Source organism: Impatiens glandulifera, unplaced genomic scaffold (genome assembly GCF_907164915.1).
Source record: "Impatiens glandulifera unplaced genomic scaffold, dImpGla2.1, whole genome shotgun sequence".
NCBI lineage: Eukaryota > Viridiplantae > Streptophyta > Magnoliopsida > Ericales > Balsaminaceae > Impatiens > Impatiens glandulifera.
The window spans coordinates 545-72,633 of NW_025919864.1; the positions used below are offsets into that span (position 1 = coordinate 545).

General features: G+C 30.0%; 1 protein-coding gene across 1 annotated transcript; it reads right to left on the reverse strand.

Annotated features, from left to right (window-relative positions):
• Nucleotides 1–14,714: 14,714 nt before the first annotated feature.
• LOC124918548 (protein farnesyltransferase/geranylgeranyltransferase type-1 subunit alpha-like) lies at nt 14,715–19,091 on the reverse strand. The gene is made up of 4 exons (XM_047458652.1): nt 18,073–19,091; nt 18,018–18,024; nt 16,134–16,652; nt 14,715–15,044 (listed from the first exon to the last, which is right to left on the reverse strand). The coding sequence occupies exons 1-4, from the start codon at nt 19,062–19,064 to the stop codon at nt 14,715–14,717; spliced, it is 1,848 nt and encodes a 615-aa protein (XP_047314608.1). The 5' UTR covers nt 19,065–19,091.
• Between the last annotated feature and the right edge of the window lie 52,998 nt (nt 19,092–72,089).

Sequence of the window (72,089 nt, forward strand, 5' to 3'; positions counted from 1 at the left end):
AGCTCGACGCTTTTAACTGAAGAGGTTTACAAACAAAAGCGTTTTCATAAACACTGTTTGCACATGAACGGGCTCAAATTGCTCAAACGATAATTCGAAGCCGCGTAGTCAAAAGGGTATCTTAAGGATACCAACTACGCCGGTAGACTACTCGCCCCAAAAATGTATCTTGAAACACTGAGATACATTAGTCTCTCTCATCTTAATTCTTCTTAATTATGGCGTTCTCCACGCCGTAAGCCAACCACAATGTTTAAAAGATGAATGTTGAGCATGTTAGTGGAAACGTAGGCACTTATAAGGCTAACCTTAAAACGAAAAGAGAAAAGGGGTGTTAAAACGTGAGAGTCTAATAAACTTGTGTTTCCAAGAGCGTCATGGACAAATCAAAAGAAAGACTGAGGAGTTTTAAAAAGTTGTTCGAAGGCAACACTCTCACATTTGCACCCTTTGGTGTGAATGAGATTCTACATTTGATGAGCACCATGATAGACGAGTGGCTTATGGCGCACATGCAAGGGCGTTGGAGCAAAGCATCCCGGGCATTCATCATTGGTGGGGTGCACATATGCCCTACTATGGAAGACTTCCAAGCCATTCTTCGAACCACATTTAAGGACTCGCTGCTGATCCCCCACTCGACTACGTGACGAGACACCTACTTCTTAACTTCTCCGGGTGAACTCGCGCTTACATTGCATAGTCCATCGTATGTAGGACATGCTTATATTGGTAGCCTATTTCTTACTGCGTCCCTCTAAGGGGACGCTCATGTTACTTCGCCTCGTTGGGGTCGTCCATTTCGTGGAAACCCACACTCAGAGCCTAACCAGTCTCTTCCTGGTCGAGACCCTTCAGGGTCTCCAAGTGTTCTCTTCGGGACCGACTCACTATTCTCAGTGGGGGTCTCCCCTCGTGCTATTGTTTGAGTGATGGATAGGCAATCTTCGCTCAACTCCTCACTCTATCTTTACCCTATATTCGCCCCATGTAGCGGGCAAAACTTTCTAAGACCATGATGGTCACCAGTATCTCAGACGACCATCATATCCTTTTAATCATCTTGTAGTATCACATCGATGTCGTGAGGTTCTAGATGGGTGGTCTCCCGTTTATCATGATTCTAGAGTAGGAAGTGATCAGTATCTACGACATCGCCCGTTTATTTCGCTAATTCAGCATGGTCCACACGCCTTTGTGAAGGTACGTCTATTCCAACAATAAGAGTCCCTCCTCTTTCGAGCTCTACTTCAATTATCAGTACATGTGGGAGACCGCTACATCTGTCTTGATTCCCATAGAGCATGCTAATGCCATTGTCTATGCACTTTAGCTTCATCAACCAATAGTAGAGGGGACCATCGACATCAATTCTGATAGTAAGAAGAATCATATTTCACGGGTGGAGTTAGGGAGCTTTTCCGAGAGCCCCATACATCCCCGCGAAGTTGGAAGCTGTTAAGGAGCGCTCTGAGGCCATGCTCAATGGAAGCCGACCCTGATGTATTGATCAATTCCGACTCAGACGATTCAAATGACAATGAAGAGATGGAACCCACATTTAAACATGTTTCCAGATCCACCATGGCACTTGTCCTCGACATTGGGAAAACCATAGTTGAGGAAGTTATATCTGAAAAGTTCACTAAGCAAGAGTTTTCTTCTACTGCTTCATCTTGTCTTTCTACATCCTTTCCTAATCTTGTTAAAACTCTTGTTGATTTTCCTTCTCCTTTCATTCCTGAGTCGGATGTTGTTGTTGAGGATTCTAGTGTCCATTTTAATGCAATGCATGCTACTACTTTGAATTCAAATGATATGTTTGTTGATAACGATTTTCCGTTTGAAATGAAACGATTTAAAAAAAATGAAAATCAAGTCTCTTCTACAGAAAAAACTGTTGAGATTAATTTGAATTCGGAAGAGGACCCACAAATTGTCTTGAAAGGCCAAAGCCTAGATGAAAACGAACATCATTATCTAGTTGAGCTGTTGAAGCTTAACAAAGATGTCTTTGCATGTTCCTATAAAGCCATGTCGGGCATTTACCTTGAAATTGTCCAACATCGTATTCCGTTGTACCCGGATGCCAAGCCTATCAAGCGATAGCTCCAACGTATGAAACCCGACATGGTCGACAAGATTAAGGAAGAGGTGTAGAAACAATTGGAAGTCGGCTTTCTGGATGTTGTCGAATATCCAGAATGGGTCACCAATTTGGTCCCCGTGGCTAAGAAAGATGGAAAAGTCCGTGTGTGCGTGGACTGCCGTGATCTCAACAAAGCTAGCCCCAAAGATAATTTCCCACTACCCACATATTGACGTGTTGATTGACCACACGGCTGGTCATGAGCTCCTATCATTCATGGATGGTTTCTCAGGCTATAATCAAGTTTTGATGGCGCTTGAGGACAAAGAAAAACTACTTTTATCACTGAAGTTGGCACCTTCTACTACAGTGTGATGCCCTTTCGGGCTAAAGAACGTTGGAGCCACGTATTAGAGGGCGGCCACCACTATTCTCCACGACATGATCCACAAGGAAGTCGAAGTCTACGTCGATGATATGATTGTCAAATCCAGCAATCGAGCGGGACACATTGTAAACCTAGAGAAGTTCCTTAAGAGGATTCGGAAATACCAACTTTGTTTAAATCCAAAGAAATGCACCTTCAGTGTCACTACCGGTAAGATGCTGGGATTTCTAATTACTCAGAGAGGAATTGAAGTCGACCCTAGGAAAATTGCAGCCATCACGACCATGCCAGCACCCAGGAACGAGCGAGAGGTTCGGGGATTTCTCGGAAAAATCCAGTACATTAGTCGTTTCATTAGTAAACTCACTTCCACTTGCGATCCTCTCTTTAAGCTTCTAAAGAAAGATCAAAAGTTTGCCTGGAGTGACGCTTGTCAACATGCCTTTGATAAGGTGAAAGCCTATCTGCAATTCCCTCCTATCCTCATGTCTCCGAGGCCGGGAGTTCCTTTGATTCTTTATCTCACCGTCACCGAGTCATCCATGGGGAGCATGTTGGCCCAAGAGAACGAGAACAAGGAGGAAGTAGCCGTCTACTATCTCAGCAAAAGGATGACCGATTACGAGTTGAACTATTATTCCGTGGAAAAAGTCTATTGGGCACTAGCCTGGGTAACGAAGAGGTTGCGCCACTACATGCAAGCCCACCCAATCAAGCTAGTGTCAAGAATCGATCCCATTCGTTTCTTGTTTCAAAGAACTCTTCTTTCGCCGCGTCTTGCTAAATGGATGATGATGATTTCAGAATATGACATCACATATACCGTGCAAAAGTCGATCAAGGGGAGTATAGTGGCTGATTTCCTAGCTGATCAACCAATCACCATTGAAGACGATGATGAAGAAATGGTCTTCCTAGATGATGAGATTATGAATGTTCAATCTGAAGCGTGGAAGTTGATGTTTGATGGCGCGTCGGGCAAACAAGGTTACAGCATTGGTATCCTTTTGATCGATCCTACTGGCATGTATAATCCTACTTCTGTTAAGTTGAGTTATAGTGTCACCAACAACAAAGCTGAGTACGAAGCATGCATTGCTTGGATCAAGTTAGCCAGCGAGAAGAGGATTAGCAGATTGGAGGTTATCGGAGACTCGAATCTTGTAATCTCACAAGCCAATGGAGATTGGCAGGTCAATGGCGGCAATCTTAAACCTTATCATTCTTTCCTCATGCGTTTAATCGCCAAATTCGAAAGTGTTGTTTTCATCCGCGCTCCAAGGAGTCAGAATCGTTTTGCTGACGCCTTTGCAACCCTCGCGGCAATGACTCAGATTCCCGAAAGAATCAAGATCAAGCCACTCAAAATCCAACAGAGGTGCAATCGCATCTATGAGAAACTATTGGTTGCTAACACTAGTATCTCAAGCAAACCTTGGTTCGAGCCCATCCAATCATATATCGAAAGGGGGAATACCCTGCCCACTTTCAGAAGAAAGAGCGTCGCGCTCTCCGTCAGTTTGCCACTGGCTATGTGGTTGTGGCAGGATGTCTCTATCGACGATCTTTTGATGGACAAAACATGCTTTGTGTAGATCAGGCGGAATCTACCACCATCATGGAAGAAGTGCATGCTGGGAATTGCGGTTCCCACATGAATGGAATGGCTCTTGCTAAAAAAGTTCTTCGGCTAGGCTACTTTTGGCAGAACTTGGAACGGGATTGCATTGCGTTCGTCAAGAAGTGTCACCAGTGTCAGATTTATGCTAATTTAAAGCATACTCCCGCTTCTCTCCTCTATAACATGATTTCTCCATGGCCATTTTCTACATGGGGAATTGATATCATTGGGAAAATCCACCCCCACGCGTCCAATGGCCATGAATTCATATTGGTCGCTATCCACTATTTTACCAAGTGGGTTGAGGCTTCTTCATTCAAAATCCTCAAATCCTCCCACGTGGCAAAGTTCATTCGCAATAATATCATTAGTCGATATGGGGTTCCCCATTCGATGATTTCTGATAATGGACGACACTTTCAAGGTAATGTGCTCGAACTTTTAAGAGAATTCAAAATCGAGCATCATAAGTCTTCACCATATCGACCGCAAACCAACGGGGCAGTCGAGGCTGCTAACAAGAACGTGATCTCAATCTTGAAGAAAACCACACAAACATATAGGGATTGGCATGAGAAGCTTCCCTATGCTCTGTGGGGTTACCGAACCACCACTCGGACTTCTATAGGCGAAACTCCTTATTCGTTGGTATATGGCATGGAGGTAGTTCAACCCATTGAGTTGGAGTTGCCTACTCTCAGGGTTCTTTTGGAGAGCCACGTCATCGAGGAAGATTGGCTGAAGTCCAGATACGATCAACTATCACTCATGGAGGATCGGAGGCTAGATGCCTTATGCAAGACACAAGCTTATCAACAACGCATGGCAAGGGCGTTCAACAAGAAAGTCAAGCCTAGGCATCTTGTTGTAGGAGACCTTGTTCTTAGAAAGACCCGAGAGCTGCAGGACCCTAGAGGAAAATTTCATCCGCCATGGGAGGGACCTTTCATCATCAAGCAGATCTTTTCAGGTGGAGCTGTTTGTCTCGCAACTCTCGATGGCGATGAGTGTTCATCACCCTTTAATCTTGACACGCTCAAGAAATACTATGCTTGAGATAAAGAAATCAACGACATGGGTTTGATTTGTTTCAAAAAAAAATAAAAATAAAAATCAAGGGGGTTTTCTCATTTCACGTGTTCCATGATTGTCAAAGATGTTCCAAATGAGGTGAATACCTAAGCCCATTTTCTTTCTACAAAGGGCATTTTCGGAAAATGCATATCATGAGTTCAACATATTTTTTCTCTGCATTTGAATGCAAGCATGCATTTCATGACATTGTCTTCGAACCCCTAGTTTCTATACTAGGGGCATTTTTGCAAATGCATTTAGAAAAAAAAACGAAAAAAAAACGAAAAAAAACTTTCAACGTGATTGTTAAAGGTCAAGTTTCTAAGAAAAAACATGTTGAGTACCTGTTAGAAAGCACGCTGAGAGAATTTCTTTCATTTTCCTTTCAATCCATTGCACTCAGAATTGAAGGAAGAATCATTGAACTACTTTTGGACCTGATTCCCCATCCTCGGGGGATAGGTAGGCAACCTATCAAATAGGTTCGGTCAAACAATCATTCAAAACATTTTTATCCTTAGTGTGAAGAAGACAACGATCTTTGTTGTCATGAACCAACAAGGACATTATGAAATGAGTAAGCGTTAAGACCAATTCTTAACCGAGGACTGTTTCCAAAAGCGATTTCGAAGTCATTCTAAAAGACTAACGTAGGGAAGTCTTGTCTGTCAACTGCCTTCAAAGATGCCTTGCGATTGTTGAAAAATCTTTGTTTTCAAACCCTTTGAGATATAGCAGAATCCGAACCTAACCTAAAAGCTGAGTGGATTAGGAGAATTGTCTGGCTTCGCGAAAAGAGACATGCTCAAAAGAAAGAAATTAAGGAACAAAGTATTCATCAAAAGGTTGAGACCTTGAAATCAACGTTGAGCGATCTTGCTAGGCGTATCGATTCGGTCAGATATACCGATGATGCTAAAAAAAATCAATGAGCAAAGTATTCATCAGAAGGTTGAGACTTTGAAATCACCGCTGGGCAACCTTGCTAGGCGTATCGATTCGGTCAGATATACCGATGATACTAAAAAAAAGAAATCAATGAGCAAAGTATTCATCAAAAGGTTGACACTTTGAAATCACCGCTGAGCGACCTCGCTAGGCGTATCGATTCGGTCAAATATACCGATGATACTAAAAATAATGTTGTGAGGGAAGCAGATGAAACTCTGAAACACTCGGCTCAAGGTGGTTCTAAAAAAAATGAATACCAAAGCCCTACCCCGAGCCCAAAATTCGGTCATTTGATGACCATTTCACAACAAATCGTTTGTGCAAAATGCGGGGTATTATCAGTCAGATCTTTCTGCATTAGGAGGAAAAGAAGGAAGTCGAATTTCGTCTTGGCTGAGATAGTCCAGAACTTTCTTCAAGTCTTGTTCGCTGAAAATGTTTCGGTCTAGAGCTAACCACGCGACATAGAGATCGAAGTCTTCTTTCACTGCTTGTGCATCATTTTAATAAAAGGCCCTAGTCTTCACTAGGGGCATTTTTTTAAAAAAAAACACAAAAAAAATAACATGCATTAACATTTTCAAAGCCTTATGCAAGCTGCTTCATTATATTTGCATCACAGAGGTAAAATGCCCTAGTCTTCACTAGGGACATTTTTTAAAGAAAAAAAAAACATGCATTCACATTTTCAAAGCCCTGTGCAAGCTGCTTCATTGTATTTGCATCACAGAGGTAAAATGCCCTAGTCTCCACTAGGGGCATTTTTTTTTAAAAAAAAACAACAACATGCATTCATATCTTTAAGCCCCGTGCTGATTGTGTCATTATCTTTCACATCATGTGATCAGAGTACTCTAGTCTTTGTTGGAGCCATTTTCAAAGTTCCATGCTAATACTAGTCTTCCGTTTTATGTGTTTCTTTTGTAATCCTTAGTTTAGAACCTAGTCTCCGCGATTTGGATGTTCTAATTCCTTTACTCGAGAAACTTCCACTTCGATTGTTCTTATGGTCATGAGACGTTGCTCTCTTTACCCTTGTCCGTGAACTCCATCTTTTGGGTGTTTACGCATCGTTGTCCCTGAGACTCTATCAATAATTGAAGAAGACCCAAACTCCGATCTGCTCTTGCAGTCGGAGGGCGATTGACTTCTTCATAGCCATTCATTAGAGAAAACCCCCTGCTCCGATCTACTCTCGCAGTCGGGGAGGCGATTGTTTTCTTCATTGTCGTTCAACGGAGAAAACCCCTGCTCCGATCTGCTCTCACAGTCGGGGAGGAGATTGTTTTCTTCGCTATTTTTAATTGGAGAAGACCTAAACTCCGATCTGCTCTTGCGATCAGAAGGAGATTGACTTCTTCATAGCTATTCATTGGAGAAAACCCTTGCTCCGATCTGCTCTCGCAGTCGGGGAGGCGATTGTTTTCTTCATTGTCGTTCAACGGAGAAAACCCCTACTCCGTTTTGCTTTCGCAGTCGGGGAGGAGATTGTTTTCTTCGCTACCATTAATTGGAGAAGACCCAAACTCCGATCTGCACTTGCAGTCGGAGGGGCGATTGACTTCTTCATAGTCATTCATTGGAGAAAACCCCTACTCCGATCTGCTCTCGCAGTCGGGGAGACGATTAATTTCTTCATTGCCGTTCAATAGAGAAAACCCCTACTCCGATCTGCTCTCGCAGTCGGGGAGGAGATTGTTTTCTTCGCTATTTTTAATTGGAGAAGACCCAAACTCCGATCTGCTCTTGCGGTCAGAGGGGCGATTGACTTCTTCATAGCCATTCATTGGAGAAAACCTCCACTCCGATCTGCTCTCGTAGTCTGGGAGGCGATTGTTTTCTTCATTGTCGTTCAACGGAGAAAAGCCTTGCTCCGATCTGCTTTCGCGGTCAGGGAGGAGATTGTTTTCTTCGCTACCATTAATTAGAGAAGACCCAAACTCTGATCTGCTCTTGTAGTTAGAGGGGCGATTGACTTCTTCATAGCCATTCATTGGAGAAAACCCTTGCTCCGATCTGCTCTTGCAGTCGGGGAGGCGATTGTTTTCTTCATTGTCGTTCAACGGAGAAAACCCCTGCTCTGATCTGCTCTCGCAGTCGGGGAGGAGATTGTTTTCTTCGCTATTTTTAATTGGAGAAGACCCAAACTCCGATCTGCTCTTGCGGTCGGAGGGGCGATTTACTTCTTCATAGTCATTCATTGGAGAAAACCCTGCTCCGATCTGCTCTCGTAGTCGGGGAGGCGATTGTTTTCTTCATTGCCGTTCAACGGAGAAAACCCATGCTCCAATCTGCTTTCGCAATCGGGGAGGAGATTGTTTTGCTTCGCTACCATTAATTGGAGAAAACCCAAACTCCGATCTGCTCTTACAGTCGGAGAGGCGATTGACTTCTTCATAGTCATTCATTGGAGAAAACCCCTGCTCCGATCTGCTCTCGCAGTCGGGGAGGCGATTGTTTTCTTCATTGTCGTTCAACGGAGAAAACTCCTACTCTGATCTGCTCTCGCAGTCGGGGAGGAGATTGTTTTCTTCGTTGCCATTAATTGGAGAAGACCCAAACTCCAATCTTCTCTTGCAGTCGGAGGGGCAATTGACTTCTTCATAGTCATTCATTGGAGAAAACCCTTGCTCCGATCTGCTCTCGTAGTCGGGGAGGCGATTGTTTTCTTCATTGTCGTTCAACGGAGAAAACCCCAACTCTGATCTACTCTCGCAGTCGGGGAGGAGATTGTTTTCTTCGCTACCATTAATTGGAGAAGACCCAAACTCCGATCTGCTCTTGCAGTCGGGGGGGCGATTGACTTTTTCATAGCCATTCATTGGAGAAAACCCCTGCTCCGATCTGCTTTTGCAGTCGAGAAGGCGATTGTTTTCTTCATTGTCGTTCAACAGAGAAAACCAATACTCCGGTCTGTTCTCACAGTCGGGATGACAATTGTTTTCTTCGCTTCTATTCATTGGAGAAAACCCCTACTTCGATCTGCTCTCGTAGTTGGGGAGGCGATTGTTTTCTCCATCCCCAATCGTCGCGAATGTCATCGTTTCGGTGTTCACGCGAGCAAAAACAAAAAAAATAACCAAAAAAATTAAAAAAAAACGAAAAATTTCTTATGGATGTTTGAAGCCACAAGGATCCTCCAAGGATTTTGGCATGTTGTCTTCTTCATCGAGACTATCTAGGACTCAATGATTTCAATCCTTTGAAGACAAAGAGTTGTGTTGCTTTGTTGAAGAGTACCCCCGGAGGGGTATATGGTTCTAGAAGGTCTGAACGAACGACTATTTTGTCGATCGGTGAACCTAGGAGATTACGTTCTAAGTCATAAGGGTTCCTTGATGAGGATATACGACGGAGGCTTGTTAACTGATTCCTAAACTAACAGCCTATGGGCTTTATCATTGTGTTTCCATTGTTTTGCAGGTTTTTACTTGTGAACTTTTACTCAACGAGAATTCACACGAGATCAACTGTGAAAAGATGGCTCGTGACAATCTATTGTTGAATCTGAGCATGACAAGACGCTTTCTTCCCAAAATTCCTATGTAAGCTTTGATACGAAAGTTGTTCTAATGTCTAATTCTCTCTTACAGGTACGCCACGAGGACCGTTGCATGACTCATGCCTCTGGTTTCTTCTCATGTGAATGGGCTAAACGAGAAAAATCAATGAAGAACATTGTCAGGTTGTATCTTTCTTTTCTTTTTCATTCAGTCAGCCCGGGTAAAAAAAATGCGGCGCCTATTTGTTCAGTCTTGGACACACGTTTTATGAAAACAAGAGTTTTTTTTCTCCAAACTCTGTCTAAGAGGGGCATTCTGTAGACACCACATTTTTACACCCTAGACACCTCGAAATAATACTCATGTTTATTGAACCGGGGAAATAAAAATAGAAACACCTCGTGGAAAACCGACTTAGAAAAGCTTACAAGATAACGATCCAAATGTCGAATATCATAATGACTCTGTTTTCCTAACCCGTGACGCGTTCAGGTTGTACGTTTTGAAAAATCTTGAATTTTGAGTGTAATGTTACTATTTGCAAATTTGTGCAGAAGTGCTCGAAAAGTGGGAAAACAAGAGAACGGGTCAACCCGAGTCAACCTGCCAACCGACGAGTCAACCCGGGTCAAAGAGGGATCAAGCACGTGCCAAGAAGAAGTGGAAAAGAGTATACTGGTATTCTAAAGTGGGAAAATCGGATTATTTGAAAAGTGGGTTATTTGAAAAGGGGATTATTGGAAGAAAATCAAGAATCCTTAAGTTTGAAGTCCCCATGGAGCTTCCATTGGAAGTCTAGACTTCATGAATTTATCCCGGCTTCAATACTGGATGAAATTCAATGATCTTGGATGCTTTGAAAATAGAAATTAGTCCTATTTCATATGGTATAGCCCAATCTCTCATTGGTGCCCTATATCTAGACTAAATCTGGTCATGAGTGGAAGGTGTTCCTGAAAGGTTTAAACAGAACGCCCTTTCACTTAAAAATTCGTAACTTGATCTGTGCTTGATGGTTTTGAATAATTCAAGTTGGGTTGGAAAGATAACTCGCATATCTTTCCAGTGGAATTATTCCCAAACCGTGATTCGAAGGTTAAGGCCCTCATTCGATCTGTACAAGGGAAGCAGTACTACCGATTCAAATCCTGGGAGCCAGTTGAAACTATGCTGCACTTCCAAATAACATATCTTTTTAACCAATGATTCATCTTCAGTGTATGAGCTACCTTTGGAAAGACCTTTGATTTATCTTTCCAACGATACCAAATAGTTCTCCCATTTCTCCCTAAAGCTCAGTCCAAGTCGCCTGAAGCGAAGGTGATGAGTGAACTGGCACGTTTCTGTGAGCCTAGTGTCCTAACCAACACGGACCATTTCATGAGAAAAGGAGAACATGGGAATGTAGGAAAGAGTCTTTCTTTTCCAATGGTACCAACCTCATTATGGGGAAAGCTCTGTGCACAAAGTTATGGGCTATTAAAGTTATAAAAGTGAAAACCGCAGGATTGAAAAGATTGAAATGGAGGGGTGACTTTAAAATATCATAACTTTGGATAGGAAGGTCCGTTTGGGTTCATTCAAAAATGATATTCACGTTCGTGATGTTAAAAATTGACCATAAAATTTTCACAATTTTCTGAGCAAAATCGATGCCAGGGAGATTTATTTGGAATGATGGTGCAAATAAAGGAAAAAAAACGGGAATAAAAAAAAAGCTGAAGAAATATATATATATATATATATTTTTTCCAAGCGTGCCCTTGATTTTGTGGTGTATTTCCAATTTAACCCCTGAAGTTAAGAGGACGGTTTTTTTAGCTAAAAAAAAGAGATGGGTTAAAAAGGAGCAGTTTTTCCAGAGATCAGTTTCGGGAGGAAGATCAGGAGAGCGGTTCTAGAGAGAGAAGGAGCAGTTATACAATCCAGTTCTAGTTCGGTTTCATCGAAGAAGAAGAAGAAGAAGGATTCAACTGAGAAGAGACAAAGAAATAAATGCGAAGAACAGCAGAACGTTTACCTGAACTTCCTACGCTATTGGGCGAATTCAGTTCTTCCTTTTCGTCTGCTTTCTTTCTCCATTCAGGTGAGTCACCAATCCAATGTAGCTTGTTACAATCTGTTTGAGGCATCGGTTCTGTACACCGATGCCATTCACGTATTAGAGATTCAACTGCATTTTCTTTCTTTTTCTCTATTGTTGATTCCTGGTTTTGCTTTTCTTGTTCTTATTGTTCTTGCTATTGTGTTTTGTTTTGCTGTTGGCTGGATATTTAAATTGATAGATGTTGGTTTAGATTAGTTTAGGTTTGAATTAGATTAGGATTTCACCCTTGTTCTGGAGACGAAAGAGATTATTCTGTTGAAATCACAAAACCTGCGTTTGCCAAGAAGAAGAAGGTGTTGGTTGTGCAGTTTCTTCTGTTGTAGAAGATTAGGTGTGATTCTAGTGCGTAGACGAGCTCCAGGTGATTCGACGTATCGTCGCGGCGAGTTCTGTTATGATCTGGAAGAAGGATTCAGACGGCGTCGGGTTGATTCTGCAGTTTAGGAGGATAATCGATCTTGGTCTTCTTGAGGCTGAGACTTGATCGAATCCATATGGCAAGTCAAAGTGGAGAGAAATTGAGCGCGGATGAGCTGAACAGACAGACGGGGGATAGCGGCGGACGGATCTGCGATCTTAGGCGCGAGGGGAAGACCAGTGGGTTATTTGTTATATTTCATTTCTTTCAACTTCTGTTGAAGTTTCAAAGAGGCCCCTGGGTCTCTTTTATTTTTAAATAAGCCTGGGAACTTTAATTTCGAATTAATTTATTGATTCATAATTAAAGTAGTCCCTGATCTCTTCCTGATGTTTTAATTGGACCCCTTAACTTTCTTTTCCTTTTATTTTAATTTAAAACTTTCAAAAAAAAATTTAAAATAAACTTAGGTCCTGTTTGTTTCCCGATTTTAACAAACCACCTTAAAATGATGATTCTAACATTCAAACCACTTTCAAACTTTCTTAAATTTTCCCAAAAACTCCAAAATATAATTTTCTTCAAAAATAATTTTTGGGAGTTTTGAGAATTATTTTTGAAAATCACTCGTTTTAACGTGTTGCACTCGGAGTTCTCTTTAACTCTGAAAATTTTAAACTGGGAAACACTCGGGACCTTAAGTTAATCCACTCTCTTCTCTCCTTTGAGAAAAAAGATAAAATTCTAGTCCTCCAATCGAATTGTTATTCTCCTCATCTATCCTCATTTGATCTTTCTCGGGAATTCTGATTCTCGTTTTTCTTTGACAAGGTTGCTCTATGCCTTGCAATGCTCTTTGATGCCTTTCAATGCCTTTTAATACTTTTCAATGCCTTATCCTTGTCAAATACCCCATGAATAGGACTAGCCCCTTGCAAAATGATTAAGATTTTCTCACACAAGCAAAAGAGTTCTAAACTCGGAACGAAAACGTAATAATCCTTCAAACATCATATGTCCAATTACTTAGGAGTAGAGACTGTCTGTAAAGACAGGCGTATAGGACATAGCGTCGTAGGCCCTTTCCTAATACGTAACCAAACACTGGACTCTTAAAATGAATCTCTGATTTTTCTTTTCTTTAGTTTCTTTGGGAAGTAAACTAAAGTGGCGACTCTCAAGTCAATTAGATCGATACATTTGCGAGTGTATCGATTTAAAACCTGTACGGGCCAATTCAATTCGATAAAGGGAGAGAATGTCAATTAATTAAAAAGGGCATACGCGCCATAAAATAGAAGGGAACGAAAAATGAACGCGTACAATCGTCTTCTAAGTTTTCATGAAGAAATGCATTATTTATGTTAATGTGATTCAAGATCCATCTATTTGAGGCTGCTAAGGCAATTAACAATCTTACAGTTACACTATTAGACACTAGTGCAAAACAATGATGGAAATCAATACCATCCTTTTGATTAAAACCTTCTGCAACTAAACGCGCTTTGCATTTGTTTAAAATACCATCAGAATTAAGTTTTCTTTTATAGACCCATTTACAACCAATGGCTTTCATGCCTTTGGGTAATTTAGTTGTTTCCCATGTTTGATTCAATTCAAGCGCATTTAGTTCATCATTCATTGTTTTTATCCATTTGGATCTTGAGATGCATGTTTGAAATCAAGTGGAGTTGTGGTTAGATCAAAGTTAGATAAAGAGTTTATATACTCTTGATCGTTGTACAAAAAATGAAAAGAATAAGTTTGTGGAGTGTAATCTAGATCAAAATTTTCTTTTGATTTAACATGATTTGCAATAAAGTCTTGCATCCAATTTGGAGAATATTTAGTTCTTGTACTTTTCCTTTGAATTGTTTCAGAAAAATCATTATTTTGATCATTTTTGTCAATGTTAATATATGTTCTTGTAATTTCTATAATATTATTGAGTTTTGATTGATCATTGATATCTTTTTTGAAAGGTATAATATTCTCAAAGAAAACAACATGTCTTGAAACTACAATATCACCTGATTCAATCTGATAAAGAGTATACCCTTTCTGATTTGAAGGATATCCAATAAAGACACATTTTATGCCTCTATCTACAAATTTTGATTTTTGTAGAAAAGTATTTGTCATGTAACATAAGCAACCAAAACTTTCAACTCATCATATTTAGCTTCACACTTATTAAGCATGAAGAATGGTGACTTCCAATTCAAAATTTTTGTTGGCATTCTATTTATTAGATAGGTTGTAGTAAGGATAGAAAAAGGCCAAAATTTGATCGGTAGGTTAGAATGTTTTAAAAGTGATCTTGTTACTTAAGTTAGATGTCTGTATTTTCTTTCTACAACTCCATTTTGTTGTGGAGAATATGCAAAGTCTTTTGATGTATTATGCCCATTTCTTCAAAAAAATATATTACATTTTGAATTCACAAATTCAGTTCTATTATCACTTCTAATGATTTTAATGTTCTTTGAATATTGAGTTTGATCATTAAATAAAATTTTTGAATTTTGTCAAAAACAACAGTTTTATCAGAAATTAGAAAAGTTCAAGTGTATCTAAAGTAGTCATCTACAATTGTAAGCATAAACAGTGTTTTAGTGTATGATTATTCTTTACAAGGTCCCCAAATATCAATATGAACAAGATCGAATTTGTCTTTAGAAGATGAAGTGCTATTATGAAAAGGTAAACGATGTGATTTACAAATTTGACAAGTTTCACAATGATCCATATTATTGATAAGAGAATGAAACAGTATTCTAAGAACTTCATTAGAAGGGTGTCCACATCTATAATGCACAGTTTTACAATCTAAGGTAAAAAATAAAGTTTCAGCATCACTATTAGAATCTTTAAGGAAATCAGTAACTATAGAATATAAATACAAGTTTCTTACATGTTTGCCAAGCTCAAGGATATCATCTAATTCAGGGCCCTGCATCAAACATCCATTTTCATAAAATATGCATTTAACTTTTTCATCTGCAATTAATCTTATAACTGACATTAGATTATACTTGAAATCTGGACAAAATAACACATCCTTAAGAATCAATCTATCATTTAATTTGAGATTACTAGTTTCATTTATTGTCTTCTTAGGTCCATCAGCTAAAAATAAATCAATTTCATGTTCTGTTTTCTTAATATCAAAAAGCAATTTTCTATTATTGCAAATATGTGTACTAGCCCCTGAATCTATTAACCATAATTGTTTTGAACTGTTTAAACTTTTCATGCTCATTGTAAATTCTATATCAGTTATAAAATAAAGATTGAGTCTAGAAAACTTATATGCTTCGAAGTTGATTTCTTTATTTTTAGCATACACGTTAGCTTGAGGTCTAGTATTCCCTTCAATTAAGCTTTTCATCATGTCCTAAATCATCTTCATTTGATCTTGTAAAGAGACTGTTTTGTCATTGTTGTCAAATGATACTGAATTCGCAACATTCTTCCTTTTGTTGTTATCCCACCAATCTTGAAAACCAATTAGTCTATAGCATCCTTTTTAGAATGACCCTTCATATTGCAGTGAGTATATGAGAGATTTCTTCTTTTGTCATTGTTGTAGGCTCTGCCATCATTTCCTTTGAATCGTTTTGAACTACCTTATTTTAAATCTCTTACTGTCATGACAGATTGTAAGTTGGATTGTTGATGTTGTCGATTTATCAGATTCTTTGATTCAACATTTAAGAATATCGTCAAAGCCTTGTATACACTCGGTAAATGATCCATAACTAGAATACTATCCTTTAGATTCTCATAAGAATCATCTAGACCCATCAAGAACAACAGCAAATTATGTTTTCATACCTAGTCAAAACTTGTTTTTTCAGCTTGCATCCCACACAATTTTCAATTTGAGATTTATCACAAGAACATACATGATGCGGTTCAAGATGTAACAATTCATCCCAGTTTAGACGTACCTTAGAATAATATTCTTCTAAATCAAGATTGTCCTGCTTTGTTGTACATATATCCTTTTTAACTCGATACAAGGTTGGACCATTGTTACCTTGATATCTTTCACTTCATTCCATAGCTCTAAAGAGGTAGTTGTGCTCTGAAAGTTAATTCTCTTCTTTTTATCGATTGTGCTCATCATCCATGATCGGACCATTGCATCAATCATTTTCCAGCGAATGGCATCTTGAGGTACAATCGGAACTATGAATGATCCATCAATATAACACATCTTCATTTTCATAGTAAGTGCCAATTGCATGCTTGTAGACCATTCAAAGTAGTTCTGGCGGGTCAGAACTGTGTGAGTCAATATTGCTCCTGGAATGTCGCCAGGATGAACATGAAGAGGATCTGTGCAATCTCGCTTTAATGGTGCCATTGGTGGAAAAACTTGAACAGGAACTTGAACCGAATCAATTGTGCGTTCTTGACGAGCTTTGAAATTAGAGTTCAGAGAACGCACTAACTCATCAAGAAGATCGTCGTTGTCAAAATCAAATGGATTATCATTGTCGAAATCAAATGGATTATCACTTCCTGAAGGTTTTTGAGGGTGCGGGATCGCCTCCTACTCGAATGCCATGTTGAACTTTAATCAAGAAACTAAACAAGAATCCAAGAAAGAAAGATGAAGAACAGTTGTGTGTATAAATTAAAGAAACCCAATGTCTTTGTTACATGATCAATTTGAGAATTGGGGATCGAGACATATCCGATCCTTATATGGTAAAAATTATAAATGGGTCCTTGAACTAATATTACAACTTAAAGAAACATAATAAATTTTATAAAGTATATAATATATATATATATTTTTTTAAAATGTTTTTAAATTAATAAACTAGCACGACTTAGGTGAAAAAAGGATTGATATTAAAGTTATATTGAAAATACTGTACCGTAATATATCGATTTTTAAGGTATGTCAAAAAAAGTAAGGTATGGTACCGAAATTATTCGTACTGTAAAGATATGAGATGTTTAAAATTTTGATATATCAAGATAGACCGAAATACCGAAATAGTATTTATAAATTAAAATATATAATATTTATAAAGAAATATATAGATTTGATATTAATTTAATTATAAAATTATAGTTTTTGAAAATCATTCAAAATATAATTATACTGAAATATTATTCAATATATGTCATATCTAGCGATGAGAATGAAAAAGAAATCCAACTAAATTTTCAATTTTTTTGAGTGATGGAAATGAAGTGAAACTTGGTATTCAATCCTTTCAATTATTGTTAAGGATATTTTTGCAATCTAATCCATAACGATGGTTAATGAGTCCGTTTTCACCTTGGTTAAAAGGATAGTGGACCCTTTTAGGAGCAGTTTGATTCCTAAAATGGTAGAAATATTAGTGTGCGCAATTGATTGACTAAAATGAAAAGAATTCAACTTATAAAAATGTCTTACCGAACTTGAATTGTTTAAGAAAATTAAAGGAAAAAAAATGAAGAGTGAATTTTTTTATTAGTTAAGTCTAAATTAACTAATATTTATTATTATTATTATTATTATTATACCTGAATTATTTTATCAATTTATAAAACATATTTGCAGATACAAATACGTTTGAAAATCGTTTTCAATTTCATTCTCTCGCATTCACTTTAGTCTAACTTGAAGACTATATTTATGTTTATTCTTGTTAATTTCAATTTTTTTTAATTAATTTTAATTTTTAATATTTGCTATATAGTTCTTATAAGTATTGGATTTTAAAAAGAATATTTTATTTTATAATAAATATTTTTATTTTAAGTTAGATTTTTTTTAAATTAATATGTTTTTGTAAATATATTACGAACATCAACAAAAATGATTTAAAAGAAAAAAAATATTATTAAAAATATAATGATAATTATTAGAACTCAAAACAAAACTTTGACACGGATTACCATAATAAGAATACAAAACAATCCAACTAAATGCAATTATAAAAAGTCATTTCATTAAGTAGAAGTGCTTTTACAGCAAGTTCTTGCGCCACTGCCAGTAACTGGCTCTCATTTGATCCACACGTTCCAATGTCGAACAAATCATGTTTACCAAATCATAATCCACTTTTGGTGACTCTGAATTCAAAGCAGCAACTGCATCTTTGAATTCCTGGCTCGGTTGGAATCCGTGGCAGAGAAGATCCAGAAGAGTGCTCAATGCAAATATTGGATTTGTATTATTATTACTATTACTATTACTCATATTCAGAATCTTCAGACATACCAAAGACACAGCAGGGTTGTTCGCTAATGATCTTGCATCGTTCTTGTAAAGCCCCGTGAGGTATCTCCATGGACTTTCATTTTCCGGGTTAGATATTATTGCTTTTATAGTATAGTTTACTTCCGATTCCCTCATTGCCTCTAATCCTCCCAAAAGAGGTGATCTTGTGATCACAAAATATCTCTGATTCCAAGCAGAATTATTAAAAATGTCATCTTCAAGAAGCTGCTGGCAATAAGCAAGTTCATCTTCCCACCCACCTAGTGTCTGAAGAACCCACTGCCTATGGGACCATGCATGATAATTCTTAGCATCTGCAGCAAAAATCTTCTTGGTGAAGGCAAGCTCCCTTTTTATGGCATGTTTTCCAAGTTTCTCCGCAAGCCATCGCCTATGATGCCACATCTGATAATTCTTGGAGTTAGAGATGGCAACATGTTCAACAAAATACAATTCACTTGATAAATCTGCATTGAGCTCATCCAGTATTCGGCGCCTAAATTGCCAAACAGTGTAATTTCCAGGATTCATGCAGATGGCTTCGGTAGTGAGATGCAGAGCACGCAGAGAACGCTCGTCAGCAAAGTAAACAGCCCTGAAGTAGTTTATTGTTTCCAAAAAATCTTCTGTATATGCGATCGAACCGACAGGATTCGAGCCTTCGTCTTGCAGTACAGGAATCACATCCGACCATTCCGGCCTCTTACTCAACGGAATCCTCTTGTCCTCGTCGGAGTCCATTCTCCTCAATTAAAACAAATAATAGAGCAGAATCTTATTTTACAATCGAATCGAAACTAAGGGATATAAAGTTCTAAATTGTTTCTGAAACAGTTCAATCTCGTTTCAATCTCGTGATAGTTACCTCCGATTTTGTATAATCGGGACAGGGCAAAAGAGAAAATTTTGTAGCTAAAAACAAAACTCTAAAATAAAGAAAAAAAATTATATTAAATATTATTATTTAGAATTTCATAAGTATATCTAATATATAGACGTTACATCATAAATACTTATAAGAAAACTATATAATAATATAAAATAATATTTATATTATCACAATTTATCATAATATCTTACCGATATATTATCTTTATATTATAACATTCTTAATAAATTTTCAGCATATGGTATAATTATCGAAATTATAAGTATATCGAAAATACTGTACCATAATATATCGAAAATACCGATACTTTTTAGTATACCGAAAAAAATGTAAGGTAAAGGTACGAGATTTTCATAACTTTGGTATATCGAGGTATACCGAAATACCGAAATACCGAAATACCGAAATACCGAAATAATATATATAAATTAAAAAATATATATATTAAATAAGGAAAATAAATAAATTTAATATTAATTATTTAATTACATAAATATTTTGAAAATCAAATTAAAATATAATTATATTGTAATATAATTCAATATATGCAATTACATTTTATTTTATAAGATATAAAACTAATTTTATTTAACTATAAAATATTTGATTTTTTTTCAAAAACAGACCTAATGAATTATAATATTTTATCAAGTTAATCTCAAATACAAAATACGATTCAAAAGAGAGTAAGATTAACTTAAAATCTAAAACTCTTAATAACTCCTAAACAGAGTAAGAGTATATTTAAGGAATAATGTGAAAAGAAGACAAGAAAGTTGGTTGATTGAAGAATACAACCAATCGAGGTATGCAAGTACTGTCAAATTGAGATTCTAGTCGTTTTTAGAAGTACTAGTGGGTTGAAAAAGCAATTATTAAAAATGTGTAAGTTTAGTCCACTCTATGAAACAAGTAGAGCCTGTATAGGTGATAAAAGTTAAACTATATTGACGAACGAGATGATGGGGGCAAGAAAGTGCTTTGATTCCACATACTTTTAACCAAAAAATGTGTGAAATAAAAGTGACCGACTATGTGATCCTCGATGAAGTGATATTTAAAGTTGTCGAAGGAAAAAAGTTTGTTAGCTTATTACATAAAGCACAAATGAGGTTCAAGGTTCCTGATCGAAAGAAAGTTGCAAGTATGATTTTTGATTTATTCTTATTTGAATTGATTTTTTTTGTTTAAGTTAATATATTTTTTAGGTATCAAATGATTTTGTTTAAAATCCAAACTAAACAACCTTTTCAATTTGATTTTCAGCTTTACACTCTTTCTAACATTGTTATGACCTCCTTTTTTTATTTCAACTTTGTCAACAAATGAAGTAATATATAAAACAATCTATATTTATAAATAGGTTTTTTTAAGTTAATAAGTACCGAATCACATTTTTATTAAACTGAAATAATATGTTTTAATTATAATTAATTTTAATAAATATTAATAAATTGTAATTATCATTAATTTCTTGAAAATAAAAAACTAAATTTCCAGTTCCTTTCTTATTCTAATTCAATTATATATATATATATATATAAATAAATGATAAAGACTACTGCCCTTTTAAATATATTCAACAATAACTATTGATTACTCATTTTAAATGATTAAGAATTGGCTTCATTTTTAAGACATCATTCATCGTCTTTTTTATAACATTATTACTAATATTTTTAAAAAATAAAGATAAATATTTTCAATTGCACACGTTACTATATAGTTTAGGATACTGAAGGAAAATTATTTCATTATCAATAACAATTAATTAAATAATTAATTTTATTAAACATGAATTGAAATTGCATATATTAATTTAACTTTAACTCTTAATTAAGTAAATTTAAGATGTTCCATGTCAACCCTTAATTACAAATTAATTAGTAGGCCCAATTAACACTACCGATTAAATTAAATTAAGCTAATTTTGAATAACATTAATTAATTTATATTCCAATATTCTATATACCTCATAATCTTTGTTTATTCTATATTAAAAAAATCAAATATTTATTGTTAATTTTTATCAATATTTTAAACTTATAATAATGATTAAATATATCAATTAATCATATAAATAATCATTTTAGTTAGTTGGGGAGTAAATTAGGTGAGGTTAAATTTCAATAACATTAAATCATTTTACTTTACTATATATCATGAATTGGAGTTCACGACTGCATGAGGTTGATACTTTGGAATGTTTTTGATATAACCAATATCTTTTGTAGTTGAGTTAAAACATACAACCAACCCACAAGAGTTCACTCTTTTTTAACCTGAGAGATGTTTGCAGGGATCATCAATTACTTAATTCTTCCATTAGATATGGTGCGAAGTCAGTGGATTGGAAATGTGACTAAACCCCTACTATTTACATCTCAAAGAATATTATTTCTTTTGATTTGCTAATCCGTGGTATATGATGTATACATAAGAACAAATAACAAGGAATTTCTAAAGAAGGCTCTTCCAGCCTTAATAAAAGAACATCATTTTTGGAATTCAGGTACCAGGAGAAAATATTCTTAGTTTTATATATATTGATTAAATCATTCACGGATTTTTTAGTTTGGAGAACATATATCGCCTAGCTTAAGAGTGTAGAAAATAATCCATGTTTGCTAGTTATAGGAATATTTGGTATGATCATATTTGGAATATTTAATTTATTACTTTTGTTTATGTTTATTTAAGGCATATGTAATTCATTCAAGATTTCCTCAACTTATTTAGGAATATTTCAGGAATCCTCTACAAATCTTCTTCCTCCTCCTTCAGTTTCTCACAAGATTCGAACCAAAATCTTAACCTGTAGTTCTCTACTGTCTTCTTTCTCAGGAATATGGGAGAAACCAAAGAACACGATGCTTACGAAGAAGAACACGATGAGAAAGCTCTCGACCTTGTCACTGGCAAGGTTAACGGTGAATCAACCAAGAAGTAAGTTCCCCTACATGTAGGGCCGTGAGAAGCATGTTGAGAAACGATCTAATCTAAACACACGATAAAAAAAGATATAAAGATAAAGTGGTAAAGAATAATAAAGAACACAAGATATAACGAGGTTCGGCCAACAATGCCTACAACCTCGGGGAGTCGTCCATTCTATTGATATTCCATAGAATAATGGTCCAAGTAACCCTAGGTTACAATGTCTCTATTTATAAGAATACATCAAAAGTCAAAAGACTAAACTACTACTCCTAAACCCAATAAAGACTTAAAGCCCAATTACAATATATAAACTCTAATTAAATATGAGCCCAAAACCCAATAATCTCCACCTTGGGCGAATACCGTGTTTATTGAGATGTGATGAATAAATTACAAATCTCCACCTTGACGAATTTCACTTCCCTTAGGAAATACACGAGCCGTACCCATCAATCTTCACCTCCACTCCACTCAAGATCCCTTAGAAGAATAACCATCTCCACCATTAGGTATATCGCGCTATCAAAAAGTTATGAGCCACACATCAATCTTCACTATTCGAGCCATTCACGAGATAAATCATTATACCTCCACTTCCGTTTAAATGCCCTTAGAAGATAAAATCATAGAGTTTATAACAACAAGTAAATTTGGCAACTACGCTACTTCAGCGACTAGAGACATTCAACAACTCTTCCCAATCTTTGTTCATACCCGTTGACATATGCGGAAACTAGAATTAACAATTCTTTATTATGTCAAAATAATCTTTACCTTTGTTTGCCACAAACTGAGTGTCTTATTTTTCAAGTCCAACAATCGACTGAAACCAAAATACCGAATAGACCCAAGACGAACTTTCATCGTCTATTTTTTCAGAATCGGATATCTATCGAATACTGAAGACACTCAAAACGAACTTTCATCGTCTACTTCCTCAAAATAAGATATTGATCGAAAGCGAGAAGACCCAAGACAAAATTTTATCGTCTACTTCATAACAAATAAATTAGGCTATCACGACATCTCTTTTCTCTAACTCAAGATCTGACAAAGTATTTGTCACCCATCTTGCCTTCAACGTTGCATACTCAATCAACTTGAACCTCATACTTCTCCTTGAACAAATTAGCTTGCAATCTGCTAGTTTCTTGAATCCAAAAACGCCTAGCAATCCAAGAATATTATTTCAATATTCAATATCTCTCTCTTCAATTGTCTTCACCCATGCTTCAAATGATCATCTATAGTTTCTCTGAAAGAAATCGAATATCCTTTCATTTGAATTGATCGAACCTCTCATCTAGCCCCTTTTTCATGACTAGGAATCCCTATTCAAAGTCTCAATCATCCCATTCATCTAATATATGATCCACAATGTATAGACAATTAAGATAAAACAAAAGAAGTAACAAAATCATCACCTTCGAATTAACCGAGTCTCCCATCTAGCCCCTTTTTCATGACTAGGAATCCCACTCAAGGTTTTATTTATCTTCTCACATTAGAAGATAATGCAATGATTTCTTCTCGGTCGTTTGAGAGTTGCTTTCAAGATGTCTCCACCTCAACTTATAAGTGTCTTTTATTAGTCTTCCTGTTCTTGGTCTTTCATTGATAATATGTGTTAACTGGAATTGTTTTAATCCTTAATCACCCGCCAACTCAATGTAATCTTGCAATTTGGCCTAATGGATTTCCCTGTTAACATGTCGACAATGTTATCATCGGTAAACACCATATAAATAACAATTTTCCATACTCGATCATGTTTTTGTCAAGTGTAAAAGCACATAATCTCACCACAGTCTTCATCTTGATAGCTCTTCCAATAAGATAAGGTCATAACCAAAAAGATACAAACTTTTTGGTCCCAAATAAGTCAAATAAAATTAAAATTAGGCAGACATTTTAAGCCCCATAAAAACAAACTTCGAGACGTCCAAACTTTGATCCGACCGTTGAAAATGTAGAGGAATGAGTTACCAACCCTCTCGACAAAATCTCAGCGCAATCGGACTCTGTTTGAATCTATGATCGTCAGTTTGATGAACCCTGCGCGGCTGTAAGCGAAAATCTACTACTAAATTTTTCACTCTACCTCTCTTTTAATTTGACTTCTTCAATAACCGGTTTCCAAAGAAAAATATCTCCAAACTTATTTCAGCCGAGAATTTCTTCAAGTCAAAGCCCTCGCCATAGTGAAATAATGTCACTCATGTATGCCAAGACAACAATCGGTTATAATAAAACCTCCAACTAATTTTCAATAAACATGAAGATGTATCGTTTGTTCTCCACATTCTTCTAGCAAAATCCTGCATAGAAAGAATCTAACAAACCATATATATGATTAGTGCACCCTCAACTCAAACCTTAGAAATTATCATTCTTGGTAGAACCCTTGAGGCATCAACACCCACTTGACAACTTCGCACCAACACTTACCGGGATTGCCAATCAAAACCTACTCATAAGGTTGATGCAAATTCAAATCCGGCCCTTAAACACACATATCAAAAATACACTCTTGCAAACAAACATTAAAGCCACCTGCTTTAATCAGAAAACCCTTTACATGTTGCATCAATTGTCTTCTATAATCTGCAACATCGAATAAGTACTCCACCTTCTTTTTCAACTTCAATTTTCAATCTCCATATTGACGAATATCAAATCTCTTAGCAGATAAATCACATATCTCCATCTTTGAGAAATTCAAGTCAAACAAGCCTTAATACAAATCCAAGATCAAAGCATACAAAGCTTTGAGAGTTTTATTTTTACTTGTGAAAATTGGAATCAAATAGGTCTTAAACCTATTGTGAAATCAAACGAGATTTGAAGAAAAAGTCTATGTTGTTGGCTCCTCTCTATATATTATATTATATTATATCATAATATAATATCTATTTATATGGAATATATATAGAGATATATATGGAGATATATATGGAATATATATTGAGATATATATTTTTTCCTTTTTTATATTTTAATAGACCATATGTCCCACATTAAAATAAGTCAAAAGAATATACCTCATCTTCTTCATTCTGGTGTCGCTGCCTACACGACGACTTTTCATCACCTGCACCCATTGGCGCCTTCGAGAAGAATAAAAGATCATTGTCTTCTTCTCTCTTCTTCTCAAACCTCGTCACCCAGAACTAAGAAATATTTTAACGACCATTGACATCTCCTTAGCAATTGAAGATTTCGACTCAAATCTTCACAGCGGCTAATTCTTCTACAACCAATGTCGTTTCTCCAATAGCCATCTTCAATAAAAGCACAAATATCCAACAACTTCTTCAATGGTATTCACAAATAGATTAGGTTAAACATTCTCAAAACATGCTCTGATACCACTTGTTGAGAAAAAAGATCTAATCTAAACACACGATAAAAGAAAATATAAAGATAAAGTGGTAAAGAATAATAAAGAACACAAGATATAACGAGGTTCGGCCAACAATGCCTACATCCTAAACCCAATAAAGACTTAAAGCCCAATTACAATATATAAACTCTAATTAAATATGAGCCCAAAACCCAACAAAGCATTGTGATTTTGGAGGCCCTATGCAAATTTAAATTTTGGAGCCCTAAAATAATAAAAAAAAATTAATTTTAATTAATAAAATAAAATAAAAATAATTAATATATTATAATACGAGACTAGATAAAAAAAGTTATTTTTATAATATATATTTAATATTAAAGGAGAAAAAAGAGGAAAAAAGAATATTAATAATATAATATTATTAAATATAAAAAATGGGGCCATATGGAAGTGCATTGGTTGCCTTACCCCAGAGCCGGCCCTACCTACATGCTCTGTCGAAATCAAACGATCGAGATATTCCTATTGTTGGATATATTGGAGTTACTAGAAGAGAATTTATTGAAACTTTGGACGAAAAAACTAAACAGTGTGAATTTTCAATTGAATAATATATCGAATGGATTCTCCGGTTTGTTTGCAGTTAAGGACAACATTGAGATTGCCAATGTGAAGAATGATGCTTATTGACATCATTAGTTATGCTATGAAGTGCATCTTCAAAATACATTGCAAAAAAACATAACTCACAAAAAAAATATTTAAAATCATGAAAATCTCATATGAATGGAGACCATTCAGATGTAATACTTGACATCAAAAAAATATAAAAAAAAAATATCTAAAGTTATGCTTACTTGTCATCGTCATGTTATGCTATGTAATACTTTTCAGCATACTAAATACATTTTAACACAATTGAATAGAAGTCATATAATTTTATCATTTAAAAAAAATTAATATTTGTTGCCCGTGAAATCGGTTGTGAGGGTCGTCGACATGTTTAAAAACTTTTGTATGCGTTAATATTTTAATGTCTACTATTTTATTTTCTCCCTTAATTGTCTTTAATGAATTTAATTTTGTTTTATGTAATTGTTGTTTTATTATGTTTAATCAGCTCTTATTAATTAATATTTATGAACCTTTTAAAGAAAAAAATATTCATGACTTTTCAAGCATGTAATAAATGGATGATACTAGAATGGTATCTTGGCATTTGACTCTCTCTTATTCCACATTCAAAGTAGTGTGCAGCAAATATTCATAAATGAGGGTGACATGGAGGGGATGATGTGTTTTCAATATTATTATTAAAAAAATATAAAGGATAAGGAGAGAGAAAAAAAAAAAAAAATTGTTATTTTTTCAGCGAATTAAATTGCGCCACAAAATTATCTCAAATTTCCTCCCCAATCCTTTCATAAATAAATAAACTGAGTCATGAAAATTAGTAATAGTAAAACAACCATTTTCATTTTATTTCTATATCTTCCTTGGGAAATTGCATTAAATAAAAGCAAATTTTATAACTTACAAGAAGAGGTGAATTTCACCTTTAGTGCAATTTCAATCGTTGTAGATCCATTGTCTGATGGCACGCATCCGACGTGCATTGAAGTGAAATGCCTCAGCAAATCTAGCTCTATAAGATTAAATTAAAAAACATGGCCTAAAACAACTTATAAAAGAAAAATATAATTTACTATTGTATAAAAACTCTAATATAAATAATTTTTTTTGTATGATTAAACAACTTATAACAACCGGTTAGAATTCGGTTCGGACGATTTATAATTATTTCGGTTGATTTTTCAACAATTCTGTTCGTTTTTTCAGTTTTGCTTACACCCTAATCCTAACATAATAATAAAATTGGTGTTAATTAACACAAACTTAAATTTTTGTGGGTAGATAGGATCGATAATTAGAAGTCCTATGCAAAAACAAAAATTGTGACCCAGAAAGTATAAAAGTGATACTAAATAATACAACAAAACTTAGTATTTAAAAAATTAAAGTTTTTAGTAATATATTACAAAATATATTTCAACAAGGGTTGGTGTATACATTTTAAAATTGTGTCTAATTAGAAATTAAAACATATAAAATTTAATTTTTTTTATTTTTATTCTTTAATTTTAAAATATAACGTCAACAAATTGTTTAAATTGTTTAAGAGGAGTGATAGAGGGAGGGAATTTGGTGAGGGAATGATGTCTCATCACCTTCGGAAATAGAGAAAAAAGAGAAATTATTTGATTTTTTTAGCGAATAACATTATGCCACGTCATTCCCTCACAAAATTCCCTCACTAAATTCTCTCACCTAATCATTTCTCATTGTTTAAATAATATTTTAGTTAGATTTGTTAATTGTCTTTTTTATTAATCTAAAAAATATAATATATATTTATATATTTTATATTTGATTTATTCTTTCTTTCTATTATAACTCTATAAATAAATAAATAAGTTAATTGGAAATATCTATAAAAATAGAGAGAAAAAAGAAACAGAAATTATTAGTGAACTTTTTTTAATTATTAGCATTAGTAATTATTCTTAATATATATACATAAATTAAATATATAATTCTAATATCATCATATAAGAAAATATTAATATAATTGAGAGAAAAGTATATTAATTAATTTATAATAAATATTTATTAATTAATTAAATAATTAACAATACTATATTTTTGATAAATTTGTGCCCTTATAAAATGGAGGCATATGCAATATGCATATTATTTTTTTTAGTCAGAAATAATATAACCCTTATTCTCAATTTACAAACAATGATTTTATAAATATATATTAGATAGATTTTTAAATTATTATATTTTATATAACTTATTTAAATATTTGAGTATAAAAAATAAAAATCCTTTAATATCCAATAATGCCTAGCGTTAAAATAACGGGACATGTTTATATATAAACAGATCTGGATAAATCAGGTGGGCCTTCAAACTTCTGAATGAGGTGCAGAGAGAGAAGAGGTGGTTCTTGAAGGCGGTTGCCCCTCTTTGATGCCGGAATATTGTCAGCGACGCCGCCGATGATTTCAGTCGTCAAAATATCATCAACTCTCTAGGTGCGTGAGTGTACATATTTGTTGTCCCTCAATACGAATGAGATTTTGAAGTATGATCATCGATTATTACTATTGTTATGTCGATCTTGTTCTTCTGTCGGCGATGACGACGTAATTGTGATTTGACTGAGAATGATTGCCGATCTTGTAGAGGCAAATTAATTTGTTGGAGATCTGAACTGAAAAATCATCGTCTCCTATTCATATCTATGTCATTTAAGTGTGTATGTATATATATATCTTACTAAGTTACTATAAGGCTCTAAATTTGGATTTTGGATCGTGTATTAAAAAACTTTCATGGCTTGTTTTGAGTATTTTTAGAAATAATAACTTTTTTTCAATGACTAGAATTGTGATTTGATGGGGATAGATGGCAACTCAAATTATTGCAGTTATTGATTTTCTCCTATTCAGATATATGTGATTTAACTGTGTATCTATATTAAGATTCTTACAGTTGGATTTGTGTCATTTTTATGGTTGGATTTGTGTGGCCTGGGAAAAGGTTGAGATATATAAACTTACCTAAAACTTTTGATCTTTCCGACGACCATAACTGTAATTGTGATTTGGCGGAGACAATTGACCGATGAGTTGATGCTTGGCTAGGCAACTCAAATTGTTGCAGCCAAGATCGAAAAAATGAATATCTCTTGTTCTGATATTTGAGATTTAAGTGTATATGTTGATATCTATTACTTTAACATTTTTATTGTTGGATTTCTGTGTTGTTAATAGAGTATGAAATATATACATACATACCCAACTTAAATTGTTGCAGCATTATCAAAAAATTCATCTTAACCTGTTTAGATATATGTAATTGAAGTGTTCGTTATATTTATTTCTTTGAGATTCTGACTGTTGGATTAGTGTGTTGTGTGTTGTTGAAAGAGGTTGAGATGTACATACATACACAAGGTTGGATCTAGTGGTGAATTCTTTAATCTTTCGAAGACCATGTCTGCTTTAATTGTGATTTTGTGGAGATTGATGACCGATCATTGGCGGGGTAACTCAAAGTTGCAGCCATTGTCGAAATTTTTTTTTTCTCTTATTCGGATCTGTAGGATATAAGTGTATATATATATCTTCGTCTAAGATTCTTACTGTTGGATATATGTGGTGTATAAAAATGTTGAGATATATAATCTTTGATTTTCCAACGACCCTAACTGTAATTGTGATTTGGCGGAGACTAATGGCCGATCATTGGCTAGACAACTCAAATTGTTGCAGCCAATCTTTCTTGTTCAGATCTATGAGATTTAAGTTTGTGTATGTACATATCTCTTTCTTTTAGATTTTTATTGTTGGATTTTTGTGTTGTTAATAGAGGATGAGATATATATATACATACCCAAAATATTTTATTTTTAGAGACCACTATGTAATTGTGATTTGTTAGAGACGGTTGGCTGATCGTTGTTGTTGATGCAACTTCAATTTTTGCAGACATGATAAAAAAAATCATCTTACCTGTTCAGATCTGTATTCCTCTGAAATAAATTCTGACTGTTGAAAGAGGTTGAGATATACATACATACACAAGGTTGTACATTTTTTATCTTTCAACGAACATGACTGATGTAATTGTGATTTTGTGGAGATTGATGACTGATCAATGGCGAGGCAACTCAAAGTTGCAGTCATTACGGATTTATATTTCTTCCTCTAAGATTCTTAGAGTTGGATTTTGTGTGGTGTGGAAAAAGGTCAAGATATGATCTAACGATCCTGACTGTAATTGTGATTTAGCGGAGACTGTTGGTCGATCCTCAGCTAGGCAATGCAACTCAAATTGTTGATCGCAAAATTTAATTTTTCTTGTCCAAATATGTGGGGGGTTTAAGTATATGTATGTATGTATCTCTTTCTTTTAGACTTTTATTCTTGAATTTTGTTATACTTTGTAGTGAAATTAAGTATAAATTTTAAATATAAAAGATAAAATAATTATATTGAGATAGAGTGAATAATCAAAGTAAGGAGATATAACCCTAACTGCTAGGGTGAGTACAATGGGGATGAGAGAAAGAAACTCTAACAAGAATTTTCAACTAAATTATTTCATATTTCACTTTTTACACTTCACTATTTTATTTATACTATTACATTATAACTGTAATTTTATTCCCGCCATTATATTTAACTTTAATATCGTTTTCTCTTGTATTGGATTTTTGTGTTGTTAATAGAGGATGAAATATATACATACATACCCAAAAAAAATTATCTTCTAAGACCACTACTGTCATTCTCATTTGGCGAAGACTATTGGCTGATCGTTGTCGATGGACTTAAATTGTTGCAGACATGATAAAAAATTCATCTTAACCTGTTTAGATTTGTGGAATTTAAGTGTTTTAATGTATATTTTTCCTCTGAGATTTTAATGGTTGGATTAGTGTTGTTGAAAGAAGTTGAGATATACATACATACAATGATTTTGGACCTAGTCGTCAAATCTTTGATCTTTCAAGGACCATTACTACTGTAATTGTCATTTTGCGGAGATGGTGCAGAAAAATGTTGAGATATAAAACTTACACAAAATCTTTGATCAATGTTGAGATATAAAACTTACACAAAATCTTTGATCATCCAACGATCCAGACTGTAATTGTGATTTGACGGAGATTGTTGGCCGATCTTTGGCTAGGCAACTAAAATTGTTGAAACCAGGATTGAAAAAATTAATTTTCCTTGTTTATATCTGTGAAATTTAAGAGTGTGTATGTATATATCTCTTGTTTAAGATTTTTCTGGTTAAATTTTGTGTTATTAATAGAAGATAAGATATATGTATACATACATACACTCAAAATATTTTAACTTCTGAAACTATTATGGTAAATGTGATTTGGCGGAGACTGTTGGCCGATCGTTGTCGAGGGAACTTAAATTGTTGTAGACATGTTTAAAAAAATTCATCATTCATCTTAATATGTTCAGATTTGTGGAATTTAAGTGTTTTTAATGTATAACTCTTTCAATGAGATTATGACTGTTGGATTAATCTATTGTTGTTGAGATATACATACATACTCAGAGTTGGACCTAGTGTTCAAATCTTTGATCTTTCGAGGACCATGACTATTGTAATTGTGATTTTGTGTAGATTGATAGCCAATCCTTTGCGATGTAGCTCAAAGTTACAGCCATTATCAAAAAAAATTCTCTTATTCGGATATGTGCTATTTAAGTGTGTATCTATATTTCTTCCTCTAAAATTGTTACTATTGAATTTGTGTAGTGTTGGAACTTACACAAGATCTTCCGACGACCCTGACTGTAATTTTATTTGGCAGAGACTGTTGGCCGATCCTTAGTTAGACAACTCAAATTGTTGCCCCATGATCGAAAAAATTAATCTATTTGTTCAGATATGTGGGATTTAAGTGTGTATGTATATCTCTTCTTTTAAGTTTTTTATTGTTGGATATTTATTTTATTATTAAAGGATAAGATATATACATACATACACAAAATATTTGATCTCTCGAGACAATAACTGCAATTGTGATTTGACGGATTGTTTTCGAGGCAACTTAAAGTTGCTAACATAAAAAAAACTCATCTTGACGTGTTCAGATATGTTGAATTTAACTATTTGTAATGTATACATATTCCTCCGAGATTCTGACGATTGGATTAGTGTGTTGTTAAAAGAGGCTGAGATATACATACACAAGGTTGTACCTAGTGGTCAAATTGGAAATAGAGCCACTTTTGAAGGAAGAAGTTGAGAAAATTAAGTTATTTCTAAAAACATGAAAAAGAGTGGTTGAAAATTTATTTATACTTATTAGTGAAAATATTTCAACCGCTTAGACATCTGAGACAGTAGGAAGTCACTTATCGTCTCGCCACCGCCTACCGCCATTTAAAATATTGGTTGAGATATATAGAACTTATACAAAATCTTTGATCATACTATGACCCTGATTGTAATTGTGATTTAACAGAGATTGTTGGTCGATCATTGGCTAGGAAACTAAAATTGTTGCATCCATGATCGAAAAATTTATCTTTCTTGTTTAGATTTGTGAGATTTAAGTGTGTAGGTAAAAAACTATTGAGATTTTTAGCGAGAATTTTCTAACGACGGAATCTTGAATTTCTTTCCCAAATAATTGCACATTCTCATATTCAATCAAAAATCGTATCGGAATCAAGATAGTCAGAACATTCGGAACAATTGGCACAATCGGCACGTTCAGCACGATCGACACGTTCAAAAAAGTTTCTCGGTTATGCAATTCAGTTGATTTGGTAGTCGGTTACGGGAAACGTGGTTGAAGTAAAGATCGTCGGCACGTCTAGAACGATCGGCACGACATGTACGTCTAGCACGTTTGGCACATCGGGAAAAAATCATTTAGGGTTTGAATAAGGTTGTTTCAATATTGTTGTTCTGACTTTAATCCCATATTCTAAAGTTTTTTATTAGAATATGGGTAAAAAGAAAAACAACAAGGCCAAAGAAGTATATGACTTTATTCTTAAATGAGTCAAGATCAAAGAAGTGCATGACTTTGTTCTTAAAGGAGTTAAAGAAACTGCAGAGAAGGAAATGAGCAAAATAGATGAAGAAGTTATAAACGAAAAAATGCATGAAACCAAGAAAGACCCAATTGCTGCCCAATAGCCATTGGAAAATAATGCATGGATCAAGGAGAAGAAATAAGGAGTTTGGATGATATGGTATAATTAAAGGGCCGATTTGTTTGAACTAAAAACCAAATCACAAAACTCCTGATACATGCTAAGAAATGAGAGATTGTACTTAACAAGGAAAGAAAATAAAAATCACAACAGTCCAGCTTAATATGCACTATCTACAAGACTGGAATTTACTCAAGAATGATGAATATAAAGTGATAGTAAAATGGTCTATTACAATAATGAAGAATAAATGCTCATAAATCGAAGACCTATACTATCAGAAGTAATTCTACATTGAAAATAATGAAGTATGAAAAAACAATATTGGGAAAAAGGTTGAAGATCATGCATACAAAAGAAAAATATACTTGGATAATGTACAGACAAAAGTGGAGGTACTTAATTCTCATTTTGAGTTTAAATTGTCTACTGTAGTAGAAGAAAATTGTGTTAGGAAATAAGAAAATATAGTGGTGGGAAACTACATAGGAAAGAATAGAGTTTCATTTATAGTCACCAAAGAGACACTTATGAAGCAATGAGAGGAAAAGAGATTGGATAAAATTTCAGCAAATATACATGATCTCTACCTTCTGAAATTTAAGAATGGATCAAATCTGGATAAAATTCTGAAAAATAGACATACATATATTGGATCCAACTGCATGAAGTTGGAAAGATGGTCTGAAGATTTGAGCCTATTAAGCAAGCCTAAGGAAACAACTCATATATGGTTCAAATTATACATGTACAATGTAGAAGCTCTTAGTGTTTTTGCAAGTTTATTGGGTATATCATTATACATGGACCCAATTACTAAAGGAGGAGAGCACCTATCATTTGCTAGAATTAGCATTGAGGTGCATCCTAGAAGCACACTGCTTAATAGTATGACAATAGTAACAGAAAAGGAAAACCTAATGTCATGGAAATCATTTATAAGTGGAGTCCATAAAGATGTACTTTCTGCAATACCTTCCAACTTTCAAACCCAAATTGTGATTTGGTTAAGGAAAAAGATCAGAAAATTCATAAATGCCAAAAAATAAAGATGCAGGAAAATGAAACAGAGGTGTCTATTATCAAAGAACAATATGTGGTTAAAGATCAGAAACAAAAAATAAAGAAAATTATGTACAAGACAAAAGCAGTACGAAGAAGGAGGTGTAATCTCAACTTAATAATGTTAAAGAGATAGTTGATGATTCTCAATCAAATCAAGTTGAAGTGGTTGTTGATGAAAACAGAGAGGAAGATACTCAGGCTAATCAAGAGGAATAAGAGAGTTCCAAAGTTGATATAGAGGAATCCAAAGTCGTTGAGAATTCTAAAGATAAAGCTGAAGAAAATAAAGACAATAATCTCAAAATTCAAGTTGAGAACAACAAGGTGAAGAGCTCAGAAATCCTCAACAACATCTTCAGTTCACCCCCCTTTCATTACAAGAGGATGGAGAAGGGGAAGAGAAATGACACGGGAAAGAGGAAGACAACCTATTAAAACATCATGTTGGTATGAAAATAAAAATCATGATTGAGATAATTAGGATTTGATACAATTTGTAATCTTTGTTTGCAATCTCTATTTTTCATGTGTTTGATTGCTGTTAATCAGGTTTTTATGGTCGTTTAATTGTCATCTTTTAATCATAACTAGGCTTTGTTTAGTTTTCATTCTTGACCCTCCCACTTTTGTGATTTTAATTAAGTGTTTTAATCGTTTCCCCCCAAAAAAGTGTGTATGTATATATATCTCTTTGTTTAAGATTTTTATTGTTGTTAATAGAGGATGAGATATATGCATACATACCCAAAATATTTTATCTTCTGTAATTATGATTTGGTCGATTGTTGTCGAGTCAACTTAAATTATTGCAAACATGTCCAAAATATTCATCTAAATCTATTCAGATCGGTGGAATTTAAGTATTTGTAATATATATATTTTTCTCTAGTTGAAAAAAGTTAAGATATACATATATATACACAAGGTTGGACATAGAGGTCACATCTTTCGACGACCCTGACTGCTGTTGTAATTGTGATTTTGGGGAGATTGATGACCAATCATTGGTGATGCAATTTAAATTTTCAGTCATTTCCGGAAAAAAAATCATCTTCTCTTCTCTTATTCGGATATGTGGGATTTAAGTGTGTATGTCTATCTCTTCCTTTGATTTGTGTAGTGTTGCGAAAAGGATGAGATATATACAATTTACAACAAATCTTTGATCCTCCGACGATCCTGACTGTAATTGTGATTTGGCGGAGACTGTTAGCCGATCACCGATCCTTGGCTAGGAAACTCAAATTGTTGCAGCCATGATCGAAAAAAATAATCTTTTTGTTCATATATGTGGGATTTAAGTATGTGTGTATATATCTCTTTCTTTATGAAATTTATTGTTCGATTTTTGTGTTGTTAATAGAGGATGATATATATACATGCATACTCAAAATATTTTTACTTCCGAGATCACTACTGTCATTGTGATTTTTCGGAGCCTATTGGTCGATTGTTGTCGAGACAACTTAAATTGTTACAGACATGAATTGTTTTTATCTTAACATATTCAGATCTATGGAATTGAATTTTTTTGTAATGTTTATATTATATTACCTATTTTAAAATTTTGTATATTATATTATATTACATTACATTACATTACATTATATCACTACTTTCTTAAACGAGTTTAAACATTATTCTTATTATCCTCTTTAACAATATACAAATTTTGCGTGGCACCTACGATTATGAAAACTCACGATTAACTAAAATATACATGAGGATTTAATCTCCATTCAAAAAAAAAATATTAATAAATGAAATGTTATTCCTATTAAATTAAGTGTTAATTATAAAACACTTATATTAAACAAAACTAAACTTATAAAAAATTAGTCTAGAAAAATTATAAATATTTCTTAGCTTAGTTGTTGGTTAAGTAATCATACAAAAAAAACTTTATATGTATTCATTCAAGAAATTTGAGTTGAATTCAACAAATAAAATTTATTAGTTCGAGTTGTACGTTGAGAGTATTTTGTTGATAATATTAAGGATTATAAATTACAGGTCAATCCACGAATTAATGAGTCTTTTTAGCTACCGATAATTCCAATGTCACTAGTCCAATCTTGCCTGAGATCTTATGGTTCGAGAGAGGATCAAGACTTAATTATATATATATATATATATATATATATATATATATATATATATATATATATATATATATATATATATATATATATATATATATATATATATATATATATATATATATTGAGATTTTAAAATAAGGACTTATGATTATAAATTTATTTTTTTATTCTCTACAAACAAATTATTCACTCATGCACCCTCTTTTGTTGAAATCATATATGTGCAACGATTATAATATTGAAATAGATGCCCACGATGGTGAACGGCGTCGTGTTGTTGAGAATATAAATAAGATGCGACCGAAGAGGAGAAAGATATGTGTTTCGGTTGAGAACCTAGCTAGAAAAAAAATTTAATATTTAAGTTAGCGATATTAATAAAAACAGGAAATATGAGGAAGATCAAGTAAGTATAATTTAGGATGAAAAAACAGTGTCAAAAAAAGAAAATGTACTTGAAAGGAGAAAATCATAACAACTTTAAAGAGGAAAGCAGATTAAGGAAGAAAATGGGCATGATAAGATTTTTTAGAAAAAGAGTTTAGGTTGTCACTGATTATGGGAAAAACAACGCACAAATGAGTAAGTCAATCCTTGAAAAAGATGTGTATCTTTTAAAGCAATCCTTCAATCCAATGATGGAGCTACGTAGCTGGACAGAATTTTAAAACACTTTATATACATATCATTCATGGTATTATTTAGTATAGTTGGCTTTGGGGTTAAATGGGATTGTAGAAAAAATTAATACAAGTTGATATAATTCATAATTATATTCTTCTAATTTTATTAAAATAATTAGTAATAATATTTTTATTTATATAAGTTAAAGTATAAAAAATTATATATAAAATAATTTAAATTATATATTATTATTAATTCTTTTAAAACTATATTAATATGATAATTATATATTATTATTTTTTATTATATACCTATAATATTATTATATACCTATAATATTTTCAGCCCAATAAAAAAAATATTCCTCGCTCCAATCTTTCGACTTATAAAGTTTATGGCCATCCAATCTTCTCTACTTAAAAGAAGGCATGAATATTAATCACCACCTTCATTTTAAAACATTTTCAAAGAAATAATAAAATGATATTTATTTATTTTTGAATAAATGAGAGCTAGCATGACACCCCACGAGCATGACCCCATTTAAACTCAAAGCGATTTCAGATGGAATCGAATTCGCGACATTTTTGTGGTCTCTTAAACCGACTATTACCACTAGACTACCTTGTTGTGAGAAATTATAAAATGGTATTAAAACAGAGAATAAAATAAATTATGACTTTTACAAATGTAGGATAGGAATGCTAATCTAACCTCACACAAATCCAAACAATTGACAGCAACATTCACCCACATAATTACCAATACTGGTTTCAAGTTTCAACTCAACCTGTTCTATTTCCAAGGACATCAGTGTCACTAGAAATGTAATTGAAACCAGTTTCTACACATACCTTAGTTATTATCAGATTTAACATATGTACACTTGTCTTCGGTCCGCAGTTTTTATCTCAGCAGAGTTTTAATGATTTTCTACTTCCAACCATTTTTTTTTATCCGCCCCTTCGTCCAAACTGTTTCTTTACCGATAACATGCACTAATCTCCTCTCCTACACATATTAAATGAACAAATCTCCTCCAATTAAATAACTTTAACACACTTTATTAATTATATTATATTATAAAATTTGAATAATATTTAAAATCACAAGGAGGTCTATCATTTTGCACAAAATAATTTTGTTTACTTTAAAAAAGGTAATGATAAAAGAAGTTTTTTCGGAAAAATCGGTAAAAATTGTTGTTGAACTCATTGATCTTTTTAAGATTTTTTGCTTTTCTTTTGTTCGTATGCAAATCTCCTTGTGTTTTGAGTTTATTTTACATGTGTATTTGTATTGGTTTTTTTCATATTAAATTTAAACTATTTTTATACAATACTACAAGAATAATATTTAAAACCATCTTCTTCATAGTAGCTGAATCAATTTCGAAAATTAATAGACGTTGATTACCAATTTTGTGTAATAAATAATATATATATATATATATATATATATATATATATATATATATATAATGTATTTAAAATGAATAAAAATAATTATATAAAAAAAGTGTATGAGAAAACGTGTACGAATTTGAGGATGAAATAATTAATGATGATTCGAATGTCGTTAATATTGAAAAATTCTTACAGGATAGATAAGTTACGATAAGATAACTTAATTCAAGTTGAAGAATTGTTGGTTTGAATGCCGTTAATAATGAAAATCCTTCTAAAATTATAAGATATGTAAAGTAATTTTTTTTTTAAATTTGAAGTACATTTTATAATATTTTAATATGTTATTTTATGTATATTTTATTTATTAGTTTGACTAATGTATATAATAATTAGAATGATCAATTAAAAGATTTTTCGAGAAAATGATAAATACATTTAAATAAGGTAAAAGTTTACAAATTTTAAATTTTAACATTAATTTAATTTAAAAAATGTGTAAAATTTGAAAAGATCAATTAAAAAATTTGATGAGAAAATGATAAAACACCTTCAATGAGGTAAAATAAATATTTATCAATTTTAAATTTTAATATTTTAACTTATCTAATAAAACACATATAAATTTGTGTGATTATTTTTTAATTTCCATCTTGTTATTACTTTTTGTTTCTTTTTTTTGTTATTATTTTTATATATTATTTTAAATGATTAATTAGAATATTAGAAATTTAATATTATAATTTCATCCAAAATGAGATAAAATATTTATTTATATACTATAATTATTCAATTATGTGTTAATTTAATTTTATTATTAATTTTAAATTAAAAATATATATTTTTAATTATAATATAACGTTTTAATGTTTAATAATTTATTTGCTTAATTTTGCAATTGCAGTGTGACTATTTTAATTGTAATAAATTAACTTATAATATAAATGTTAATATTAACTCGTTTATCATATTGTATTTATAGTTGTTAACGATTGATTAAGATTGAATTTAGACTAAATTTAGTCTACTCTGTCCTCTACCTCACATGCTAATGTTAATGTTAGGGTGAGACATTTAACTTTATTCAATAAAGTTGTCAAAATCTCGAGTCGACTCTTAAAATCTTACGATTTTACAATTTTACATTAGGTTAACGAGTCTGATTTTAAGTAACTCTTAAATTGGTAAACTCTTACGATTTTAAATTTACGATAATAAGATTTTACGAGTTTACGAGTTTATAAATAATTTCGATTTTACGATTTTATAAGATTTTACGTTTAGAAATTAAAAAATAAAGTTATTATTTTTAAAATAAATTAATTAATATAATTAATTTTGAAAGTATAATTTTTTTATAGTGTTATTTACTTATTATTATTTTTAATTAATTTTATATTTAAATATATAAATTTTAAAATTGGTTAGGTATAAAATACTTAATTATATATAACTATTATTTTTTCAAATTAAATTTTACGATTACAAATAAACTCTAGATTTTACGAGTTTACAACTTACTAACGATTTTACGTAAACTCTCGATTTTGACAGCTTTATCATCCAAAAATATCAATTTCATTTTCAGGACTAATCCAAGAATTTAAGTTGTTGTGGGCATAAAAAAATGCGATGGACTTTAAAAATAACGAAAAAATTATAAATAAAATAAGAGTAAATAAATGTAAGTTTTATCGTTTTTTTAATTAAATAAAAATGATAATTTATTAAATTAAAAAATTAGAAATTTAGTGATAAATGTCACATTTTACCATAAAAAAATGTTTTTTTTAAAGTCCACTCGAACCCTTACATAGAGTCGCTCTGGTAAATAAAAAGTAAAATACAAATAAGAGTTATAGACATTCTTTAATTTAATTATGTATAAGATATTTACCACTAATTTTATTTTTATGTATGCTTGATTGTAAGAAAAAAAATTATAATGTTAACATTTTGTTTTTGTTTTTCATTAGACGTCTACTTCAAAAGTTTGATTTAAGTATCTAAAAATAATAGACCATCAATCTAATTAAAAAAAATAAAAAAATATATTCATTTAAAAATAAAGAAATAGTCAACTAATAAAAGTGTTTCATCTACCGTTTATACAATAAAAAGATTTAGTTAAGACATAAATTATATAATTTGTGAGTTTTAGGTTTTAAAATCTCATCAAACATAAATCGTTTGATATTAACAAATTTGAATATTTATTTAAACATGAATTGCTAGAATATTGGTTTATGTTAAATATGTATGTTCATTTAAAACGACTGACTCGTGTTATATTGGGGATTCAATTATTAGGGCATGCGTTGCCGAAATGGAAGATACTATTTGAAAGAGAGACTTTGAAAGAGTGTTTGAAAGCTTAAATACCGGTAACCTCATTGCAATTCCTGATTTATCATTGTTCATATATTGTCAATTTGAATCCATTCCTTCATATTCCGATTGTTTCTTGCCCTCTTTATATTATTTAAGCAGATTGTATTTGCAATCAATGATTTGATTCATCTATTTAGTCTAAAAACTATTTACTTATAATTTATTTCACTAATGAAACAAATAAATATGATCCATTGGTTAGATTTTTGCTAAGAGAACAAATTATTTGTCTAAGAATGACCTAAGAACAACTCAATATAATATTTAATAATTAATATTCTCTCTATATATTTCAAAATATTGTTCACTGTAATATTTTTTTAATAATTTTTTTTATTAATAACTTAACTTTTAAATATATATTTAACTTTTTTTTTATTAATTTAATTTGAATTTTTAAAATTTAATTTTAAATATATTAATAAATGATTAAATTTTTAAGTAAGAATTATTTCATATAAAATTCGAACTATAGTAATTCTAATAATTTGATTCTTTCTCCTTAACCACTTAACGAAAATCCAACTTTTTACATTATCATTGTATTTCAAATTATTTTCACATCTTCACATTCTTTTATACATTCAAATTGAATCCGATAATTTAAAACTTATATGTATAGAAAAAATACCTAATTTAAAACATAAATATGTTCAAATTGGTAAATCGTATTCAAAATTAAGTCGTTTTGAGGTTTTATAAAAATAAATATCAAATTTATCTCTTTTCGAAATTTTTTATAACACATTTTTTTAGTCATCTAAGTTATATTCGACAAAATAGATCTCGAAAAAAAATACTTAGTTTAAACAATATACTTTTAAAATATTTATAAATATTTTTTTATTTACCAACATGGAAAATTAATTAGAAAAATCGAAAAAATATAATATAATAATAATATAATTTTTTTTAAAATTTAAAAGAAAATTTTAAATAATTAAAATTATAATAATTTGAATTTATATATTAAATAAAATGATCCTATGATCCCGTTTCAAATCTCAAATAATAAATGGGCTTTATAGAAATAATGGATGTATTTATGGGCCACTTTCAATCTATATACTCATGTATTTCCTTTTATTTATTCAACCTCTCATTATGACTAAATTTTCATGATAATTTTATTAAAGTTTGGGTTAGCAAATAGGTATTAATTTAGACTAATTAATATATATATATATATATATATATATATATATATATATATATATATATATATATATATATATATATATATATATATATATATATATATATATATATATTATTGTATTGGTTTATGTTGTTTATAAAAAAAAACATGTGAAGTGAACATTTTAATTAGTACAACAGATATTCACTGTACATACTTTTTTTTATAAATAACATAATTCACTAAAAAATATATTTTAAAAAAATATTTTAATACTATATTTTTTGTTTTTTTTATCTATAATAATTATAAAATTATGCAGTCATTAGTATATAAATTTATTATATTTGTAATTCAAACTATTTAATTAATTAAGGAGACACTTAGTTCAAACAAAGAAATTATTATTATTATTATTTTAAAATGAATTTAATAATTATTTCTCAATTTCATTTTTTACTATATTTTATTTTATTATAAATATAAAATATTATTATTGTTTACCTTATAATTGTTTTATAATATATAAAATAATCTAAGTATGTCATAATTTAATAAAATAATAAAGATATAAAAATCTAATATCAATTGTACTAATTATATATATATTTTTAAAATTAAAACAACAAAAGTTTGGAGGTTCAAACTTTTTAGAATTACGTTACAAAATTTCTCAAAAGATTGACCATATATGTTTTTAATAATAGAATAAAAAGTAAAATATCATCAATCAAACATAATTTTTTAAAAATAATATATATATAAAAAGTGGATTAAACACATTTATATTCAATTAAACAAATTTTATTAAAATATTTCATATTTAACTTTCTAATAATTTTTAAATATTTTTTTTTATAATAAAATATTTTTTTCTTCTTTTATTTTTAAGTTTTATATTTTTCATTTTAATTAATTTATTATAATTTTATTATTAATATATAATATTTAAAATTAAAATGACTATATTATTAATCATTGTAATTATTGTTAAAAAAAATATTTATAAAATTTACTATTAATTATATTTTATTTTAATAAATTATTTGATATTATTTTAAAATTATTATTTTAATTAAAAAATAATGAATAATATAATTATAATTATAAGAAAAAAATAAACATTTATGATTTATGAAAATACCTGAAAAGAAAGTGACAAATACAACAATTTATTATTTTGAATTTAAATAGGAATAGATGATTATTTAGGGTAATCAAATAAATAGTGGAATCACACACACGTATGAATCTAACACTTTAAACCAACCAACCTTCCCTAAGTTTAAAACTGTTTTGAAATTAAAATTTAATAGTTACGAAAAGAAATGCATGGTTGACTTAGTTGATAAAAAAGAAGTATAAAAATTAATTTGGCTGAAATATAATAAATGATTAGAGAATATATTTTGGTTTTAGATAATTTGAATTATTATAATCGAATTCAAATTCAATCCAAACTCTCAGTGGTAATTCAATGCCATCTATCATTTTTGGGTTCAAATTTGTTGAATGGATCCAAGCTTAATATATGTGCAGGTGGGCAAATGTCGACTGTTCTTCCTTCGAACGAAAAACACAAGTGAACGCCCTCGATCGAGCCCCATCCTCAAAACCGCCATTTACGCTAGCTAGCCGAGATTAAGAAATCAATCCCCACACTGCATTCAAAAATCGGTCATCACCTCATTTTTCTACGTTGTATTAGTATACGATCTCCTCATTATCTCCTTCCTCTTCTACGCCGCCACATCCTACATCCATCTCCTCTCGGCCCCCCTGCCCTGTCATGCTTCGTCTGGCTTATTTACGCCTACGTCCAGGGCTGCGTCCTCGGTGGCGCTTGGTTCATCGCTCACGAATGCGGCCATCACGCCTTCAGCGATTACCAACGGCTCGACGATGCAGTCGGCTTCATCCTCCACTCGCCCTCCTCGTCCCGTACTTCTCGTGGAAACAAAGCCACCGCACGCACCATTCAAACACCAACTCGATCGAACGAGACGAGACGTGGTTTTCGTCCCGCAACGTAAGGAAGGCGTGGGATCCCTAGCTAAATAAACCAACAATCCGATTGGTCGTTCCATAACGGTCGCGATCACGCCGACCTTAGGTTGGCCTTTGTTCTTAATGTTCAACAGGCAAGCATTACGAACGTTTCGCTTACCACTTCGATCCCTACAGCCCGATTTACTCTAAACGGGAGCAGTTTCAGATATTTCTATCGGACATGGGCGTTCTTTCAGTCGGATTCGTTCTTTACCGTCTAGCTCTGGCCAAGGGAATAAAAATAATTACCCCGTCATTAAGGGCGGTTTGTGCGATCCGGAAATTATCGACCCTATGTCTTACCTTCCTCACGTGCTTTCGCGGTAGGAGACAAAATATTTTTATGGTAGGTTCAACCCGTGCACTGTTTTTTAAGAGAAAACATTTTTCGTGTGTTAAGGCGAGCTATATGATAAAGATCCCATTGACTTATCTTCTCTACATCCCGTAAAAAGTGTAAAGGGATGAAGAACCGAAAAATAATTTTATTTAGCATAGACCTTTTGAATTGGCTCGTACAGGTTTTAAATCGATTCATTCGCGGTTGTATCGATTTAATTAACTTTAGAGTCGCCACTTTAGCTTTATTCTCAAAGAAACTAAAAAAAATCAGATATAGATATAGCTATAAACATGCAAAAAAAATTTTGTGTGAGCAATGGTATTCACGAAGACCATGAATGAACGCCTCCTGATTACGAGGGCAATCGAAACATGGATTGATAAAACAAAAGGGACCTTCGTACTACAATCCTTGAGGGATTGATCCTCAAAACATTTTTTTTTTATATAAATACATTAGCGATGAAGTACATGATAACAAGAAAAAATAGAGAAAACAAAACGGAAATCATTGCAACGATGGTATCCACAACAAAAATAACCACCTCTTCGACTACAAGAGAAAATCGAAGCAAGCTCCAATTAATGAAGATGGAGAAAACCATCATTTTTTCCGATTGCGAGAGCAAATCGAAGCATGAGTTTTCTCCAATGAATGGAGATGGAGAAAACAATCGCCTCCCCAAGTGCGAAGGAAAATCAAAGTAGGGATTTTCTACAATGAATGGAGATGGAGAAAATAATTACCTCCTCGATTGCAAGAGCAAATTGGAGCAAGGATTTTCTCCAATGAATGAAGATGAATAAAACAATCGCCTCCTCGACTGCAAGAGAAAATCGGAGCAGTGATTTTCTCCAACGAATGGAGATGGAGAAAACAACCGCTTCCCCAACTGTAAGAACATATCGGAGTAGGAATTTTCTCCAATGAATGATGGAGAAAACAATCGTCTTCCCGACTGCAAGAGCAAATCGGAGCGAAGGTTTTCTCCAATGAATGAAGATAAATAAAACAATCGCCTCCCCGACTGTAAGAGCGAATCGGAACAGGGTATTCTCTAATGAATGAAGATGAAGAAAATAATCGCCTTTTCGACTGCAAGAGCGAATCAGAGTAGGGTCTTCTCCAATGAATGAAGATAAAGAAAACAATCGTCTCCTAACTGCAAGAGCAAATCGGAGCAGTGGTTTTCTCCAATGAATATATGCACAGGGTCGAAACCCGACCTAGACCGAACGCCCACTCTCCATGCATGGAAGCAATCAGTGACTCACTCCCATGCAAAAGTTAGGCCCAACACCTATTGCACGTCCCTAACATTTTGGAAGACCATTTCCTTGGCGCAGTAGCCGACAAAAATCAACAAAAAAAAAAAGACCTAATCTCTTGTAATTTGTAACTTTTGACTAGGGCCACCAAATTGAACTCCGAAAAAGCTATATGGTCAGGAAAGTACGTGGAGTTCAAATGTGTCAGTCAATTCGATTAATTAAACACATTTCAAATTTTATCCCACAAAACCGACTACCGAAAGTTCTTTGGAGAAATTGAACTAGTTATGATTTGATTGGTCATTTCCTTTCACATATGCTATAAATACCCCTAGTTATGCTTTGAATTGGTTCATTTCCTTTGACATATGCTATAAATACCACTGTAGAGGAGCTTATAATAGGAAATACAAGTCGAGAACCTCTTTCTCATTTTATCATTCTCAAGCTCCAACTCTTTCAACACTTTATGAGCTTTTGTTTGAGTGAGTATTAAGTAGTTTAACCTGGATTTCTTTGTTAAGAATTGCATGAATCATTGTAAATCTCATTTTCATTATATATGTATAGGCAAAATTTGAATAAAATTTGAGTTATTGCATTTTTATTCATTCATACTTGTAGAATACTTTGTTCTCAAATTGATGATTGATTATTGTTTCATATATCATTTATAAGCTCACTATCAATTTGAATTGTTATCATTCATTTTAAAACAAAATGGCTAAATTTAAAAAATAATTTAAAATGTCAACATTGGTTTCTTGAGCGAATCGATGCTTGGAGATACTTTATGGATGTTTTAATACATGTTAGAATGTCTCTTAAGAGGTAAATTTAAGCTTAAAAAAAACTTTTAATTTTGTTTTAAAATTTCTTGAAGAGCTCTCACAATCTTTTTTGTGGTATGTTATTATGTATTGATTTTATATTTAGATTTTAGTCTTTGGTATTTGTTGTAGGCTAAGATGCTCTAGCCTAGTTTCCAACTAAGGTTCATTTGATTGTTTGTGCTTGGTCTAGCTAGTTCCACGTTCGTTGTTGTCTGTGACCCGTTCACCTAACAATGTTTTGCTTAAGCATCCTATTTTACTTTTTTTTAAATTTAAAAAAATGGCTGCATATAATTTTCAACCAAAATAAAATAAAAAAATAGTTTTCATTGATTTGGAAAACATCGTGGTCACCAAACAATTGTTTTCATTTATTTGGATAAAATCATATTTACTCTTTTTTTAAACATTAATATTATTTACTTATAATTGATATTAGACGATAAACTTTTTAAAATATACTTAGATTGAATGAGAATATGAAATATGGCGTTGAGATTTTTTTTAAGGTGTAACCAAACCCTTTTAATAAAAGAAAATCAAAAAGTATTTTAACAAATTAACCAAAAATAAAACTATAATATAATAATAAAAATAAAAAAATAAAGATAATAATAATTAAAATATAATAATAATAATAAAATATTATTAAAAAAAATAATAACAAATATTAATAAGAATAATAACTATAATATAATAATAATAATAATAATAGAAAATAAAGATAATAATAAAATATTATCAAATAAAAATAATAACAAATATTAATAATAATAATAATAAATACTTTAATAATAATAATAATAAAATAATAGTAATAGTAATAGTAATAGTAATAAAAATTGATAATAATGATAATAATTAAATTAAATTAATAAATAAAAATTAAATTAAAAATAATTATAATTATAATTATAATAATTAATTAAATATAAATAATAATAAAACTAATAATAATAAATAAATAAAACTGTAAATATTTTAATTATAATTTAAAGATTTTATAAAATGAAGTATATTTATTTGTTATATATAAAATATTTAATTAAAAAATTATAATTTTTTATTAATTATATTTTTCTTAGAAATAATGTTATAATTTAAGGATTTTATAAGGTTAGGTATATTTATTTATTATGTAAAAAATTTAACTAAAAAATATTATTATTATTTTTATAATTTTTTTTAAAGATAATAAAAATATTATAAAATAATATTAATATTCTTTACATTAATATTTCTATATGAATTTTATATAATGACAATAAAATTATTGTTTGTATGACTTGAAACTGTTTATAAATATATTTGATTTATTTATATTAAAAAGTATTTATTATATATAAATTTTAAATATATAAATTAAAATATTTTTATTTTTTAAATATAAAAAAATATTCTAATAAATTATAAATTTGAAAACTCAATTATTGATCATTTTATCAAATAATATAATTTTTAAAAAACCAATAAAAACAAATCATATAAACATTTATTATTCATATATATAAAATAGATAATCATTAATTTTTGTAATTTATATTCAAATTATATTATTTGATTATCATTATAATTATTTTAAAAAAATAAATAAATAGTTGAGTTTAAATCTATTAAAAATTATTTGAATATTTTATTATATTTAAAATTTATAAGAATAAAATATTTTAATTTATAAATTAAATAATTAATAAAATATTTATAATAAATAAAATTTTAATACTAATAATAATAATTTTTATAAACAGTTTCAAATTGTAACAATATAAATATTAATATTACTTTATAATCTTTTATTATTGTTTATTATTTTATTTATAAAAAAATAATTTATTTATAATCTTTACTAATAAAAATAAAGATAATTATGAAATTAATAATAATATTTTTATTTAAATTTTTTATATAACAAATAATTATAGTTAACTTTATAAAATTCTTAAATTATATCTCAAAATATTTCAGTATTATTATTATTATTATTATTATTATTATTATTATTATTATGAGTTTTATTGTTATTTTAATTTTATGATTTTAATATTATTATTTTTATCTTTATTAGTTTTTATTTATTATTATTATTATTTTAATTTCATGATGATTTTATGATTTAAAATTAATTTTTTTTATTAATTTAATTTAAATTTTATTATTTTATATTATTATAATTTTTTTATTATCATTATTATTACTTTATGTTAAAGAGTTAAAGACGACTGAAATAACTAAACATAATACAATAATACATATAATACACAGAAGAATTATGAGTTTTGATATTAATAAAATACATATGATACACAGAAGAATTATGAGTTTTGATATTAATAAAATTAAAAGTAAAAAAAATAATTATTATTTATTACATTATATATTTATTATTATTATTATTATTATATTTTTATTATTATTAATATTATTATTATATTATAATTAATATTATTATAATAATTAATTATGTTTTATTATTATTATAATTAATTTAATTAATAATACTCTAATTATAATAATAATTTAATTTATTTATTTTATTATTACATTTTTAATATTATGATCATACTAATTATTTTATTTTTATAATAATATTATTAGTAAAAACAAATAATACTTTATATATTTCTGTAATCATACTTTATTAACAAATAATAATACTAATAATACATTAATAAATAAAAGAATATTAAATTTTATATTCTTAAAAATTATTCATATTTATAGTTTTTTTTGATAAATTAATTAATATTTTTAAATTCTTAAAAAATAAATTAAAAACCATTATTATGAAATTTGAAAAAACAATAACAATAAAATTATTTAATATCTATACATATATATATATATTTATTTAAATTATTTAATTTAAAATTTAAAATATTTTTATTTTAAATATAATAAAATATTATTTTAACACTTAATTTTATTTTTGTAATGTTGGTCAATCTTATAATTTTTATAGTAATCACTAAATTATAAATTAAATATTAACCAAAAAAATAAAACTATAATATAAAATAAAAAACAATAAAGATAAAAATAATAACAAATAAAAATAAATAAAAATAATAACAAATATTAATAAGAATAAGAATAAACATTATAATAATAATAATAATGATAATAATAAAACTAATTAAAATAATTAATAATAAAAATTAGAATTATAACAATTAGAATTAGAATTATAATAATATAATTAAATTTAAATAATAATAATAATAATAATAAAAATAATAACAAAAATAATAACAATAATAATAATAATAATAATGATAATAATAAATAAATAAATAACTATAATTTTTGGAGTTAAATTTAAGGATTTTATAAAATTAAGTATATTTGTTTTGTTATATACAAAATTTTAATTATAAAATTATAAATCTTTATTAATTATAATTTTATTAGAAATGTGTGTAAGAAGTTTTATTATTTTTTTATAATAAAAACAAATAATAATAAAATAATATTAATATTATTTAATATTTTTCATATATTTTATTTTAAAATATATATTTTTAATTAGTTATATTTTATTTATTATTATTATTATTATTATTAATTGATATTATAATGAGTATTGATAATAAATTTTGAAAGAGGCATAACAAAGTTTCTAATTCCCAATAAACATTCATGTCCACACTTGCTTATACTTTAGTCAATGAAGAGACATCCCCAGATGAAATTGATATTTAAGTCACATTCGTAAATTTATATATAGAATGGATCACTAAATATATGTGTACATCGATTTTGTTTTTATTATGTACGTAATAATTTTAGTTCAATTTATCCTATATAATATTTTAAGATGTTATGATGGGTGGTACAAAATAATAGTCAAATGAGTTTTTTTAAACTTTGTTGTGACGAATAAAAGAGGTTATTCTCAATGCAAAAAATTAGTTACGAAATATTTCATTTGAGACGTGGATTATATCTCACGACAGAGGATATCATTATGTTCAAATAACAACAAATATGGTAGAAAGTTTTAACAATATCTTAAGGTCTATTCATTTTTTTTCGGTCACGTCAATAATAAAAATATATATTACCGTTCTATAAAATTTGTTACAGAAAAGAATACTCAAACTTTGAATGATTTTCAAAGTGGACATACCTATTGCAAATTATCAACAAATTTATTTGAAAAAAAATCGAAAGAAATACAACAACATACAAAATTGCTCCATACAATTAGCAAAGTGGGATCTTTCATGTGACTAATGGACGTTACAAACGAATAACAGTTTTTGGAAAGGTGGAAACAAGCATATCATTGACCTATGTAAATTTTGTTGTTCTTATAGAAAATGGTACTGATATCACTCTCTATGTTCACATATAGTTATTGGTTGTATAGTGCCCAATATCAATTGGGCTCAATAAATTGAGTCATATTACAATCTAATAACACTTTTTGAGTTGTGGCATTATGATTTTCATCTTATACCTATCGAATCATATTGGACATTTCCGGTAACACATGATTGAGAGAAATATGTTAATCTTATTCCAATAAAAATTTGAGAAAAAAGAAAAACAACACTGTCAAAATTAGTACATTCAAATTGTGTTGGATAACTCACAAATTACCACTTATCGTGGGAGGTGTGGCCAAAAAGATAATACGAGACATAGACAACAATGTCTTGAGCAAAATCGTCAATAATTTAGAAAAATATGATGTATTTTATGAATTATTAAATTTTTATAGGAAGATATTTTAAATTTATTAGAATTTACTAATTAGATTTATATATCGAATGGATCACTAAATACATGTGTGTACATCGATTTTGTTTCTTATGTCTATAGTAATATTAGTTCAATTTATCCTATATCATATTTTAAGATGTTATGATGGGTGGTACGAAATAATAGTCAAGTGAGTTTTTTTTAAGCTTTGTTGTGACGAATAAAAGAGGTTATTTTCAATGCAAAAAATTAGTTACGAAATATTTCATTTAAGACGTGGATTATATCTCACGACGGAGGATATCATTATGTTCAAATAACAACAAATATGGTAGAAAGTTTTAACAATATCTTAAGGTCTATTCATTTTTTTTCGGTCACGTCAATAATAAAAATATATATTACCGTTCTATAAAATTTGTTACAGAAAAGAATACTCAAACTTTGAATGATTTTCAAAGTGGATATACTTATTGCAAATTATCAACAAATTTATTTGAAAAAAATAGAAAGAAATACAACAACATACAAAATTGCTCCATACAATTAGTAAAGTGGGATCTTTCATGTGACTAATGGACGTTACAAATGAATAACAGTTTTTGGAAAGGTGGAAACAAGCATATCATTGACCTATGTAATTTTTTTTTGTTCTTATAAAAAATGGTACTGATATCACTCTCTATGTTCACATATAGTTATTGGTTGTATAGTGTGCAATATCAATTGGTCTCAATAAATTAATTCATATTACAATCTAATAACACTCTTTGAGTTGTGGCATTATGATTTTCATCTTATACCTATCGAATCATATTGGACATTTCCGGTAACACATGATTGAGAGAAATATGTTAATCTTATTCCCATAAAAATTTGATAAAAAAGAAAAACAACATTGTCAAAATTAGTACATTCAAATTGTGTTGGATAACTCACAAATTACCACTTATCGTGGGAGGTGTGGCCAAAAAGATAATACGAGACATAGACAACAATGTCTTGAGCAAAATCATTAATAATTTAGAAAAATATGATGTATTTTATGAATTATTAAATTTTTATAGGAATATATTTTAAATTTATTAGAATTTACTAATTATTTACCAAATAGGTAAAATAAATATTTATAACGCAAAGTTTTTAATAATTTTATTAATTAAAACATAATTTCAGAAAAAATATATATATTTATAAACTATGATATATAATTATATTTCAAAATCTAGAATATATATAACATTTAAATTTATTATCAATTAAAAGAAATTATAAAAAAATTAGATATCAAATAAATATGCTGAAATTATATATATATATATATATATAGGTAAATGTTTTCAAAATATACTAAATAAAAATTATTGCAAAAATAATTTATTATTATTTATATTTATATTTACATTATATTATATTATTATTTATTATTATTATTATTTATTTATTATTATATTTTTAAATTTATTATTATTATTTCTAAAATTAAAATTTATATAATATAATAAATAGTAATTAACTTTTATAATTTTAAATTTATTAACTATAAACAATAATTAATTCACTACAAACATATAAAATAAAATTAATTTATTTAAGATTAACTTTATCTAAATATTAATTTAAATAATAAAAATCCTAATAAAAAAATTATTTTATTATTATCTATTTTTTAAAAGTATTATTTGTAATATTTTTTAAAAGTATATTATTAGTATAATTATTATTTTTAATTTAATTATATAATTGTTTTCTTATTATAAAATATAAATAGATATTCATGTGTTTACATACAAATTTAAAATATAAGAAATTTAAATTAGAATAATAAAAAATTAGTTGTATCATAAATACTTATTAATTTTATTAATTCATCCAATAATTCAAATAAAAATATATAATTCTATATCAAAATGAATAAAATTTTAAGTTACCAAAATAAATATGATAAACTTCATTTTATAATATATATATATATATATTATTATATTTATTTATATTTATATTATTATTTTATTTATTATTATCATTATTTATTATCCTTAATTATTTATTTTTTATTATTATAATTATTTTAAAACTTAATATTTATATAAATATATAATATAATAATTATTAATTATTTTTTTGTAAATTAATTTTATTAAATAATAAAATTTGTAGTTACGAAAATATGCTCAAATTTATTATATATATATATATATATATATATATATATTAATAAATGTTTCCAAATATACTAAATAAAATTATTACAAAATAATTTATTATTATTATATTTTTAATTTATTATTATTTTTTATTAATATAATTAATTTAAAATTAATATTATATAAATATACAATATAATAAATAATAAATAATAATTTATATTATAATAAATAATAATTCATATTTTTATTTTTAATTTTATTAACTATAAGCAAACAATTATTATACTTGATACTGTATTGCTATGTTTTTGCCTTATATATATTCTTTTAAAATTTTCAAAATATTAATAAAATAAAGAACACTCTAGACAATAATTATAAAAATATTATTAAATAAAATAAAAAATACTATTATATAAAAATAATAATAATAATAACATAATAATTAATAATAATAAAGTAATAATAATTATAATAATAAAAATTAAAATTAATAACGATATCAAAATTATAAAATTGTTTTAATAATAATGATAATAATAAAACTAATAATAATAAAAAAAATATAAATATAAATATAAATATAAAAATCAAAATAAAATAATAAATATAAAAACAATTAAAATAATAATATTAAAGATAAAAAAATTAAAATTATAAAACAAAAAAAATTATAATAAAACTAAAAAAAATATAATTGTAATTATTAAAACTAAAATAATAATAATAATTATTATTATAGTTAAATAAGATAGTTTTGTACTATCTAAACTAAATTCTACTCATAATTAATAAAAATAAAATTGTTAATTTTTGAGTTATAATATTTTAAAATGTTAAGTATATTTATTTATCATATTAAAAAATTAATTAAAAAATATTTTTATTAATATTTTTATAAATATCTTTATTTTTATTAAAAACATAAATATTATTAATAATGTATTTCTTATAATAAAAATAATAATAAAATAATAAAATAATATTAATATTTACATTGTTATATATTTATCTGTAAAATTATTTTTATCATTTGAAACTGTTTATAAATATAAATTTTTATTAAAAAATTATTTATTATATATATATTTAATTTATAAATTAAAATATTTTTATTTTATTCTTGTAAATTTTAATTATAATAAAATATTCAAATAATTTAACAAATTTAAAAACTAAACTACTATTTATTATTTTATCAAATAATATAATTTTTTAAAACCAAATAAAAGAAAATAAAATAAAAAGAAAAATAATAGAAACAAATCATATAAACATTTATTATTCATTAATAAAATGCATAATGGTTAAATTTTTTAATCAAATTATATTAAATTAATCTTACTATCCAATTTTAAAAATTAATATGATATTTTATTCCGCCTAACATATTAATATAATTATTATTATTATTATTTAATTATTATTATTTAATTATTTTATTATTATTAAAACAATAATTATTTTATTTTTATTATTATTAGTATTAATATTCTTCTTATTATTAAACAATTATTATATTAATTATATTTATTATTATAATTATTAAATTATTTTTAAAAAATTATTATAATTTTTTAATTGATTAATATTCTTTTAGTTAAAAGTTAGAAGTTACATAATAATAATAATAATACATTAATAAAAAAAATATAAAAAATTATATTTTTAAAATATATATATATATATATATATATATATATATATATATATATATATATATATATATATATTGATATTTTTGTTGATTAATTAATTAATTTGATTTATAAACAAATTTATTTTTTAAAAAATAATATAAAAAATATAATTAAATTTATTAATATTTTTAAATTCTTATTAAATAAACTAAAAACTATTATTATAAAACTTGAAAAGAAAACAACATTTATTATTATTATTTAATTATTATTAAAATTATAATTATTTTTATTCTTATTATTCTTATTATTTAATTATTGTTATTATTATTTAATTATTAATATTATTTTAATATTATTTTTTAATATAATTTTATTATAAATTTTTAATTTTTGGCTAATAATATAATTTCTCAAATACAAAACACTATCTTTAGTTTTAATATTTTAAGCTAATACAATTTTGAGGTATCAAAGTGATCGGATCGGGATCGCCGATAGGGGTCTGGGGTCCGGCTAAAGGAGACCTCCTACACACTCACAACGGTTGGCGCTAATTCGGTTAGGAATTAACATCGGTCTCAACACTACACAGTCTGTCACAAACTCTTGAATCGGGTTCAAGTGCGAAAATGTTTGTTTCAGCCTGAAGCAACACACACAAATTAGATAGAGAGAAGAAGGATCGGTTGAAGGAAGAAGAAAGCGATTCGAATAATAAAATAACCGGAAATGATAAAGAACACAAGACAAAGATTTTATGAATGTTCGAGATAAAACTCTTACGTCACCCCTTCTTCACAAACAACGAGAATGATATTCACTAGGAATATTCAAACACAATACAACACATTCTCAAAGAATATATGTTTGCACCGAAATATCAACTATCAACATTTCCATATCTTTGATCTTGTCTTGATTTAAATTTGACGATTATATATGGGCATTTCCTAATTTCTAAAGCTCTCAACTATTATTCTAATCTCTCAAAACATAATCTCTAAAGGTCTCAACTATTCTCCATTTCTGTTGATTTTTTAACATGGTATCAGAGCACGTTGGTGAAAGATTTTAATTGACAACTAAACTCACCATGGCTGAAAGAGAAGCTGTAGGAGAAGGCGCAACTGGAAGCGGAACAGTGAGAGCAAGCCAGAAAAGGAAGTACAATATTGATCTTTTGATGCTCCATAGTGCTATAATTCGAACATCATTCTCTGCTCAAAACTCCTAATAAGATTCAACTACTTCAGCTGGTGCAAATCAATTAGGTTAGCCTCAAAAGTTAAAACTAAATTAGGGTTTTTGGATGGTTCATGTTCTAGGCCGAAAAATGAAGCTGATGCCGAACAATGGGAGATAGTTGATGCAATGGTCCGTTCTTGAATCATTAATTCAATATCAAATGAGATATAAGAAAATTTCTAAGAAACTGAAATAACTCAAGAGCTATGGACTGAGATCAAAGGGCGTTATGAAAAGAACAACGGTCCCAGAAGATTTGGAGTAAAAAATGAAATCACAAATATGAAACAAAGTTCTCTAACTCTATAAATGAATTATTCCAAGATCAAACTTTTATGGGATGAGTCAAAAGAGTTAAAATCAACATTTTACTGTCAAGATGAAAAATGCAGAGAGTATACTGCTCAAAATGAAGAAGATAACAAATTGCTTCAATTTCTGATGGGACTCAATGATCGTTATGAGCACATCATTGATCAAATCCTTGTTGTTGATGTATTTACCTCATAACTTGAAAGACTGGTTTGTTTATTTTGTTAATATTTATAATGAGAAAGCTCTCAAAGAGTAAGCGTGAATTTTCTAATCTCTCCAAATCTAATTTCTAAAGCTCTAACTATTCTTCTAATCTCTCAAAACTTAATATTTAAAGATCTCAACTATTCTCCATTTTTGTTGATTGCTTAACAAACCGTTCCAATTAGGACCTTCATTTTAGATTTAGTGGGAGGACAGTAAGTCAGGAATGTTACTTTACGGGATTAGCTAATTTACATCGATCATTAGAACTTTAATTGCAAATGAAACACAGCAAGGAAATTAACAAATCAAAACAAGTCATTCCAGAATAATAGCAGAACCATGCACTAATCAATTGAGTCTTGATCATAATTTTCCAAATCACAACTTATTTAAGGGTAAATTAATAAACTTGAGACATAACCCACTCCTAAATGCCCATATATAATCGTCAATTCATCTCCTAAGCAGCTAGCATCTGCCAAGTGTCTATGCTACCTCATGATTTTCAGCTTTAGCAATGAAATGGCCAAGTCTATATACAAGATTTAAATCATCGTATAGTGTTTATAATCATTTACATCGTCTGGAAAGTACATCAAATAAATCAGGGATATTTTCATAGTAATGTAATTGTAACCTCACTAGCTAGAAATTACAGGCTATGAAAAAACGAGGAAATGGATATCGATCTCTTTCATTCTTTAGGTACGGAAGAAGAAAGACATGAATGAGACGCCAGAAATGATATTTGTACGTACCTTCCAGAGAGCTCGATCGAGGACTCTAGCTAGCATGCTTTTCCTGCGATCGTTGTGTCTGCGCAACCAACAGACTTATAACATCCGGAAGAAATCTATGAATTGAATCTAGCTAGTTGGATGGAAGAACTAAGACAAATATCTCATTGGACTCCCTCACTCTCTCTCTAGAATAATACACCTTTAAGATACTCTCAAGAATATAGAAAATTGAATCCCCTGAGATGTACCGTCAAAACCACACATTTACTCATATTTCTTTAATTGGGAGTTAGGCCAAGTTTCATGTTTATTCAAAATGAAAATATATATATATATATAAAATAATGTTTATTAACGAGACATATTACCTAAACTAAATTAATTAATTTATCTTTTCTTTTTATAGATATTGATCACTATAACCAGAACAATTAAAAAGTTTACAATTTTTCTCATCAATATTTTCACTGCCAACGTGAGAAAATTATTTTATCAAATATTTTCAAATGATCCTAGCCAGTACCAATATTCAAAATTAGGTTTTTATTAATTATGACTACTTCGGTTAATTGTAATTAAATTAACAACTTATATGGATTTTGATATTAAAAATCAAATAACTAATTTTAATTAAGAAAATAAAACTTATATGAGTGTGATGTTATTGAAATTTAACTTCAATTTTATTTATAAAGTTGGAGGGAGGTGTCAAATTTATTTATAAAGTTGTAAAATTTTATTTATATATATAAACTTGTCAAAAAGTGTCAAAATTATTTAACTTAACAGAATTATGAAACGGGATAAAAGTAATAAAAATAAAATATTTCAATTTCACCATTGACAACCTTGATTCCACTCCAATCAGTAGATGCTCGATTAGGGTTTTAATCGGAATATTTAGCTAATTTGTTAAGAGGAGGGAGAACTGGAAAAGATTTACATCGGGCTCCTCTTCTCTTCATCACACTTAACAGCATTCGATCGTCTCTCTATACCTCAAACTACTTCAGTCACCGGAGAGACAAATGATTTATTCCTCCATCGTCGTCCATCCATGGATTTTACACCATTACTGTTCCACAATTCTTTAATCATCATTAATTCTCCCCCAACTCTTAAAACGATGAGACTCTTGGTTTTTCTCTCTAATCGGAAGATATTTCTAATCCCGCAATAGGTCATCGGAGGAGGAAGATCAAATAATGGATTTCAATCTGTTTCATCCAAAACTACTTTAACTACTATATATGTTACTCTTCTCCTCAATTTCTCCCCCAAGCTCTTGTCATTGACGCTACAATCATTCCACCGCCTATAATTCAAGCCGAAAACCCTAGATCAAATCCAACAAATTCGTCGTAGTTTTCGCAGATTTAATAAAGACGGCGCACTTCAGCTTCAGTTCACTGCCGTCGATGGACGCCGCACAACAGTGACTGTCCCAAACGATCCCGACCTCATCGATATATTGGCAATGAACGTTGATATTTCCGTTGTCGAGGGAGGTTTTGGAAGGTGAAAAGTGAAGTTAAAATATTTTTTATTTACTTTTATTTATTAAATGGAAGGTCCGTTTGGATTGATAAAATTATGTTAAAAAATATATATATAATAAATATGTGAATATGACATGAAAATGCTATGTGCATAGAAAACTAACTCCGTTTCATAAATTCTGTTAAGTTGATTAATTTTGACACTTTTTGACAAGTTTATAAATATAAATAGAATTTTACAACTTTATAAATAAATTTAACAAATGATCCTAGCCAGTACCAATATTCAAAATTAGGTTTTTATTATTTATGACTACTCGGTTAATTGTAATTAAATTAACAACTTATATGAATTTTGATATTAAAAATCAAATAACTAATTTTAATTAAGAAAATAAAACTTATATGCGTGTGATGTTATTGAAATTTAACTTCAACTAATTCACTTCCCATCTAATTAAAATAACTTTTCTATGATTAATTGATAAATTTAATTATAATTAATTTTTATGATCAAATTTAAACAAAATTTTAAATTTAAAATAATCAAATTATAATTTAATTAAAATAAATATTTGTTTTAAATTATTAATTAAAAAAATTATTTATTGTTTTATTATAGAGTCGTCAATTCATTTTTAATTTAAAATCAATAAAAGACTGGGGTACGTGTATAAAACGTAAATTTTATCAAAGATTTTATTTAAGTTCAATGTTTGGTGATATTTTGGAAATAACTTTTCGCGCTATATTCTCTGTATCCGTTAAAGAACGGTCTCTACTCAATATAGACGGGTATAGGTTTTATTAATACGTTTTATTTAACCAATTATTTTTTAAGCTTTAGATATGTATAGGTTAATATTTAAATGCTAGTATCTACTACCTACAATTGATGTCAGAAATTATTAAAGAATGTACCTGAAAAATATCAGTTTAAGGTGTTAGAATTTTAAAAATAACTTCAAATAAGCCTTTATCAAAATATTATTTGTAAAAATATTCTAAAAATATTTTAAAATTGTTTCTATTTTTTAGAATTTTAAAAAATAACTTAAGTCTATAAAAAAATTAAAAATTAAAATTTTCAAACAAACATGGTCTTTAAGCCGGGATCCGGATAGCAAATCGGGTCAAATTCGCGGGTTTGGGTCGGTGTAACCCGAAGTCAATGGGTCTGGACGCTCAGTCAATACAACGACTGAACATCAGTCAAAAATAGAGTGTGACTGGTTTCCGATCAAGCTAAGTTTGGCCAAGATTCTCGGTCAGATGGTGTCTAACTAATTTTCTCGGTTGAAAATCAGTTTTGGCCAAGATCCTCAATCAGATCGCTTGTCTAGCTAGTTTTCTCGGTCGAAAACCATGTCTAGCTAGAATCCTCGGTCGGATGGCATTTCCTCTCGGTCGGACATGGGAAATGGCTGATTTTCTTGGTTGAAAACCGAGCCAAGTTTAAGATTGTCGGTTGTCTTCAACATCCAACTATAGGATATGTGTAGGTTTTGGGATTATGATTGGAGCTTCCATCCTTCGATACGAGGGTATGAGAAGCTTCATTTAATCTCAAAGACCATTTTAAACATCTTCTTGAAGTGTCAATCGACCGGGAATGTGTTCCATTCACTTGACATAGTTTTTGGGAAAAATGAGATTTTGGTTTCGGGATTTGATTCCACAATTGAATCTTAATAATAGCTTTTGTACGTGTATTAGAATATAATGAAACCAAAACATGAATGTTAACTGTTCATGTTGATCGATTGAAGAAACTACAGTTTTTCATTTTTATGAAAATTTTAGTTTTGATCAAACGTGATCGGGATTCTAATGCCAATTTTTTCGTCACCTTCAAATAAGGAATTTGGGTCACATGCAAAATTAGTACATTCACTAGTTGGGACTTGAAGTCACCTTCATTTTATGTTAAAACAAACAAGATGATTTTGTTGTGTTTTTAATGTATTAATATATGTTTTAGTTTAGGTATATTTTGTATTAATTAGATGTATATCTACATCTCTATTGAACATAATTTTTGTCTGTCACATATTTAAACAGTTTTATTGATACTTTTCATTCAAAAATCAGATAATAAATTAAAAGGTCATTTGATACATATATGTATAGTAAGTCTAATTTAAAAGCAATCGCTGTCACAGTCCCTTATTATTCTGAATTGCCTTAAACGATCAATGAGGTTAAAAAAAAAACTAAAAGAACTTAAGATAAATTGGGAAATAAAGCAATTTTCTTTTTTCAAAATTGTTCGGTAATATATATATATATATATATATATATATATATATATATATATATATATATATATATATATATATATATATATATATATATATATATATAAATTTAAAAACATTACTGTTAAGTTTTGTTTGTTTGTTTAGAAAGTACTTACATGATTATGTTTAATTAAATATATTAAACTTTATTTTACAATCCCCTAAATCAATATGTTTCTTAGTCTGGTTTGACCTGTTTTATTTAAAAAAAAAATGAGTTGCTGATTAGGTGACAAAGTTGATTAGAGAGAGTAATTAATTAGTCAAAAAAGGTGACATAATATTTGTGATAGCAATAATAGGACTTGTGAAATTAATGATACCGGTCAATAGCAATAATATTAATTATCTATATAATGATGCTTAATTTTTAAAGTGTCTGGAATTTCGGGTCGAGAGCTGTGGTTAATTTGGATATATGTGAGAGTAAATGGATACTTGGGTCGGATTGTGGGTTGACCCGCCCATAAACTTAAAACGGTTAAAAATAAAATTAAAAATGCTATAGGTATGGTTCGAACTTGCAACCTAACAAAACAAGTTCAACCTTTTAACCAACTAGGCTAATAACACTTTATATTTTAAATTTAACCCAAAATTTGATAAACGCGTGACATTTTAACAATATAAGTTCAATTTTTTAACTAACTAATCTATATATATATATATATAATGATGCTTAATTTTTAAAGTTTTCGGATTGCCGGGTCGAGAGCTGTGGTTAATTTGGATATATGTGAGGGTAAATGGATATTTGGGTCGGATTGTGGGTTGACCCGCCTATAACTTAAAACGGTTAAAAATAAAATTAAAAATGCTATAGGTATGGTTCGAACTTGCAACCTAACAAAAACAAGTACAACCTTTTAACCAACTAAACTAATAACACTTTATATTTTAAATTCAACCCAAAATTCGATAAACGCGTGACATTTTAACAATATAAGTTCAACTTTTTCACTAACTAATCTATATATATATATATAATGATTCTTAATTTTTAGAAAGATCAAATGAGGATAGATGAGGAGAATAACAATTCGATTGGAGGATTAGAATTTTATCCTTTTGCTCAAATGAGAGAAGAGAGTGGATTAACTTAAGGTCCCGAGTGTTTCCCAGTTTAAAATTTTCAGAGTTAAAGAGAACTCCGAGTGCAACACGTTAAAACGAGTGATTTTCAAAAATAATTCTCAAAACTCCCAAAAATTTCATATGCTAGTCAAAAATATTATTAGAAACTCACGGGAATCAAATTTGGAATTTTCGGATTTATAGAACCCCCGATATGACACTGCAAAGATAGACATTTTTCCAAACGGGCCTTCAAAATTCTGGGAAAAATTATTTTAGAAGAAAATTATATTTTGGAGTTTTTGGGAAAATTTGAGAAAGTTTGAAAGTGGTTTGAATGTTAGAATCATCATTTTAAGATGGTTTGTTAAAATCGGGAAACAAACAGGACCTAAATTTATTTTAATTTTTTTTTTGAAAGTTTTAAATTAAAATAAAAGGAAAAGAAAGTTTAGGGGTCCAATTAAAACATCAAGAAGAGATCAGGGACTACTTTAATTTCGAATCAATAAATTAATTTGAAATTAAAGTTCTCAGGCTTATTTAAAAATAAAAGAGACCCAGGGGCCTCTTTGAAACTTCAACAGAAGTTGAAGGAAATGAAATATAACAAATAACCCACTGGTCTTCCCTCGTCTCCGGCCAGACGATTTCCGGCGGCCTTCGCGCCTGAGATCGCAGATCCGTCCGCCGCTATCCCCCGTCTGTCTGTTCAACTCATCCGCGCTCCATTTCTCTCCACTTTGACTCGCCATATGGATTCGATTAAGTCTCAGCCTCAAGAAGACCAAGATCGATTATCCCCCTAAACTGCAGAATCAACCCGACGCCGTCTAAATCCTGCTTCCAGATCACAACAGAACTCGCCGCGACGATACGTTGAATCACCTGGAGCTCGTCTACGCACTGGAATCACACCTAATCTTCTACAGCAGAAGAAACTACACAGCCAACACCTTCTTCTTCTTGGCAAACGCAGGTTTTGTGATTTCAACAAAATAATCTCTTTCGTCTCCAGAACAAGGGTGAAACCCTAATCTAATTCAAACCTAAACTAATCTAAACCAACATCTATCAATTTAAATATCCAGCCAACAGCAAAATAAAACACAATAGCAAGAACAACAAGAACAAGAAAAGCAAAACCAAGAATCAACAATAGAGAAAAAGAAAGAAAATGCAGTTGAATCTCTAATACGTGAATGACATCGGTGTACAGAACCGATGCCTCAAACAGATTGTAACAAGCTACATTGGATTGACGACTCACCTGAATGGAGAAAGAAAGCAGACGAAAAGGAAGAACTGAATTCGCCCAATAGCGTAGGAAGTTCAGGTAGACGTTCTGCTGTTGTAGAAGAAATGTAAAAATAATTCTATATTTAGTTGTGAATTTGTTAAAGGCTTAGTTATGATGTTGTTAGATAGTTAAGCTAAGTTGTTATAACCATTTATTAGTTATAACCATATTTGTATTATGTAGTATTAATTATAAAGTTTTAGGTATAATTTGTACCTATAATTAGTTAAGATACTTATTTAGAATAGGTGAGAGTTTTTTGTACCTATATTGGACTTTGTGATACTATTAATATGAATAAAATATCACAAATCCCTTTACGGGTTTTTCTCTCAATTTGTGTTCTTCATTTCTCTAAAAAATTCTCTTTACAAATCATTCATATCTCTTCTTTGATTCAACGATTATCGTTGAATCGCACATGGTATCAGAGCAAGAATCGTTCTAACGCTGAGAATTATCGGAGAAGCAAACACCAAAATGGTGAATATCGTTGAAGAATCAAGTAACCCTAGCCATACATCTACAGGGCATATCTCTCACTCCTCTCCTCAATTGAATCTTCCAGTGAAAAGGAAGTATAACAACGATCCTCTTGTGATTCATCCAGCGGATCATCCAGGACTTACACTTACGAAGGCAGTTCTTACTAGAGAAACTTACTATGGGTGGTGTCTTAGTGTCCAACTCGCATTATCTGCAAAAATCAAGATCGGCTTCATTGATGGATCTTTTCCGAGGCCAGTGGATCCTGAAGACGGAAGACAGTGGGGAATCGTTGACTCCATGGTCAGAGCATGGATGATGAATACGATCGATGTAAGGCTTCAAAGAAGGTTTCAGTCGACCAAGACCAGTCGTGATCTGTGGCTGGAAGTGAAATCAAGATATGAAGGGAACAACGGTCCGAGGAGATACTATTTGCAAAAAGACATCGTCATCCTACAACAAGGAGGAAATGATCTTGAAGAATACTATTCTAAGGTAAGACTTCTTTGGGATGAAATGATGAGTTTAAAGCCACTTAGGAGATGTAGATGTAGAGGAACTAAGACAGATTGTGATGGATGCTTTCTTGAACAAGAGATGTTACAAGATGATGAGGAAAATAAACTGTTACAGTTTCTAATGAGACTTAATGAACAGTATGAATACGTTAAGGATCAAATTTTGATGCAAGAACCATGGCCTGCTGTGTATAAGGCATTCACTATGCTACATAATGTTGAAAAGAAGAACTACCTGAGGAATGTTAATCAAGATAGTTCTATGTATGCAAGGGAGGGAAATGATAGGAGGAACAACAGTTCAGACAAGTCTAAGTCCAGAAATGTGGTGTGTCTTCATTGTGGAGGAAAAGGTCACCTCAAGGAAAGTTGTTTCAAGATAGTTGAATACCCTGACTGGTGGAAACAACCAAAGGAAAGATCAAACGATAACTACAAAAGGAAAGGATCAGTCAACATGGCTAACAATGTCTCCAATCAAGATGAATATGCAGACGCAACGCTTGAGGAGTATAGGATGTACAAGGAGTTTTTGAAGAGCATGAGGGATGTAAAAGAAAAAAAGGCACATGTGGAGCATCTTCAAGTGGCACAGCTGCAGGTAAGTGTTCTAAACCAATCTCTTGTTCTTTCACATTTTTTGAATTTAACATGAGTAGTAACAATTCTGAAAAAAGTAGAAATGACTGGTTATTAGACTCAGGAGCTTCATGTCATGTATGCAATAATAAGAAATTAATGAAAGACATTAAGAAGTTAGAAATCCCTAGACTAATGTACCTTGCAGATGGATCATGCAAATCCATAATTGAAATAGGATCAGTTATAATTTCTGATAGATTGATACTTAATGAGGTTCTTTATGCTCCATATTTTAAATTTAATCTAATTTCAACTGCTAGACTTATTGATGATAACAAAGCAGATTGTATTTTTTCAAAAACAATGTGTTTTTTGCAGGACCATAAGCTTTCATCAATTGTTGAAATTGGAAAGAGGATAGAGAATCTGTACTTCGTTTCTGATGATAGAACTACCAATAATGTTTCTGATTTTTTTCTTTTAGATTCTGAAAACAATGTTTCTGATAATAACAATGTTAGTCAGAATGTAAACATTTCAATTGTTGATTCTGAAATTCTTCATAAAAGATTTGGACATCCTTCAGATGAAGTCATTAAGAAAGTTTACCAAAATTCTTTTCATAGAGATAAACATTGTTATACATGTCCATTGTCTAAATCACATAGATTACCTTTCATGAATAGCACAACTAAAACTAACAAAATATTTGAGCTTATGCATGTGGATTTGTGGGGTCCTTATAGAGAAGAATCTGTTTTAAATTGTTCATATATGCTAACTATTGTTGATGATTTCTCTAGATGTACATGGATTTACTTGATTCCTAATAAAACTTTTGTTTTTGAAAAACTTCAAGTTTTTTTTTGTTTTTGTCAAAAATCAGTATGAGACTACAGTTAAGATAATTAGAACAGATAATGGGACTGAATTCATAAACGATAGATGTTCTAATTTGTTTAAATTTCTAGGAATAATTCATCAAACAACTTGTGCATATACTCCACAACAAAATGGGGTTGTGGAAAGAAAACATAGACATCTAGTTCAAGTAGCTAGGTCAATTATGTTTGATTCACACATGCCTTCTAAATTTTGGCCATATTCATTACTTACTGCTACATATTTGATTAACCGAATGCCTATGAAAATGCTTAATTGGAAAACTCCATTTTTTATGCTTAATAAAACTAATCCAGATTATAATTCCTTAAGAATTTTTGGATGTTTATGTTATGCTACAAATATAATTCTACAAAAATCAAAATTTGCACATAGAGGAAAGAAATGTGTATTCATTGGATATCCTATGAATCAGAAATGATACAATGTGTATGAATTAGAAACTGGAATTATATCTGTTTCTAGGGATGTCATTTTTCATGAGGATATATTTCCATTCATGACTAATGAAAATTCATTAGATTATTCTAAAGTTAAATTAGAAAATGTTCCATCTTTTTTACATGATGAACTTGAAGATATAAGCATAGAAGAATATGAAAGTGATGTTATGCCTGAATCTTTTGCTGAAACTCATCCTGAATCTTCTGCTGAAACTCAACATGAAATTTCTGTTGAAACTCAAGTTGAGAATATTTTACCTGAAATTTTAGTTGATAATCAAAATGAAAACTCTCTGCCACATTTGAATATTGAAGAAAATTTTGTAAGAAGAAGCTCTAGAATTTCACATACACCATCTTGGATGAAAGATTTCATAAATCAAACTGATATTAGTAAGAAAAATTTCACTCCTTTAACTTTTCCTTTTTCAACTGTTTGTAATGATTCTATATATACAGATTTTTTAGGAAACATTGATCAAACACATGATCCAACTTCATATAAACAAGCTGTTTTAAATTCAGATTGGGTTGAAGCAATGAATCTTGAACTAAATGCTTTAAATAAAAACAATACTTGGACATTTACACAATTACCGAAAGGTAAAAAGGCCATTGGATGTCGATGGATTTTCAAAACAAAATTGCATGCTGATGGTAGTATAGATAAATGTAAAGCACGTCTGGTAGCAAAAGGTTACAATCAAATTGATGGAATTGATTTTCATCAAAGTTTTGCACCAGTTGCGAAAAATGTAACTGTTCGGTTATTGCTTTCATTAACAGCCGCAAATAAATGGCATTTACATCAGATTGATGTAAATAATGCATTTTTGCATGGTTCTCTTGATGAAGAAGTGTACATGACTACACCAGAAGGTTTAAAATCTGAATTTCCAAATCAAGTATGCAAACTCAATAAGAGTTTATATGGACTAAAACAGTCCTCAAGACAATGGCATTTTGAAATCTCTAAATGGCTTTCAAATATTGGTTTTTTACAATCTCAGAATGATCACTGTCTATTTATTAAAAAGATAGGAGATCAAATTGCTTGTTTACTACTTTATGTTGATGATATTTTGTTGGCTGGTAATTCATTGCAGGACATTGAAAACATTAAATCTATAATTGATTCTAAATACTCCATTAAGGATCTTGGCAATGCTAAGTTTTTCTTAGGATTAGAAATTATTCATAAAGAAGAAGGTATATATGTGAATCAAAGGAAATATGTCCTTGATCTTGTATCTGATTTAGGATTAATTGTTTCAAAGTCATCTGCAATTCCTATGATAAAAGGAGTGAAGTTGATTAGTGATCCTATAAATGATGATTTATGTGATGTAAACCAGTGTAGAAGACTGGTTGGTAGACTACTTTATTTGAACTTCACAAGGCCTGACATTGCATATTGTGTTCAACAATTAAGTCAGTTCATAAATAAACCTTTTAAATCTCATTTTAATGCTGCTATACAGGTGGTTAAATATTTGAAAGGAACTCCTTCTTTAGGAGTATTTTATTCTTCAAGAAATGATCTTAAGTTGTCTGCTTTCTGTGATAGTGATTGGGGATCTTGTTTGGATTCAAGGAAATCATTAACAGGTTATTGTATATACCTCGGAAATTCACTAATTGCTTGGAAAACGAAGAAACAACAAACTGTTTCTCGTTCTTCTGCTGAAGCTGAATACCGTAGCATGGCTTCAACAGTGTGTGAATTACAGTGGATAACATACTTGCTGTTAGATTTCAAAATCCAGATTGCCCTGCCAATTACACTTCATTGTGATAACAAAGCAGCAATTCACATTACCGAAAACCCGGTTTTTTTCATGAGCGAACAAAGCACATTGATATTGATTGTCATGTGGTAAGAAATAAATACAAGTCTGGTTTTATTTCACTAACACATGTATCATCTAGTATGCAGATTGCAAATATTTTTACCAAGTCATTTGAAACGAATCATTTTTTGCATCTTCGACACAAGCTACAACTACAAGATTTTCATCTTGAGGGGGGAGTGTAGAAGAAATGTAAAAATAATTCTATATTTAGTTGTGAATTTTTTAAAGGCTTAGTTATGATGTTGTTAGATAGTTAAGCTAAGTTGTTATAACCATTTATTAGTTATAACCATATTTGTATTATGTAGTATTAATTATAAAGTTTTAGGTATAATTTGTACCTATAATTAGTTAAGATACTTATTTAGAATAGGTGGGAGTTTTTTGTACCTATATTGGACTTTGTGATACTATTAATATGAATAAAATATCACAAATCCCTTTACGGGTTTTTCTCTCAATTTGTGTTCTTCATTTCTCTCAAAATTCTCTTTACAAATCATTCATATCTCTTCTTTGATTCAACGATTATCGTTGAATCGCACAGCTGTTCTTCGCCTTTATTTCTTTGTCTCTTTTCAGTTGAATCCTTCCTCTTCTTCGATGGAACCGAACTGAAACTGGATTGTATAACTGCTCCTTCTCTCTCCAGAACCGCTCTCCTGATCTTCCTCCCGAAACTCATCTATGGAAAAACTGCTCCTTTTTAACCCATCTCTTTTTTTTAGCTGAAAAAACCGCCCTCTTAACTTCAGGGGTTAAATTGGAAATACACCACAAAATCAAGGGCACGCTTGGGAAAATATATATATATATATATTTCTTCAGCTTTTTTTTATTCCCATTTTTTCCCTTTATTTGCACCATCATTCCAAATAAATCCCCCTGGCCTTGTTTTTGCTCATAAAATTGTGAAAATTTTATGGTCAATTCTTAACATCACGAACGTGAATCTATTTTTTGAATGAACCCAAACGGACCTTCCTATCCAAAGTTATGATATTTTAAAGTCACCCCTCCATTTCAATCTTTTCAATCCCGCGGTTTTCACTTTCATAACTTTAATAGCCCATAACTTTGTGCACAGAACTTTCCCCACAATGAGGTTGGTACCATTGGAAAGGAAAGACTCTTGCCTACATCCCCATGTTCTCCTTTGCTCATTAAATGGTCCGTGTTGGTCAGGAGACTAGGCTCACAGAAACGTGCCAGTTCACGCATCACCTTCTCTTCAGGTGATTTGGACTGAGCTTTAGGGAGAATTGAGAGAACTATTTGGTATCGTTGGAAAGATAATTCAAAGGGATTTCCAATGGTATCTCATACACTGAATATGGATCATTGGTTAAAAAGATATGATTTTTGGAAGTGCAGCATAGTTTCAACTGGCTCCCAGGATTTGAATCGGTAGTACTGCTTCCCTTGTACAGATCGAATGAGGGCCTTAACCTTCGAATCACGGTTCGGGAATGGTTCCACTGGAAAGATATGGGAGTTATCTTTCCAACCCAACTTGAATTATTCAAAACCATCAATCACAGATCAAGTTACGAATTTTTAAGTGAAACGGCGTTCGGTTTAAACCTTTCAGAAACACCTTCCACTTATGACCAGATTTAGTCTAGATATAGGGCACCAATGGGATATTGGGCTACACCATATGAAAGATGACTAATTTCTATTTTCAAAGCATCCAAGATCATTGAATTTCATCCAGTATTGAAGCCGGGATAAATTCATGAAGTCTAGGCTTCCAATGGAAGCTCCATGGGGACTTCAAACTTAAGGATTCTTGATTTTCTTTTCCAATAATCACCTTTTCAAATAACCCACTTTTCAAATAATCCAATTTTCCCACTTTAGAAGATCAGTATACTCTTTTCCACTTCTTCTTGGCACGTGCTTGATCCCTCTTTGACCCGGGTTGACTCGTCGGTTGGCAGGTTGACTCGGGTTGACCCATTCTCTTGTTTTCCCTCTTTTCGAGCACTTCTGCACAAATTTGCAAATAGTAACATTAAACTCAAAATTCAAGATTTTTCAAAACGTACAACCTGAACGCGTCACGGGTTAGGAAAACAGAGTCATTATGATATTCGACATTTGGATCGTTATCTTTTAAGCTTTTCTAAGTCGGTTTTCCACGAGGTGTTTCTATTTTTATTTTTCCGGTTCAATAAACAAACATGAGTATTATTTCGGGCCGGGTTTTTTTTATTAGGTATCTAGGGTGTAAAAATGTGGTGTCTACAACGATATTGATTGATATTGGTATAATGAAATATCTATTTTTTTGATTGATATTGGTTTCACAAAATCACAATATGATCATTGTTTATATTTTAAACAAAATGGTATGAATATGTTTGGTCTAATAATATATGTTGATGAATTGTTAATAACAGGGAATGACTATGAAGATATCAAAAAATCAAATATATGATTTATACTAAATTTCCTATCAAAGATCTTGGAAATGCAAAGTTTTTTTTGGGTTTTGAAATTGTACAAAATAATCTTGGTATTTATGTAAACCAAAGGAAATATATTCTAGATTTATTACATGATACAGGTCTAATGGGTTGTAAACCCACAAACACGTCAATGATTAAAGGCATAAAATTTGAAGATGAAACTCAAGATATATTATGTGATCCTTCTAAGTATAGAAGGATAATTGGGAGATTTCTATATTTAAACTACACTAGACAAGATATTGCATATGTTGTTCAATAATTATCTCAGTTCATGTAAAAATCTCTCTTATGTCATTGGAATGCAACTTTGTACTTAATTAAATACTTAAAAGGTACAACATCATTTGGTATTTTTTTTATCCATATGAAAATGATTCTTCCATAATTGCATATTCTAATTTTGATTGGGGCTCTTATGTTGAAACAAGAAAATCTATAACAAGTTATTGTATATGTTTTGGTAAATCAATCATATCTTGGAAAGCCAAGAAACAAGCAACTATTTTCTAGATCTTCTGCAAAATCTAAATATCATAACCTTACTGCTACAGTTTGTGAACTTCAATGGATTTCCTATATTTTTAATGACATGAATTTTAAATTAAAGTTACCAATATCTTTATATTGTGATAATAAAGCTGCCATACACATATCTTAGAATCCGGTTTTTCACGAAAGAACGAAGCATATTGATATAGATTGTCATGTTGTTAGAAATCAATATTTGGCTGGTTTTAACGAAGCATTGAATTTTGCTCAACTTCAAGACCTTCGATCACATTTATTTCTTCAAGATGTTCATCTTGAGGGAGGAGTATTGAGATAATTTATATTTATTTATTTAATTATTAGTTTATACTAATAATCTCTATTTTCTTATAATTACAGATTTAATATTTCCAGTTTCAAACAAGAGTTTATAAAGTTTATTCTCTTTCTTTAAATTATAATATTAGTTTAAGGACCCATTTATATTTTTTTACCATATGAGGATCGAATATGTCTCTATCCCCAATTCTCAAATTGATCATATAACAAAGATATTGGGTTTCTTCAATCAATACACACAACTGTTCTTCATCTTTCTTTCTTGAATTCTTATTTAGTTTCTTGATTGAAGTTCAACAAAAAAAATATATATATATATATATATTT

Excerpts from the sequence above, each read along its gene's own strand:
- LOC124918548 (XM_047458652.1), bottom strand. The coding sequence starts at position 19,064 with ATGGACTCCGACGAGGACAAGAGGATTCCGTTGAGTAAGAGGCCGGAA. Across the intron at positions 15,045-16,133 it reads ATGAAGTGAAAGATATCAAG|GGCCCTGAATTAGATGATAT; the intron begins GTAACAATGGTC and ends TGTTTGATGCAG.